Genomic DNA, 72,089 nt, shown 5'->3' with positions numbered 1-72,089 from the left:
GGAATGTTGAATTTACTCTTTAATATCGTCGGATACTTACCTTATGCACCCTCCAACTGAGATATAATTTGATCCATTTTTGTGAAACATTATCATTAACACCAATTTAAAATTTTTCGTTTTCGTAATTTTCGGCATGAAGTATAAAAGAGACCACTGAAATTGAGATTATGTATATTCTGTAATTCTTTTATTTTAAAATACATGCGTTTGAAATGAACCCAGGTTTTTAAAGTAAAGGGATATTATGCTCTTTACCGCATCACACACGTTGAAAAAAACACAGGAAAATATTCTGCTTATTGGGAAAAATTGAAAAAAAGCTTTGTCGAGGAATTTTTTCCATTGATTTTGTATCTGAATTGCATATCCGATACAGAATATTTTCCTCGGGTTTTTCTGTGTGCCGGATATTAACATATTTCACTGACTACACCAGAATATCATTCGAAGTCCTTCCTAAAATATTTGCAACCTCATTAAAGAGTAGGTTATTGACAGAACATGGCGGATAGCGAATGGAGAATCGGAATGGCTATGACGCTGATAGGGGAATAAGGCAGCGATATCTATTAATGCCCACTCTTTTTCAATATAAAGGATGCGGCAACATAACTTCCTTTTTTCACTTCAATTTGCCTTTAAAAAGGGAAGTAATGGGGAGCGGAGCAAATGGGAGCGGAGGACATGGTAAAATAGACATTGGAAGGGTTGGGAAGCGGAGCAAATGTATATTGGGAACACTTAAAATCAGATTTTTGGATGACTAAGCATTAGTTCTCACCTCTCAGCCAAAGCATCACAATATTTATTTAGTGAATTGCACAAACAGTGCGATATGATTTGGGTGATAATAAATCTAGATTAAATAAGATAGCCATGAAAAATGAAGGCTGAGCTAAGTTAGGAGCATAACCTAGAACAGGTAAAAAAGTAATAGCGGTGATTTCAGGAACAAAGGGCATAGAAGTAGGGGCATTAAAATAAAAAACTGCGTTAGGTATAGAAACGTATATAATGCGGTGAGAAATGATAACAGGAATCTTAAGTAAAGATGCTGAGAAAAAACTAGTGAAAAGTTTAATATGATCTGCAAATAGCATGGTTTGGAAATTTGGTTTTTGACCCAATAGGATAAGCACATATTGGGGATTTCCAACATGCGGTTTCGGAGAAAAATGAAAAAAAACAAATAGAAAGAAAAGAAGCGATTACTCTCTAGGCATGGTTTTGGAAAAGAGAATTTTGGAGAAATTTGAGGAAGGCAAGATAAGTAAATTCAGGAGATACTGAGAGTAAAAGGGATGGTGAAAGTGGTAGTACAGGGGATGAGGTTGAGAAAACGAGGTAGACGATGGAAGGAAGAAGTATACAGAGCAAAGGAATACGTTATTTCGGAAGGAGTTGAAGTATGGGTTAGTTTGGGCTTACGAGTAAAATAGTGTGTGGTGCCTGGGTACATGAAAAATTTCCCGTAAGCCGGTAAGCTATCGCAGTCTTTTGCTGTTGTCGCTATGACCTAGGCATTGAATTAATGCATTTTATTATTCTTTCATATACTTTTTCTGAGGTACACGAAATGATTAATGCATGATTTGTTTTATCTGTTTAAATGGCTGGTTAATTCACCCACTGTGTTGTCTTTAATGACAAACACCGAATGAAAAGAACAAATATTCACTGAATATCCTTTGTGGGTGCTTCTATTAACGTCGATGGGAGGATGGAGCCAACTGGAATTTTTACGTTCATCAGGTGAGAGTGGAGTTTTACTCGCGCGAGAGATTCGTGCTTTGGACGAGGAAATATTAGCTGGGTGATGCGGGGGTTCCAGAGTTGACCCCCGGTCGGATGATGCCGTTTTTACGAAGTGGGGGACTAGTTTACAGGTCACTGTAACCGGACGTTAGATCCAGTCACTACTTCGTCTCCTAATTAGTAATTTTCTTCTGGGGTAAAAGTTGAATTTTTTAAATGCAGAACGCTCTAAGTTGTTCTTTTAATAAAATAAAAAAAACACAATTCTTTATACTATGTTTTAAACATCCACTATGCACGTATTGAATCACATAATATATCTATAGAGGAAACAGACTGAGGGGTGAGTGAATAGGATTGATATCACCTTAGAAATGAGAACATGGCGCTGAGGTTGTTGAAGAAGTCAGGATTGAAAAGCAGGAATACAATTCGTTAATTCTGGTTTCTTTATATTACCTAAGGATCGACATACTCTCGTACGTAGGTAGCTAATAAAATATTGAGGAGAAATGGAAAAGCAAAGCTCTTGATGAATTTACATGGGTGGAGAATGATAGCATCCTGTCTAGTAATTAGCTTAAGTTTGAAATATACGTAATAATATTTCACCTTTACTTGGAGAAACACCGAAGACGTAGTTGTGATGGCATAAAATATAAAACAAAAGGGCTACTGGTACCCTTTATTCCGCAGCAAGAATCGTACCCACATACCTATAACCATTATTTCGGTTAACTTTTTCATAACATTAAATGAAAATTTTGAGCAAATAAAGCAAGGATAGAATGAAGCCAATATTAGCGACAATATTTTTGTGTGAAATAGTATGAACTATTGAATAATTTATAATATAATATCAGTTAATTTTTTCTTAAAAACAATTGGAGAAAACTATATAAAACACATTGAAAAATATAGCGGAAGATATATTCAAGAAATTTTAAAAATATCATGTTGCAAAAATTAAATATTATTTCTTTTCACGTTTGTCAACGTTTGGACGTAACCCCCCCGGTGGCGGGGGGGTTACGTCCTCGCCTACCAACCTAGAGGTCGCGGGTTCGAATCCCGCCTAGGTGTATTTTCCTCCATCTAGGGCTTGTTTGTAAGTGATTGTCATCAATGTGTAATGTCTGCCAGTTAAGGGTTAGGTGGAAGAAGGGACTATAGGTCTCAACTTCGCCCAATTAAGTCGATAAATAAAGAAATATGCACGATTTTAGTTTAGAAAATCAAATAACTGGCAAAAATTATGAAACGAAATAAAAACTAAACTTCATTAAAATTATTGAACCAAGAAAATTTGCATTCGTGTTAAGATACTATGATTGCATATTTAAAAAAATAATGAAAACTTCTTTGAGATCACAAGTATATATGATGTTTTCTGGAATTAAACGTTTACCGTTTTTATTTCCACTAAGAGTGTCGAGCATGTCCTATTTTGCATATCCGATGCGATCTCCTCCAGTTTCCCCTCCCATCTTCCCTCCCGCTTGTTTTATTGTTAGTGATTTACTAACGTACGTTCTTTCATTGTCCTTTAACATTCTCTTATGCAGATCAAGGTATAAAGGAAACGTTTTTTCTTCCAAATAGCTCTATAAATCTCTCGCAAATTGTCTCATACGTAAAATAGCTTCTCACAATTGTAATACCTTGTTTGCGGAATAAAGGCAGCCTTCATTTTCAACCTTATTTACTTCGGGTACAAGGGTCATAAAATTTATTAATTTGAAGCAATATTTAACAACAAAATATTTGATATTGTAACAAACAAAACTGTCCTTTTAACTTTCCAAAATAAGATAATTTTATCGCATATCTTCATAACAATACTAACTGTTAAATTTTAAACATAAATCCATTAAGAATATAATTCCCCGATTAATATCTTTATTCCGTCTGAAGATAAATGCTTCAGCATTACTCCAGGTCATTTAGCCAGCAGGAAACGATTCGAATGACTTCGCAAAAATTAAATAATACCGACAGCAGAGAATACAACTCTTCGTGGCGTGACGTCATAAATAAAATAAAGAATTCATGGATTTAAACTTCAATGACTTTGCGAACATTTATCACGCCACCAGCTTATATGATTACAGCCGTGAATATTTCAGTAATCGCTCGGTGGTCATTATTAAGCCGAGAAAGATGTTCGTCCGTAAAAGATACTCCATAATCACGACTAAATTAAAGAAGCCACTGAAATACTAAATAATGATGCATTAGAAAATGCTGATGGATGCCCAAACACTTACTTTTCCACTAATTTGTGGAAAATGTGAAAAGATGTGGAAATGCCAATACCTTAGGCAAAGTTTTGCCTCAATATTAAGCCATTACAATAATATTTATTTTCTATTGGTTGTTATGGTTAGAGTTAAGGTAGTACTCCTTTTCAAAATTAAAAGCACATGTTCAAAAGAGTTGGTATTTATAACTGAATCTGTGTATTGGCCATTGTCTTTACTATCGATATTTGTATTGTGCTATAAGAATCCGATCACAAACACTATTTTCGACCATTGAAATCCATCTGAATCGTTTTTCCAGTGTGGCTGAAGTTCATCTCGTGCTAAGTCCTATTTATATTGAGAACCACATATTAAATAGAGGAGAGAGATTAGTCAAATGTATATCATCTGCGTCAGTAAATAGCTGTACATCCCATCAACAAGACCAATAAGTCATCATAATTCATAAGAAATTTAAATACATGAAATTTTTACGAATAATTAACGACGATTCCGGTAAAAAACTGTTCTCGAACCAAACTGAAAACTGTTTTCAACAGTGCCATAAGGGTTAAGTGGGCAATCTCAATTTACAGTCACTGAAACACGTCACGAATCCAAGAAAGTTTCTTAATGAGGTTTTTTTCAGGGAGAAACCAATTTAAACCTCGATAGGATGGTTAAACATAGAAATCCAGGAGCCTTTAAAATATCGAGAGAAATCCGAAATTGGTCTACACAGTCTACTCTCGGAGGACTGAGGGTAAATAACATTCCACAGTAGAAGCGCTTTGAACAATGCTTTCCACTGTCAATGTTTTCTTCTGGAGTTGTCAGAATTATCTACACCCATAAAAGTCAATGATACACATTCCTAGAATGGCAACTTGTTAAGACTGATACAGTGAAGTTAAATCATTTTCTCGTGGACGAATATAAAATCTTGAACGAAAAACAATCGGATACTTGTTACTATGCTATTATTATTAATTATTTGCCACTGTCTTAATTGAAATTTCTGATAAATTTTTAAATTATTTTATTATTAATTAAATTCCACACAGGTACCTGTAGAAACAACGTTTGACATAAAAATTAAACTGAAAAGACCTAGATATTACTGATTAAATTATAAAGGACGTAAGACCTGAGTTTCTCATACAATTCTCATTCGCAATAATGAGCTATATGGAAATATCATGAGAAATATCTGTAAAGAGATAATTATAGGCAAGTTAAAGAGTCAACTTTGCTCCTTACAGCTCATATTAATGAAGGCATTACAAAGCGTAATTTTTCGTGCTGGAGGAACGAATTATTTTATACGACGGAATTAATTAATGTTTACTTTGAGGATACCAACTAAAACTACGCCCATAATCACGGATAGGAGGAACAATTTTATTTTTATCATCCCCCCAAAAAGATCCAAATTCAACAATAAAAAGTAATCAGGTGGAGCGAACATTTTGTCTTAATTTATAAGGAGGTCCTCATCAAAGAGAGTGGCCCGGTGGCGATAGGGGAGAAAGGGTGGGCGAGAGAAGAGAGGGGCTAGAGCGGAAAGAAGAGCGGGGACGAGGGAGCAGAAACTGGAGGAAATAAGAAAGCTCGCGGGGGGGAGGCGGGAGGGGTAGGGTGCGGAGGGTGGGAGCAAGGCAGGAGAAAAGAGCTCTTTTGCAATTTCATCGCCAGTGGAAAAGAAATGTTTGCTGTTCCACCACAGCGATTTTCCCTTTAATTACTTCTCTGGCCGCCATTTCGCTTAATTCGGCTCGATTCCTTCCTCTTTATGGGAAACAACCTGTGCCTCCCCCGTCACTCCTTACCCCCTCGAGCCGACCAACCCAAAACACCATCCCACCCCTACGCGAAATAATTTCAAGCGAAATCCCATCCACCAAACTCCACCTTCCCCCTCCCACGCCCACCCACCCTGCACCAATGCACACGCACTGTCCACCACAGAAGCACCAAGTAAAGCGGGGGTAAATGGGAAAGAGAAAAAAAAGAGGGGTGATAGGAGGGGGAAAGAAAACGCACGGGCGGTCAACACCGTCGCCCGACCAATACCCACTCGCAAGGGACAACATTCCCATCAGCACCTCCCTCTCTCCTCGTCTTACTGCCATCCCCGCTTCAATCTCCCGCTCCCCTCATCAACCCACTCCCTTCATCCCGCAAAACATCCTTTTTCCCACCCGTGCAGCGAGAAAAATAAAGAAAGCATATAAAACTTCGAAAGATACAAGAGGAGCTCGTGCCTCCTCGATATTGGTCGTCGTAAATTGGGTGAGGGAGATAAAGAGCAGGAAGAAAAAGGAGATACCTGGGCCACCGGCCCTCGGTTTCACCGCCGCCGGGAGCGGGCGGGAGAGTTGTGGGAAGGGGGGCAGGGAGTGGGGATTGTGACGGAGATGAGGAAGGGATGGCCGGCGGGGGGGGGGGACCGTGGGAGGAGTGAGGCGGAAGGAAAGCAGGGTAGGGGCTCGAAGGTTGCCTCCTGAGGAGGGATGGAAGTGATGACTGTAGGAGGGAGGGAGAGGGTAATGGGCATCCCGAATCGGGGGTTTTGTGGGAGGAGGTAACAGGACCGGGGGGGGGGAGCAGGGAAGCCGAATTTCCGAGCGAATTTCGAAATAACTCCTTCGCCCTCTCCCAAATGAACCAACTTCTTCTTCACCCTGCTCCTCCTCCCCCTTCCCTCCCCCTCCCTGCCCTCTCTTTCCTGCGGAGGTGAATTTACGAGACCCTGAGAATGGAGAGAAAGAAAAAAAAAAGGGAGGGAAGGAATGCTTCCATCCCTCCTCATCGACTCGCTCATTCTCGGACTCGATCCCGGTGGATTGGATAAATAGGCGGGGGTGTACGGGGAAGAGGTTTCACGGGTCCGAAAATTATTTCTCGCCGCCCGCAGGGTAGAGCGTTGGAGGTAATACTCCCGCGCGTCTGAATAAAAAAGATAAAACCTCTCCCGAATCATTTAAACCAAGTGCAGGTTGAACCCTCACACGGTTATATTAAAAAGAGAGCACGTGGCCTCGCGATCGCGATGTGGAAGCGAGTAAATGGGGAGCGGGAGGTGGGGGAACGATGTTAAGGGATGAATTATGTTACGGTTGGTGCACTGCTTTCCGAGCCACGGGTCGGAGTTAATTCCCAGGGGATAGATTTTCCCAGCCGGGACCGACCCTAACAACCCCTATTCCCCACCTTCATATGGCGAGGTCACCGCGACAATCTTTGACCGCCATCCATCAAAATATAAATTTTGAACAGTGCGACACTGTGGCGCCCTTTTGTTTTTAATCTATCCATCGGAAAGCAGGGCTCAAACATTGCCTCTCAAAATTGAAAACGATAAAATCCACACCCAGCTATCCACACTCGGCCGGGAAGCCATAAAACTACATCACTATTTTTCTCGACTGGTATCTCGGAGTGAGTTAAAGCGCTGGGTCCTTGTTCACTGCCACTGGAGTTCCACCTCTAAGCACCCTTTCTCATGACATGACACTCCTGCAGTAATAATGCAGCAAGATTCTTATTCTGACACATTCGTTTGGTCATTTCCGAAAATTTAAAGGATTTTTATCTTTCGATTCATAAGTGAAATTTAAGAGACTTTCACTCTATCGAATTCTAAAGATGTTATTTATGCGTCGGAAAGAATAGTTTTTGTGAAGTGTGACTAGGGATGATACGCATTTTGGGGTCGGGGAAAAATAATAAAACATGACATAGGACATTATTTCGGACTGTCTCTTGGCTAAATCTAAAAGCAAGAGAGCAAGACAACCTTATGACAGATGTTACAATTTGAACCGAAGGACTCCCGTGACCAGTTTCTTCCCTGATAATCGATACATTCATTAATAAAATCCATCAACAGTAACTAACTCGATGATAGGTTTTATAGTTGATGGTAGAGCTTACCCAGTACTAAGCCTAAAAGCGTGTAAAATTCTCGTATGAGGATTATCAAGAGGGTAGTTCATTTCCCTATGTCGCTTATGGCTTTCCAGGAAAATCTAGTACCCGAAATAATCACATATTTTGCGTTAAGGGGATGTTTAAGGGTACCCTCAGGCATCACTGTGAATCAAACCCGGCCCCTCCAGTCAATAGTTCTACGCTCTATCCACTGGAATACCACTTGGATGAATTTTAAATGACCATAAAGGGTAACATAGGGTAGGGGTAACATACCCTATTTAATCTAATTTCTATTTGCTAATAAACCTAGAAACATTTCAAATATTTTCTACTGCCTATGGATTTTAATTGAGAGCGCAAAATAATTTACCCTAATCATAAGATATTGTAAATAATGTCATAAAAATTTCCGTTTGTTTGGCATTTATACACTTCAGGATACAAATATTTAAAAAATTGAAAATCATTCGGTGAAGAAATGATCTTAAAATTTGATGATGTCAAATATTATACTATGATTATGCTTATGGAATAATTATTCAAGTGTTTAGACCAATTCAACTAACCACAGTCAGCTCGGGGTAAGACCAAAGGCAGCAAATTATTTCAACAATGCTGGTAGGTGTAATTTTTTCCTAGGGTTTCTTAGCCAGGGCTTGGGAACGAAGTATCATATCAAAGTCGAGAAGTCTTTTGCAAGCATGCTTCGATGAGCATTTGATAATGAAAATTTTTCATGCACAAAGATTCTCGAACAGCAACAGGCCTTCAAACAAGAACGATTCGACGGAATTATCCACAGAAGTGAAATCCTCCGGCACAGATGAAGCAATAGAGAACGGTTAAACGATTCCTAACGTAGACAGAATATGTGACAAGACGCTATCGCTGGAAGACGGCTGAATGGTTGACATTCTGGAAATCTATCAATGCCCTGTCCATGCTTTCAGATTAAAAAAATACTTCTACATTTTTGTTAAAATTTGGGTTTGCTCTCCAAAACTCATAGTTTCCCAGTTTCATTTTTTTTCCTAAGAGTGGAGTCCTTTGTTTTCCTCGACTGAAAAAAAGTAAATCGTGTGACGGGCTAGTACATCGTCCAGGGATAAACAGATAGGACCCATGGTGCGCTAAACTAACTGGACGTCGGATAGAATCGGAGGAGGTCCAGATGCGCTCCCACGATAAGCAGATGCTTACCGACCTCCCCCCCCTTATTATGGGACGGCACGGCTGCACAGAGTTGCAAATATATTACCTCTCCGCCTCGGATCGCGAAATCGATCTAGTTTTTTCATCGTCCCGAGTGGATTTGCAGCTCCCACCTTCCGCACTGAGGGTTCGCGCAAAGCAATTTTATGGAATAAAAAAAATTGGCTGAAATAAAACTTCAACCACCCCTCACCGAACCTCAGTGGAGCCACTTTCTGCGTGCGCTCACCCCCTCCTACCCTTGTCTCTATAGTTCTTTCCTCTTCGCGCTCATTTTTTTAGTCTCCTCTTTTTAAGCGCGGCGGGAGTTGAGCACTACGGTACTCGCTCGAGATGGGAATCCCGGCTGCGAGAAGGGAGACGGGAGCGATGAAGGGGTGGGGAGAAGGAGGAAAGGCGTCCCTCCTCCTGAGAGCCCGATTTTTTAAGAGTTTCCGCAACGGAACCGGCGAGGAATTTATTATCCTGGGACTAGGAGGAAATTATTGACTCTTTTGCGTCATCGGCGAGCCTTCGCCAATTCGCCGGAATCCGCCGTCCAAAGCGATTAACGAAGCATTGATAAACCTATCTCCGCTAAAGCTTATCGCATTACCTCGCGGCGAAATCGCTCCGGGAATTTTATCCCTAGGGAAACAGAGAGATCGACATACACAAAAAAATAAAAGTTTCCCCTGCCTACTTTCAGTGCTTGGAAGTTTTGCTCCCCCCTCCCCCAGCCGCTCCTCCTTCGTTCCCCTACCCCATCCAGTCTCATTCTGACTACAGCCTCCTTTTTCCTCTCTCCCTCTTCCCCAAAAACCTTCCTCAGTACTCTGGAAATACCTTACCTCTCTGAGGTGGTAGGTGCTAAGTTTTGGCGCAGTTCCAAGGATTTTTTTTTTCATTTTCCGTCCTTCTAAGTTACGGACTAACTCAAAAGGGGGACGAGGGGAGGGGGAAGGATTGATGGAATGAGAGTTTTCGCAGGATTGATTTCTATACTGTCACGAAAATGATGTGATTCAATCAAAAATGAATAATTTTATCTTCTTTATCTTCTCCTTCATCCATTGAATGTGACTCGAACGACGCATTGAAGTTCACAAAATTTACTTTTCCTGCCCTTGAGTTTACCGTTACATTTACCATATTCTATCACAAGAAAACATTGAGTAAATTTCTATTCCTTTATATGAATAAATCACATAATGTACGGAATGACGGTTTTAATGGCCAGCTTTGCCGCGTATGCTGGCGTACAACGGAAATAATAATTAAAAAATCCTCATTATCCGATCACCATTCATTTGGTGGTAGAGCACATGTTTATATATTATACTTATAACCACAATTGAACAATATTTTATTATAACCCCTGAAGTAATGAAGCAGAAGGGTAGCGACTCATATTTGAGACACCAGAATATTTATCACCCACGGTGTTCATATCAAATTTCTCAGAATGCTAGCCCTGTTCGTAAACAGTCTATCCATCGCACACATCAAGTTGGAGAACAAAAATTACTGAATGCGTATGACAGCATCACAAAAGCTGAATCTGCACAAAACGTACCTAGAAACAACTGCTGCCGATGCGACGACGCCGTGACTTATGATCTATTCATGGGAAACCGAGAAAATATGTATCTCGCTAGGCCTAGAGGTTTAAAGCAATGGGGAATGGCTGTTACACATCGGCTTATAAAAAAACTACTGGGCCAGGATTTGAGCTACGCGAGATACAATATTTATCCATACGACATTCCTGAAAGTGGCAGGCTGAAAAATATACCAATTCTACCGCTGTGGCAACGGAAATACAAGACGAAATATCATATCAAGACTCAGGATCCACTGTCACGAATCTCACTCCGTGAAAATGATAAATATTTCCTTTTAGTATGATTAGGTACCAAATTGAAATCAGCAAAACGCAGGCAAATTCCGAAAAATATTTTCAATTAAATAATTCGCATGGTAATACAGAATTACGTGTTGATGACACCTAAGTAAAAAGTATACATGTGACAATGAGATAACTGTACTTTTGAGACATCTATTTAAAAAAAATCACAAGGAGCAATATATGATTTATCCTAAATACTAACGTATCAAAGTACTGAGTATCTGTATTTGAAAAGACAAGAACTTTCAGTAATTAAAATAATGCAAATGAAATTCAAGTACGTATATAATTTGCATACATTGCAAAATGGCCCTCCATATTTTTACGAACTTTTTTCATGATTGTTTTTATCTAAAATACCCAAAGATTTAAATACTTATATATTAGCATCCTTACGTGAAGAAATAATTATTTCCAACGAACACGCTTTTAGAAAAAAATATCACTTAACATTTGATCAATGATCAGGAACTTCAATTTTTAGTGCTGTCATGCGCCAAGAATCCAACGCAGAGCATTTTAAAAGTACGAAAACATTTAACACCCAACGGTAAACTTATAAAAATAATTTATATACTGAAACAGCATCGCCGTCACCACCCCAGTTATATACCATTACACAACGTGAGAACTGATACCATTTCTCTGAGCTGCAGATAAATGTATGCACTTTCGTTTAAGTATCAAGAGAAGCCTGGCGCAATGGCCACACTCCCCTTATCCGTAAAAGTGTAGTAGGATTGGGAGAAAGGAATTGAATCTCACCGACTCGACGGCACAATTTCTACCACAGAGCGACGGGATAACAGCGGGCGCGGGGCGGCGCGGGCCAAATGCCAGCGTGGCGAAAAATTACGTGCAGAGCCCCCATCTGCGAAGTTCCTACGCCTCTCCGATAAGCGTTTTATCTTTGAATCCCACAGCCCCGATACGAAATTCCGTTTATCTTACGCATCTAGAATTTCGCCCGGATATCGGGAATGACCTATCTCTTTCGCGATCCATGCTCCTCTCCCCCATTCATCTATATTCGTGACTCCCATCCCATTTCCGCACACCCGCCTTCGATATTTCTAGCGGAGAAATGGTAAACACGTCGGCGCGCCAGGAACTTGCCGATGGAGTCTTGGGGGGATGGGGGAATATTGGAGGGGTGGGATCGGGTGGATATGGGTGGTGAAAGGGCGGAGCTCATGTGCGCTTCTGCGCCATCTTTCGTTTAATCGTTTGAGTTAGTGCACGGCGTCACTCGGGTGAAGTGGAGGGGAGGTTTTTGATGCTCGGATAAGGGGATCAGATTATGGAAAGAGGGGAGGCAGGGTAAACAATGTCATCATTGTTGCGGAACCGAGGGAAGGGGGGGGCGGCGGCCGTGGATCTCGAAATTGTAAATGAGAGAGAGAGAAACAGAGATCAGGAAGAGAGAGGAGGAACGCAAAGGGAAGAGTCGAAACCTTCTTGGGTTCTGAGTACGACTAGAAGAAGGGATAAACGGCGTCCTTGAGTACGCTGAAGGGTCGGGTGTGGAGAAGAAGGGGTAGAAGGTGGTGATCTTTTGTCTTGGATGAAGGAGTAAGGGTAGAAGGAAAGGGGATGGGCGTACCCTTCAAACCCACCCCGGTTCCTGGTCTAGAGTTAATGTGTTATTTCACTGAAAAGAGTAGGGTGTAGGAAGAGAGTGGGTGATGTTGGGGGTGGGGAGGAGGATCTTTGACTAATCAGCCGCGTTATATCTTCTCCGTTGAAATTCGTGTCAGGGATATTGAAACAACAGCGCCGCGCCGTGGCGTCGAATATTTGAGAACGGGATTTAGGGAGCGAGGCTTTTCCCGCGCCCTTTCGCTCCGTTTTACGCACGTTTTTTTTCAACCATCCCCCGTTCTCCCACGGGGAGCAAGATGACTTGGGAGGAGGGAAAGGAATTGTAAAGAGAACATGCCGCCATTAGCAGACTTGGTTACATCGCCATGTTTTTAGTTTGATAAAAATAGGTAGATTGAGTGTTATAATTTTGACAAATTTAGCATAGATACGCAGTAGAAACTTGTGATTTATCGAAAAGGGTTTTGATTCAGGAATAAGATAACACTCAAAAGGAATTTCCATAGTGAGAAATTGGTAAAAGACCTGGTGTTAACTGCCACGAAGCTATCCGAAGGAATAAAACGGAGTACAACAGGTCATTAAGACTCAGGAGTACACTTCAATTCTCAAAAATACTCTTCTTTTACTCGGAAACTACAACATTTATTACATTGCTCTAATACTAAATGAACTGTATGACATAACCGAACAATCACTTTACTGAGAATCATGAATAAATAATCATAGAACTACAATATTTTATATTAAATTAGTTGGATTCCATCAGAGGAGCTATGGTTTACCATATTCGAATTAGGTATGGTAGTATATTTAAGAAAATGCCAGGATATGAAAATAATGGGCAAAAAGTTTATGAAGCAAGCTAGATTTGAAGTCATTCCAGAGTTCACATACAGGATGTAGATAATCAGGAGCATGAGTTTCAGACAAATAGTGGACAGAAAACTCTTGTTCTGGGACCGATAGAACTACAGGTGTATTTCCAAACTCCAAAATATGAGGACAAATGAACCACATGAATGAGGAAACCAGGAATCTGAAATAATAAGTATGATGCATAGTTCAAATATACAGTATCAAAATAGGAGAAGACGTTAAAGTAAGAGTTATGTAATGAAATACGACGCTTCAAAGGCGATTTAAGATATAAGAATTGAGGATTAAAGTATGAACCAAACTCCTAAAAATAGATGAGCAGTCGTTAAAATAGATAGAAGAAAGCAGATCCTTGGAAACTGTGTACGCATTTAATTTTCATTTGAATAAAATCCCTACTCATGCATTCCTAAATCTATAAAATTAAATACAAGTACTCTAATTTAATTGCACCCGGCTCAGCTTTGTGGAAATTCATGTTTATTAAATGAAGAATACAATATATCTTTCCACTGTCTTTTATTCACGTACAAAAAGTTTCAACGCTCAAGCGTCATCATCAGGTACCTGATGATGACGCTTGAGCGTTGAAACTTGTTGTACGTGAATAAAAGACAGTGGAAAGATATATTGTATTCTTCATTTAATAAACAAGTACTCTTCACTGGAAGCCAAGAAACTCTGGCATGCCTCTTTGGGGATCTTCGCCGAGGTTATCAGGGATACATAAAGAGGGTAAGAGGTGGATATTTTGGCTTAATTCACCATTGCCCGTCGATTTCCCGTGCTCTTACGTCAAATAAACACGCACGACGAGGTACGCTTCCCCCGCGTTTTAATACGGACTAACCATGCAATTTGGAGATCGACTAAAAAATCATTCGATCAGCGTTTGTAAAAATCCTGGGTGAGTTTTTTTTGGCCTTCGGGAAAAGAGGGAGAGATAGAAAGGGGGGCGATTTCCAAGAGAGAGAGAGCGGGAGGAGTTTCAAGACGAATTCATGAAGCGAAGGACAAGGTGGAAACTCGGCGCTTAATATGAATATATCCGAGTTTGTTTCCACGGCTTAGTGCTGGAAATTATGGCTAAATCAAATGTTTGCGCCACGTACGGTGCCGAGGAAGGAGTTAATAACCAACAATACGCCAAATTGCGTATTCGATATTGATTTTTTCTGTAGATTTTTTACGAAGCTTGTCAGCTTTTGAAAAAGCTCATCAGTCGGAATGATACGCGATAAAAGAAAATATTTCCCCAAAAGCTTTTCCTTAATCACCAATTGAAGTTATTTTCCTTCACTTAAATAAATCAAATATTCAAATACCACTTATCTGGAAATAGATGCCGTCAACATATTCATTCTTTTAAATAACCTCCAACCGGATAATACTCCATGGCGTGTGAAATCTTCCATCTCAAAATAAGGCTTACCTGAAAAGAAATAAAAATCCGCGTTAAAATTTGTGAGCTTCAAGATTTTGAATGTAAATAATCTTAAATAAAAATATGAGTTAACGACCATTTGAACACCTTATTTTGTAAAATCATGCAACGGTACGTATTAAAACTGAAAAATGGCTTCCAAGAGATTAATTTATTGAAATAAGACACCAAAGCTATTAAAAAAATCTTTTAATCCCTTTACCATGAAATAAAATATACAATATAACCCCTCTATGCCCACAAATCATGGGTTACAACGCCAGATGGAGAAAGCATACATCTTTCCGAAAATGATTCGTAGTAGGAACAAGAACATGTACCGTTTTCTTTCGCCTAACATTAATGTAACACAGGGCGTATTTTTTCAGCCCGCAACTGGGCTTTTCGAATATGTAATAAGTTAATGTTCATCCAAACAAATAAATTTTCAAAAATGAACACTATAATTATATGAAAATAGATCAGACCACATTATCAATGCAAGATAGATACAGAGTTTCGAACCAACTGTACCCTAAGATAGGACACTGCGAAAATATCTAGACAATTTGAAAAAGGGAGAAATGTATTGACCTTAAGAACACAGTTGTTAGTTTCATTCCCATGCCAAAAGAATCAATTTGGGTATTTAAAATACTCCATGACCTATTATACAGTTTCTTTAGTTTATGGTGTATCAATTGTAATATAAGAACAGCAACAAATTTTCATGGATGGGCTCATTTGAAGTTTGCTGGAAAAGATGATTTCCTAAATGCGACTAAGACACAATTAGAGTTACCAATGAAACCATCAGCTCAATAACTTCTAAGGACAATTCAAGACGGGCACCGTTTTCCCTAAAACTTAAACTTAGAGGAAAAGAGGAGTTGGCGTGACAACCGTAAGGGGAATTCTCTGTTGAGAAACGAAATGGCATGCGAGATTTCAACCCCGTCAAAAGCTTTGACTGCCAATTACTTGTCCAAATATCACGCCAACCCAAAAGTAATGCACGCACCTCTTTTTCATAATCGTTTTCAAGGGAAATTTATATATATATATATATATATATATATATATATATATTTTTTTTGGTAAAAACCGTTGACCAAAGATAATAAACTCACTTCATCGGGCTGTACACGTGCAATGACGAAACAGATCCCGTAACAAATTTAGACGTATTGCCACTCGTCCATTGTCAGCAGAGACATTGGACATTATTGAGTGTTTGGGATGAACATGAGGAGATATCTTCAAAAAGCGTGGTCCAATTAGGATATTTTGACTTAGGTGCTCCACTTACAATATTCTTTTGTTCTCGGTTCCCAGTTTCGGACCATAGAACACTTATCGTCACAATGAATCAATTCTGTTGATATTTGATGCACGCAATCTTTCTCTACACTAATGCAGAAAAATGACTTCGTTTCAAGGGAGAAAAACGATTACGCTCTCTGGTGATATCAATTTATAAGAATAGTCTTATTGTTCTGGCAAGAGGAAGCAAGTTGAGAAGACGAACGTACGATAGTTTCATAACGCCGAGGAGGGTATATGATGATAAAATAACAACTCCACTAATATAAAAATAGGGGAGCAATGTATCTAAATAAGTTGGAAAGTAGCGACACATAACATCGAGTGAGTTTAATTATTATGGGAAAGAAACTAAAAAAAGTGCATTTTGCATTTTTCAGTTTAACAGAGAAATGGGACGCATAATTGGATTCATAAGTAAATATCTACTAAAGTTACAGTATTAAAATCGTAGTAACTAAGCATATACAGGTTTTGTTTTGGTCCCGGGCCTATTCCTTACAATTTTATCCTTCAAAACACAGACTAGACGGCATGGATTTTTAGTCTTTCTATCTCATCATTCTTGTGTTCATAAAAGTAACAGCATTCCAACTTCTGAATTATAGTTGGATTTAAGTGTGTGTGTGTATGTGTAATTTTCTTTTAGCAGGCTAGTTAAAATGTTTTTAAGAAGCATTTTAACAAAAATCTTAAAAGATTAATTCCTTAAAACTATTATCGTTTACATGCCATACACATTAGAACTATATATTCTTTTAACCAGTCTTAACTATGTTCAAGGTGTAAATTGGTGGCACTAAATAAAATATACACAACCCAAAGTAAAGTATAATTGTTACATGATGAAACATTTCAAAACAGGTATTTTAAGCAATTTTTACGTAAAATCTGCGTAAAATTGGTTTTTGATACCCTACAATTTCAGTTTAGTAAACTGAATAGCAAAGCCATCATATGACAGAGCGAAGGAAAGTTAACGAACTACAGCGTTATAATTTTAGTTATTTATCTTTTGTTTTTAATAAAAAATGCCCTTCAATAAAAAAAAATTTGTCCTGAGTTGATTGTATGTTTACCGGGTGGTACATAGGCCCTCAACAAATTGAAATGCTCAGCAAATACTCCTCTCATGAATAGATTGTTTAAGGTAACAACTCACTATTGACACGAACAAGTCCATAGTTAACCTATGCTTTGTAATCCATCGTCATTACATCGTCCCTAGAAGTTAACTTAAACGTCAGCTCAAGAATTGAAATGATTTATCCAGATCCAGATCCAGATCCCCTAATGACTGGGCATTTGCCCTCAGTTTAAGCGCTGCTTCGGTGTGACAACGTCCACCCCTTCAGCGGTAGTGTTTGTGCAGTTTGCACAGGGAAATAAATGGCGATCGAATGTGTAAATGACGAACGTGTACCTTTCCAGTGTTAGTGAAGGAGAAATTGAAAGAAAGACCTCTAGTGGGTTGGCAATTGGCCTTATCTTAAATGAAGGACTAAAATTAGCTTAATTCTAAGGGCCGAGACATTTTGCCCAAAAACACGTCAACAGGACGGAAAAACATTTATCAATCTAAAAACTAAAATTAACATTAGATTCTGGTCTAATTATTGTCTATATAAGATATTTATTTTATTTTTTTTTTCTCTTTTGTTCTGTTTTTTTTTTTTAAATATATATATATATTTTTTTTTTCATTGGATATATATATAATTTTCTTTTTGTCTTTTTTTTTTTTTTAATATAATTTTTTTTTATAAATTTCTTAACTTTTCTTTTCAAAGTCCTTTTTTTTACATACAATGAAAACAAATTGGCAGTTACACAATGCCTTGAACATAAAACCTTAACTCTAGCTGAAATACATTTATAATTTTTGACACATCTATAGAAAAAGAAAGTCATAGAAAAGAATTCGGTAATGTTACCGAAATAGAATTTCTTTTGGCAGTCTGTAGCTCGGATGGCGTTTTCTATGAAGGGAGTAATCCCATATGTTCTTTGTAAGCGTGTTTTGTGGAAGGGACCTCTCGAGTCGTTCAGCTTGCGCTCGAATGAAGTCGTGTATTTTAGGTATTTTGTGTGCGTTTCTGATCTCATGTATTGGGACGAGTTTACTCTGGTTTGTGAGGTAGCGAAGTATTCTATTCTGGAGTGTTTCTAAGCGTATTCTGTCTGTTTTTGTCGCGTTCCCGAAAATTTCGCAGCCGTACAGCATCCTGGGACGGATATATGAAAGGTACAGTCTTATTTTGGTTTGGTGCGTGAGGCGCGATTTGGAGCACAAGAGTGGAGACAGAAGTGCTCTTGTGCCCTGAGCGATATGTAAGGCATGCTGTACGTGCGTGGCCCATGTCAGTCTGTAGTCGAAGTGTATCCCTAAGAATTTGTGTGAAGATTTCGTCGGAATACGCACGGATTGAAAGGTTAGAGGTTTTTTTGGGAAATAGCTTCGTCTCCTACGAAAGTCGACAACAACACTTTTCTCAGCGTTAATTGTTACTTTCGAGTCGACGGTCCACTTTTCAAGTAAAGAGAGGTGGTTTTGTATCTTTCGGAAGGCACATGTGCCGCTCCAAGATCTTGCCGCGATAGCAGTATCGTCGGCGAACATGAAAGTTTGAGTTTGTGGAGAAGAAGGAAGATCGTTGACATAGCAGTTGAAGAGAGTAGGAGATAATATGGCGCCCTGCGGGACGCCACAATTTATCTGTTTCCCGGTTGATAGAGCTCCGTTTTCGGCGACATGTATAGCTCGTGAAGCGAGAAAACTATGGAACATCTTGATGAGATGTAATGGAACCCCGATTTTAAATAATTTAAGTATCAATCCATCATGCCAGACTTGGTCGAATGCCTTGGCCACATCCAAGAACAACACTGCAGTGTGTTGGTTGTTCTGCATGCCGTGGCTGATATACTCTGCTAGTCTGAGTATCTGCAGGGAGGTGGAATGTCCTTCCCGGAATCCCATTTGTTCCGGTCGTATTACGTCATTGGTCCGTAGGAAGAGGTCTAGACGGGCTTTTAAAATTGATTCAAACAGCTTAGAGATAGATGAAAGTAAGGAAATAGGTCTACGGTTTAAAGGAATTGTCGGGTCTTTGCCTGGCTTGGGAAGCAGGCACACTTTTGCTATTTTCCAGGAATCTGGAAAGTAGCAAGAGGAAAGACAGTTATTAAATAAGCCCAGTAGGTGACGAACGGCCGGCAGTGGCGCGTTCTTCAAATGCCTGTTTGAGATGTCATCAATACCCGGGGCTTTTTTCGGGTTTAAGTACTTTATTGTCATTCTAAGCTCCGTCTCAGTGACCGGCTGGAATGGAGGAGTCGGAAGGAGACCTAAGCTACTTACAGCAGCCTCGGCTTCTTCGTCCTCCCGCGTCCTTGGCCAGTCGGTTTTAAGAGTCATGGTTTCCTGGAACGCGTTGGCTAGGATTTCTGCCTTGTCATTGGCGTCGAAGTACAGGTTGTCGTTATGCCTGATGGGCTGGTCTGGACGGCCTTTTTTGGTCAGTTGCTTAGCAACCTTCCAAAGGGATCCGTCGTCGAAGGAAAGGTTGTCGAGTTTGTCTCTCCATTGGTCATTAAACCGATTTCTGATCTCGCGTTTGACGCAGGACGCGAAAAAGTTATAACGCCGTTTATAGGCGCCATCCCTGGTTCGCGCCCATTGTCTGCGGGCCTTGTTGCGCTGTTTTATGAGTAGCAGGATGTCGTCGGGTAGGGCGTTTGAAGGAGGAGGGGGATGAGGGTACGGGAGCGATGCCAGTGCATGCGCGTCACGCATTGCCTCGGTTATGGCCAAGACATGAGCGTCAATGTCCTGCCGGGCTGAGGAGTGTGGGATTGTGATTGAGGAAAAGGCGTCTTCTGATTAGCCCATGTCGCATTTATAGCCGTACACAGAGGCGATTATATTTGCGTCGGCGATTTTCTGAGATTCGACGAGATCTAGGCTGATTGAAGCGGGGTACTGGTGAATAATTTTCCTGAACGCAATAGCAGACAGTGAAGTGACATCATTCTTTTGGATGAAGGATGAAAGAAGGCATCACACTGCGTGGCCTAGACTAATAACAGTGAATTGAGAAAGGTATTAATACCAGTGAGGCGACGAGCCCAACAGAACGGAAAACACTAACGAGAGAGCTCGGAGGGTTTGAGATTTTATATGACGTCCACGAGGTGAGCGCCAAATATATAACCGTGGGAGAAGTCTAGACTGATTAGGCCGGTTGGCTCGAATAGATAGTGGAGCCGACTTTGCGGACCTAATCGCAACGGAACCGCCCGCTGCGGCATGGTATATCAATCGCAATGTACAGGAAAACCACGGTCAGCTCCGGCGCCGACATTGATGTGCGCCAAAGACGTTGATTGTACATAATAATGCATCAACATTCTTTGTCACTGTAGGATATCATTTTTGCTAGTTATACACGTACGCAGACGATTGAATATCTGTCATTACAAATGTGAGGGAAAAAAAACTAAATTTAGCTACAGCTCCCTGCAATTATGATGATACCTTTCCTTCCATTTTGTATCGTAAAATAAGCACATCAAAGGGCTTCTACTTCCGCAAGCGTAATTTCTTCGTAAAACTAATTATATCGGATCTCTTAAATTCGGTAGCGTTGACGAATTTTCATATCCCCCCCCTCTTTTCACTTGAATGAGAATGACAAGATAAATGAAAAATACGGACCTCCTTGATTTTAATTTAATTTTCAATCTACATAGGATATTATTTCTTTCGCCTGGAACGGGGCAAAAACCAATGGTAGTTTATAATAAAAACTAACGAAAATGCCAGATAATTACAAGTTTCAGGATTAACAGGGTGGCAATCCTTCATGATGAAAGTAGACGCTTTGCTTTTCCAAGTAATTTTTTTATTAGACCCTGGTTTCTTTAAATCGTAATATCTTCGCCTGGAGATATTACGCTGCATAGAAACCTAGGTCGTAATAAAGACAATTCTATGTGAAAAAGCAGTGTCTTCTATTTTCACAATGCATATGTCGCAAGAAAAGTAAGATATCTTAAACTTAAGAAAATCTTTAATGTTTCTATCCAATTACGCATATGCATGTACATACCTCCATAGAGATACAAACAACCACGCGTGTTAAATGCCAGGAGAACCATTAGGGAGGGTGAAATGAAATAAAAATGAAAGGAGAAATTAGGTATCATATCACCACTGCCACTTGTCGTCCAGACATTGTATGTACAGAAAAAGTAACACGCAATGAAAGTATTCTACTTAATGAGAATATAAATATCCCTACGATTATTCCTAAAAATTCAGTCTTTCTGCATGGAAAAGTAGTACACTATATCTTTTTAACCACTCTTTACCTCTAATATTAAAGAACAACTTCATTCCTACATGAAGGAAACGGATGTAATTGTGAGGTAATTACAAGCGTAATTGCGCTACACAAAACTAAAATTTCGCGAATGCGGAAATGGACATGAACCCTACAGGCGCTAATTTGGGGTTCGACGAACTCAAACATTTGATGGGATGAGATCGAGACTCATTTTTCAGGATTAAAGCAATATTTAGTTCGTTTGGCCCGTTGAATAATGCATACTGTTTTCGTAAGACAGGATCAGAGCATGAGAGGAGAATTTCATGAAAGGTCGGCCTCGACAGAGGGTTCATCTTTCGAATGAATGGCTTAGTGAGCGAAAAAGGATTTCTGAACGAAAGTGGCATCGGTATCATAAGTCTTGTGGAGCTATCACGTTCTTCATCCACACAATTGCATCAGTTCCTAGCGGGGCATCACAAATAAAACAAGACGGAAGAAGTAGATTCAATACGTGAAGCGGACAGAAGTCATTTATATCCATCCTCTAATGTAGCCATCTTGAATTCCACAAGCTCGGATATTGGAAAGAGATCCTTACTGATCACATCAGCAACTATGTTACGGACTGGCAGCACATAATCATGTTTTTTTATTAGCAGGAATTAACTTTCCGTTTGGCTTCGGCACTTGGCAAATCGAGTTTATTTACTTGCCTAACGGTATGACCAAGTTTTGTGGCTTATAATCTGTAACATCCGGCTCGCTTGTCAAATATAAGTACTTTTAAATGAAGTGTTCTAAATTAAAACTTGCAATTCAATGCGATGTAAATGAAACTATATGGAACTGCAAGACGTTTTCTAATGCACAATCTCTACCGTTAAGTACTGAATGAAGTAATTGATATTTCGAGAGTTTAACTACATCTTATATTGTTGATGCTGCCGACAAAAAAATCTCCCCTAATTCTCACAGCGATCTTCCGCCTTCCGCATTTAAAACTTGCGACTCGCTAGGCTTTCCTAAGCCTTTTGCGCGACCGCCGTAAAGGACTCGAGACTGAAAATCCCGCTCCCGCGACATCACAGCGATAATTTTAAGCCCATGCGACATGGGGCTGCTCTTTTAGGGGTGGGAAACAGATGTGGAAGGGATTTCCGCATGTTTTTTTTTCTTCCCTCTCCTCTATCCTTTTGCCCTACGCAATGCACGAGAGCGCCTAAAACCCTAATTATGCGCCTCGTGAAAGTACTGCTGCGTCCGGGAGAGAATGCGACGCGTGCGACGAGGAGCCTGCAGCGCAGGAAAAGGACGTCGAGGCAAATAGCAGGCGGGAGAGGGGGCTCGATGGGGTTTTGGCGGGATGATGGCGAGAGGGGAGGCGATGTGAAGGAAAGCCAGGGGTAGGGGTGGTTCCAATGGCATGGTTGGGTTGAGCACGCTCCCCTCCAGTCCCCCGCCAACCGCCTACTATTCTTTAGAGCGGAATCGGGTTACGGGGGACTACTGCGGCGGAGTGCGGCAGCATGGGAGCGGAGAATTGCCAGATTATGTAGCCCGGCTGAAATCTGAAGAGTTCCCAAGTTCGCGCACATAAGTTACGCAAAAGTAAATTAACAAACAGCCGAGATACGAAGCAAGTTGGTGCGGCTCTTGTTGCAGGATGGTCTTGCTGCAAGAGCAGAGGCGGTGGCAGCGTGCGTTTCATTGTTCCCCTCTCGGTAGAGGGAAGAAATAATGTGGCGGTCCATAGAGGCAAAAATAGAAGTTCTAATCATGAGTAAGAAAGTTTCCCTTCTTCCTTGCCTCGATGTTAATACGAGTCCTAAGTTATTTTCTCACGTTCGGCTCCATATTAAACATTTTTCCTGAGGATCATGCATTCGGCTCTCATTTACTCTGCACGCTGAGTGGTAAACGAGCATGTCTCCGTCTTCTACGCGTTGTTACTCCAGTTGATCCACCACATAAGCCTCAATTATGAGTTTTATTTGCCGAATCTATGTTGGTGAAAAATAGGGCCTAGTGGAATTCCTGCTTTCATGAGCATAAAGACTAACTAATCTATACCTTGCTTCCCATCTTGGGTCGAAACCTTCCTACATATGTATATACATATATATATATATATATATATATATATATATATATATATATATATATAATTCCCAGTGATCGCCCCCGATTCGGATCGCTAAAATTACATTATTTTTGAATCTTGGGGTCTACTATCGTGATTTTTTTAACGTAAAATTAACTTTAAAGTGATAGCCATATACGATACATTTTAGGAATAAGAAATTGTGGTTGCATTCGCGCAATCTTAACAATATAAATATCAATTTTTTAACTGTAAAACCAAAATTAGGGAGGTCTCTTCTGCTGCATTTTGTGGGTACAATTCTTCCACGCACCAATAAAGTACACTCATGGACCACCCAATTGGCGACCGCTGGTCTGAGCGAATCGAAATACTCGAAGCGAATGATCGAAAGTAGACATAATTTTTTGCGATCACAGATTCTACTCTTAGGCATTTGACTTCTAAAACGTCCCTCATCTTCCAACACATGCTCCGCCCTCACTGCGTGCCACGTCCTCTCCCCGTATTCGTAACCAACCAACCTACTCCTCCCCCCTCAACCACGGAGAAGAGCACTCCCTTCAACTCTCGTCTCTATAGTCTGTTCTTCCATCCAACGATGGGAGAGGGAGAGAAAGTTCACTCGCCCGTCAAATTCCTGCTCCCTTCGGATTTCTTCCCCTTCATTTGTTTTACCCCCTCCTTTCCGTTCGTTCCGCCCCCTCCCGCTCCGATCCCTCATCCTTCCTATCGCGAAGTAGTGCCTACCCACAACCCCTTCACCCCCGTTTCGATCGCGGAATCCCAACACACGAGCAACGTCACCCATTACACCGAGCAACCGTCCAGTCCCTTCCCCAAAAACCCTCCACCCCACACAACCCGCCTCTCTCACGCAGTGACTCCCACACCAACTCGTCTGACTCCATCCAGCGCTACGAGTAATACGGCATTCAACGGGCAAAAACGTCCCACAACGCTTCGCCTCCTTCCCATCTCCCACTCCCTTCACCGCTCTTCACTAATCGGGCATTTGCCTCCCTTCTCTCGCCTTCCTTCTACCCCTTTCCCTCCCGCTCCATACAACGGGGGGTGGGGGAGGAGGAGGGGTGGCGCCCTCACCACACTCATGAGGCTGCCGAGGACTCGAGCGGAATCGTCACGTGCAAAGATTTTTCTGTGAATGGAGCAGCTGCAGTCGACTTCATTAGTATGTTTGCTTATCTACGCACGAGGACGAAAATTTGTCTATTTAGACACCGAGACTACTTTAGATGGTGTCATTTAAAAACGGGGGAGTTCCAGTGCTGCTGTGATGGAGTTACTGCCTTTACGAGAGTATTTTGTGGTGCTTGCTTCTATCGGAGAGAGAAGGTCGAAACGTTATTTAATGGAACGCATTTTGGACTGTGCAAGGCACCTAAAAGGCCCGTGGATTTGCAACGCAAGCACTAATTTTCACTGGCACAATTTGGCCAGGACAAGTCTTCATTTGATCTGAATAACGCAAGAGAAGATGATCGCTTACTTATTCAGACCATGAGTTTGCCACAGTAATGCTATTTAGTTTATTTAAATACGATAAATAAGTTTTTCAAAAATAACAAAAAAAGCGTTCTTTGACTATCAATCGTTTGTAAATTTTGCTGATCGGTAGTTGACATGACAAATTCAGAGTTCTTACTTTTCTTTTGTGAAATGAAAAATAAACCAATAAAAGCCAATTTGAAAATTTTTAAGAATCATCATCTGGTAACTAATAGAGTGAGTAAGTAATTTACTCGATTATTTAATATTTTGGTGTTCCGAATTCTACCTTTTGTTAACGTTCACCGTTGTTAAAAAATTATTAAAATAGTTATTTATAAATTAAAAGGTAATTCGTTCACCAAATTCCGGGAGAATTCTAACAAGTTTTATCAATGTATCCTATTATCAACTGCACTAGCTATTAACAAATCTTATTTAATAATTAAGCCAGCTGATACCCGAGGTTTGACTTCAAACTGCAAACTGCCAACCATGAACTTTCTGTTAACCATATTAAAGGCAGTAAAAGACGGAGTACCACGTTATTAAGGCGCATATTTATTATTATCTATTATCATATATATCAAGTTTTATCATGCTGAAGAAATATTTGTGGTGGGCGCTGATTGAGATTTCCAATCTATTCCCATATATACTGCCAATTACATACACGATAATAATAGATATAAAACGGGTTTATAGACATGTAAGAATATAAACTCGACCAAGGTAGCAATTATAGATTGATACTTTAGATAATACGTGGACATGAATTGTTTACCCCTTGTCATAAAAGGTCTGTCCCAAAAGTAGTATTACGTATTTTTTCCCGGATAGACGGGCGGTGTTTTCTCTAGTTGGGTTGGAAGGGAGTGGAGGCTCAGGAAAGGCTTAAGGCCGCTAGGAGTTAGATCCAGCATTTTCGGAGATCGGATTGTTCGTGTGCGAAACCTCTAGAACGTTAATCCGTTACGCTCTGTCATAAACCGGTTTTTGGTTACTGTGATAGACAGGGAAAAAGACTCATAGCATTTTCAAGGATGCTTGCGGTGATAGCGGCATGGGTAGATTGGGTGGTTTTGAGCGACAAAAGTTGTTTCGGGAGTGTAGAGAAGACGTTGAAGACTCCGAACATTTAGGTCGCCGTTCTTCCTCAATAAATGACATCTTGTAAGAGTGAAGGATCTGTTGGACAAGGATCGCAGAGTAAGTGTTTGCATCATTTCTGATGAATTTGGCATCCCTAAAACTGATGGGCATTGAATTGTGACCGATAGCGTGAGCACGAGAAAGGTGCTTGGGAAGTTCGAGCCGCGAGTGCTATCGGACGATCAAAAGGAAACTCGAACGCAGATCTGCCAAGAATTTCTCGTCCATCCGAGGGAGAATCCGAATTTATTTGGCAATGCCACACCAGACTTCCTTCTTTTATTCTGTCTCATATTCGAAGTGAAAGGACGTCATCACGGGTCGGTTGAAGCGTTTCAACAGACCGTGACGAGAGAGCTTAGCAGCATTCCGGGCGCCGACTTCCAGAAGGCGTGCGGGGAGTGAAAAACCCTTGGTATCGGTGTGTGGACGCACAAGGATACTATGTCGACGTAATTTGAGAGAATGTATTAGTTCTGGCAATAAATTTTTTTAATCGACTCAGTCCTATTACTTTTGGGAGATACTTTGTATATTAACTGAGGTATCAGAAATGGTGGCATTGTTGTAGCTTGGCTTGTGATGGAGCTCATTTTAGTTTCCGAATTCATATCATCCTGCTGAACACTTTTTACTCTTCCAATTCTTTCCACCGACGCGAATCCAACACGCATATCTCTCTCTTGCAATAGAAATGCGAACCCCAACGTTCCTTTAACATTTTGCTCTTCTTATGTCTCTAGACTACTCTCACAAGGACAATTCCCTCGGCGTCGGGTGCCACTATATTTTCGCATCAATGATTATTATTACTATTATTATCCTTCGTCTTGGAGAACATCTCAGCACCATTTCCTCTTCCTCAACCCCTCCCCCCACATATAAACCTCCTGCCGCCAAATATGTTCCCAACCTCCACCCTACCACGTCCCAACCAGCCAGGCACTCAATTCAGCTCCTATTTTGCCTCACCACCTCCCCTCCTTTACCCTCTGTGCACTCAATGGTAGATTCGTGAGCACCCTCGAACTTATTCCGTTCTTCCCCCCCCCATTACACTCCTTCCACGACATTGTCCCTCCCTCTCCAGACTCCCGCCAGAAGCACCCTTCTCCCCCTGTCCATTTCACGCCCGCCCCCGCTCCAGTCTGCTGCCCCCCTTTGGTCGCCCTTCCCTCTCCTTTCGCGCCGACGCCGCGTGTCTCCGAGCACCTTCGCGTGCGTGAGAACGATAGTTTGGGAGGGGCGACTGATTGAGGAGGAGGAGGACGATGAGGGGATTGCGGGGATGGATAGATGGAGAAGGGACAGGGTTAAAAGAAGAGGAAGGTCAGGAGAGGGACGGGAGCGGAGGAAAGACACTTCCTATCCGATGGCTCAGGCTTCCGGGGGAGAAATCCGAGAGGGATCGAAGTGGCGTCAGAACGGCGTGGGTGGGTGGGGTAGGGTATGAGAGGAGCTGTAAAACAGTATACGCGAGGTGGAAGTAGGTGGCCGTCGGAGGAGGAAATTTCTCGCGGCCTGGGTGGAGGGAGGCAGAATGGGAGGGCGAAGAGAGGAAGCGTGGAAAGGAATCGAGAGTAACATGTGGCGGGCGGTTGGCTCTAACGGAGACAACACACTTTAAGCGAGGGAAACAATTCTTACGCTCGGCTCTTCGGGATGGATATTTTGGAAAAGTTTTAATTTCGCATCGCCGATCGGCACCCGTCGTTTTGGAGGGAACGGTGGTGGCTTGCGAGTGACTTTTCATCGAGTTAACAAGTGCAAAAATACTGCAGCCTCGGGATTAACTCGACGCACTATTCTTGGAGTTGAGAAAGTGAAAATTCGCACCCTCCCTCCGTGTTAGCCAAGAAAAAAATACAAGATGAAGAGGCGCAACTTATCATCAGCGAACGCATAATTAATTTCGCGCGGATTCCGCGGAGGGAGCATTCTGAAGGCAAAAAAAGTAATAACCGAAAGTTGTCACCTTTTTTGCACCGCGAAAATAATTTTTTTCCTCCCAAAATACTTGAATATGATTGATGTGCGAGGAATTGCGGCATCCATGATAACACTTTGGTGCGAATACTGCCCCATTAACCTCGGAAAATTAAAATTTCAATTTAAATCGTCTTTCAGAATAAGAATAAAATGTTAGGTAACGATTTTTTAAGCATTTAAAAACGTAACTAATTGCAAATATTAAATGCATAATACTGAGGTCTAAAGTTTAAATTTTCATGTTTTTATTAACTTTTACTTAAAAATGCCGGAATGCTTAAGTGGTGTATGAATTTTCTTAAGCCATCCTTAAAAACATCAAAATTAACTTTTACCTTTCAAGCTATTCGCGAAATCAAGAAATTCGCCCCAGCTGATATGAAAATTCACTTTCTGCTATTTTCATTTGACATTTTACCGTAGAAAATATTACTTGGAAAAAAATATGGGACCACGGAAATTCGCCTAAAAATATTTATATAGCGAGTGTAACGGCAAATTTCGACGGATCCTATCTTGAAACGCGAGGATGGAGGCTTCGAGATATCTCGAATGTGGGGAGGTGAATTTAATAATACTGTTTAATGCTTGGAATTATTGAACGCACTTTTCATAACTTGCCTGCACATTGGGGGTGACCAAATAAATCTTCAACTTAAGTTTTAGATAAAAGTTTGAAACTATGAATATTCTGGGAAACATGAGCTAGTGCGTCAACAAATTTTAAATTACGATAAAGCTCTCTTTTCATGGATTCAAAGTTTTGCTGTAGTATCTTACTGACATTTTACTCTTCCAGTTGTAAATAAGAAGTTGGAATTGTGACGAAATCTGAAGCTTGCATCCCTATATTTATTTCTAGTTAATGACTGTATGTACATTTACGTTAAACCCTGTGAGTCGGCAGTAAAAAGCTCGTCAGAGAGTTTTAGTATGCAAGACGTTCTATGTTACGTAGCTACTAGTTAATGTGATGTTTTCATAACAGCAATATCAAGCTACAGTTACGTTTTTCGATCATAGCTATTTGCGTGGTACTACATACAATTTACTTTACTTGAAAAGATCTATATTTTTACGAAGCTAATCAGGATTCAATTTATATGGATCGATGGAAAGAACCGGTGCGCGTAATTACTGATCATATTAAATGTTAAGATTTTCTCAGTGCGAATAAAAACATTTTGGAAATATGAATCATACCGCAATTTGGTAGGCACCATAAAGGAAGGAGTGAATGCATTGAGCTATGGCTACCGGAACAATACGTTAAAACACAATTGAAATTTAATTAAAGCATACTGAAGTCTACAAAATGCAGTCTGTGATGAAATATTAAATGCAAAATTTGGAGACACATACAGCCCCATAAATACTTACGTATTGCATTACATACACTCTAGGCACATCACACACCATAAGGACTAAGAACATAACGCAACGAAAACATACATTAAATACAGAATGTTGTATCTGACTAAATAGAAATATTTTTCCTTAAAGATCCACATTTTAGGATTATGCGTTGCGCTTTCTTAATTGACTTCTAAGAAAACATGTTTGAAGTAGTAATATTTATTCCCAGACGGATTTTTATCGGGAAGGCAATAAAAGTTAATAATTTCACCGTATATAACGTTGGAAGAAACCGAAATCAAATGACATAGGTTTTGTTCAGGGAGACTTTAATTCATTCTTCATAACGAAAACGAAGAAAAAAATTCCTGGTGAAACTATAATAGGATCACCATTGTTCGACTTTCATTTCGATGCAATTTCCACTAGCCGAATGCGTGCTATCGCGTGCCCTCAGAAGTTTTACTTTAAAAAAAAAACAAAATTTACAACGGCAAAGTCGTAAGGTAAATCACCGGAATGGAATGAATTGGGAAAAGACTTTCGAGTATAGGGAAAACATTTTTTCCGAGTCAGTACACACCCGATTCTTTTAGGTGAACCAGTGATGGAGTTGGCACATACTACTACAATAGGGGCAGTGATAGAAGCGGGTGGATATGAGAGAGGGGTTGGAATGAAAAGTGCGATCAATGACCCTGGGGAAGGAAGCGTGCCTCGACGAGAAGGCTTTAAGAGGCAGGTGAAGAGGGGGGAAGACGGGAGAGTGATCCGGGGTGGTGGGGGAGCCCGAGGAGAGGAGGGGTGGAGTTCGGAGGGAGAACCAAGGGCGGATTCCATTCCACTCGCCCTCACCGTTGTAGTAGTGGTAGTAGACGGGCGACTGCGGAACGCAGAGAAGCTTTGTCAAACGAAGGGCAGGGTGGGTAAGAGAGGGAGGGAAGGAAGTGTTGGATATCGTTCAGTATTAGCGCGTTCAGGGGGGCAGGGTTGGAGGGGGAGGGGCTAGAGGCAAAGAATGGAGGGAATTGCCTCCTACACTCTCCCCCCATTGGAAAGGATGATGAGAAGAAGGGCTCAGGAGGAGGTGGAGGGGGGAGGGAAGGGGGTTGGATCATCTCGGAAGAGTCTTGAGGCATGGTTTAGAGGGATTATCTTCGAGTGGTGTCTCGTGCCGAGATTCAGATTCGCTAAATATGGAAGGAATGGCAAGGCAATAATACTACCCTGGCTCGGAAGCACGGGAAATGAAAAGGTGAGGGGGTGTTCATTCCCTCCGCTCTCCCCCAGCGCCAGGGCGGATCATTCTCCGGTCCTTGCTGGGGAGAGGGGCCGGAATCCCCAAGTCGTCCACGAGTTAACAAGTCTGATTCCGTGGCGGGATTCTCCTATTATTATAATCAAGTGAGATGGCTCAGTGTGCTTGTATTTCCGCATTAAACATTGATATTCCCAAGTCACTTTGATGCTACATGGGTGCCTTTTCACGAGAGACGTGTAGATCTATTACATCTAACTAATACACATACACAGGGTCATTCTATTACATACAATCCTAGCATTTAAAGGAAACTATTGTACCTTTCAAAACGTTTACAGAACTGGTTGGTGCCGGGTATTCTGCACGATACCGAAAGATTTGAGGCGTATATTCTGGGGGCAATTATTTTAATGTGAGCACTCGGAGAAAGCAAGATGCATTGGTCTATTGATATCGCAAAACTAATTTTATAGTAAATCCTAAAGTTTTGTTTGAAAATATGACTCTAGTGAGAGGAAAATATGATCCGATTTAAATGGGCATAATGATTACTCTTGTTATTAAAGGTAAATTCACTCTTTTGGAGTAAAAACTAATTCCATAATATTAAGTCTGCCTAAAATCATATCAATATCGGATGGTGGTTTCATAAAATATTAAATATAGCCACCATGACAATGGAATAATTGATTGGCAGAAATTACACACGAATCAAAAACTGACTTATTTTAGGAATTTTGAGGTACACATATTTCATCATTTGAGGAATTCATTGTTGGCAACCTATCATATAATGCTTTAGAGTCATAAAAATTGCAAACCTTAATTCCTTTTTATCTAGAGATTTTCACATTGGATAAGTATTTATTCAAACGTTTTTACCACGAATACGATGAAATTTTAATTTTATTTATCATTAAGACCGTTTATAAACACTGCGATAAACAAAGATAAAACGAAAAAATTCTTTCAGAAATACATATACCTAACCACTTAAAAATTTTTTAGCTTTGTTAAAAGAGTTTATATGCAACGGAGTCCTTTATTCTTTATAGTGATTTATGGTTTTCATGTATAAAAGAGGAGGTAGTTACAGAGGTGTTCCCAGTGAGAAATGCTCAGAAGAAAGGGTGAGACTATCAAACCCGTGGGACACACAATTTCCTTGGCGCTGAAAAGAATAAGGTTTAAAAAAAAACGCATTGCGTGATCACTCAAATATTAGCATGAACAGTTTCCAGTCTCAAACACGAACCCACGCACTAATTACAAATAGGGGAGGATAAACCAGCTGGAAATTTTACAGAATAAATGTGCTCCTTCGCAAAGAAACGAAAATTTCGCGATAGTTGTTACGAATTCTGGACATAGACAAGTAAATAAATACTCATTCTTTGAATAAGACGTTCAGATTGATAAATCAAAATTTTTGAGATAACATCCTGCGTAAAATAAGGCAAAGGTTAGCTGCAAAGAAAAAGGAATGTGAAATAAAAAACATTAAACTTCTGCTTGGATAGCACTCTGAAATGGAGACAGTTTCTCTTATTATCAAGACATAAACGCTGAAAAAGTCTCTGTGGATGAAAATATGGATAATAATGACTACCCCGACGAGACAAATGGCAAGCAAAGATTGAAGATGGGATTCTACAGTGTTAGTACAATTGTCATTGCAATAAAATGGAAAACTAATTATCTTTTCGAAACGACTTATGCAAGATGCTCTGGAAATATGTAAAAAAAATGAACGGGAATGAAGTCAAATATCGTTGAAACGCATTGCCTTTAACATTACTTTTTTCCTATACACATTATTCTACACTGTTTGGAAATAAAAACTTAGATAGTTGTCACCTTTCCAAACTGGTTATGTACTGAAATACCTTGAATCATATCAATATTATGAAAATATCTATCAAACATGTACATTAATACTAGCTTTTCCAAAAAATATTTATAAGGGCAACGAATTTTCGTAGACTTAAATATAAAGCTTTTATAGATATAAGGCTTTTTTACCCGAAAGCCTTTTATTTTGGTTCACTATGGAAGTTAGAGTCATTTAATCGGAAATAAGCCTTAAACGTAACCATCCCCATTGATTTTGTGCTTTTAAATATCAAAATGAGGAGAAGAAAATCTTCGTAAACCTTACATACTGAATTGGAATGAAGACATGTGAAGACATTACAGGCTAATTAATATCCTTTCGGACGCAAGGCAAATTTCAGCAATTTATCACGCGCGAAATATACTGACAGCTCTGTTTAAAGTATTCAAATTTCTTTACTCACACGAATAATTTGAAAAATTTACCGAGTATCAAATGCCTCAGTCGACTTTAAATTGGAATCAATTTTGAAATAATCCCATTGTCCGTGATTAATCCCGAAATTTGCATTGACGGTTTTAGTTTTCATCATGCACTCTTTGAGCATATAAGCTTTCAGACAAAAGTTTCTTCTGACTTGGAACTCAAAGATAACCACATAATTAATAAAAAATGTTGAACACATTAAATACTTCCATTATTTTTATATATCAACCGCGATCAAACCCAATAAATGCATAACGAATTAAAATTATATAATGCCCCTTTGAGCGTATAGAAAAAAAATATTATATACTTCAAATATTGACACAGTTGAAACAAGTATCCGTCTAATTAAATACGCTAATATCCACGAATTAATTTTTTATTTTAAACATTTCAAACTAGCAGTGTAACTTGGATTAAATTTCACTTCTTAGGATTCCAATTCAGATTCAAAAAATTATTGCAGAAAAAATAAATTTTTTTACGGCCAGCTATCTGTCAACAGCTACTCGATATTTTCATAGCAAAACAATGTTTCCATTTAAAGTGATTCGATGGCTGGGAGAATGTGAGAAATACGCTCGGGGGATAAAAACATATGAAAATAAGTGATAGAGGCGAGTAGGAAACAAGGAGTTACGGTTTGGGATGTGAGGATGGGGAATATAACAAGGATCACGAGAGAGAGAGAGAGAGAGAGAGAGAGAGAGAGAAAGAAAGAAAGGTTGGAGTGCTCTTCTGAGTGACACCGAGTAAGCGGGGATATTCGTTTGAATTTTTCCGAAATCCCTGAGGTGGCACGTGCGAACGTGGATTGATAACAAGCGAGAGTCGCGTATTTATTCATTTTTTCTTTTTTCCAGCTCTCTCACACTCTCTCTTTATTCCGGCGAATAAAATTTCTGCGGCAAAACAAAAGAACGCGGTGGAGGTGAAGGAGGCGCTGCTGCGTGAGACAAAGAAACCGTCTGAAGAGTTCTTTTCGACAACGAAACTCTTCGTCCATTTTTTTAGACATTACCCTTTTCCCGTAACTAACATTGATCTGAATATTATAACTCAATATCGAATTAATGTCCATCTTTTTCTCTATTAATGCTCTCAACTTTAAAGATATATCTCGGTCATTTTCTTGGACGTCGAGGATATCGTAGTGAATCTAAGTAATATTTAATAATAGTAAAGTTATTCCCTGTGGTAAAATAATTACGATTGCCTTAACATTTTAGAATTAGAATTCCAAACAACAAAAGAAATAACAAGTGCGTGACGATAAATGTATCGATAAGAAATATTAAATCACCTTAAATCACTAGTGTTACTCTGATACACACATTTATTCGCGTATTTTAGTAAGAAACGGAAAAATTTGAATTGAAAAGTAATATAGGACTAAATTTTATTGATAGTTTATTAACCAATAGTTAGGCATGTTTATTATTGGTGAATAATATCATTGACTAAAATTTGATATAGATAGCAGAGCGACCGTGGCCATCAATTATTCGTATCAAAAACAATTTATACACAAACTAGATCATTTTTATCAATAGGAATTCTGCAGATGGATATCATTACTGAATTCAGAATCTTTTTATTTTCAACGATTATTTGTAAAAATGAAACAATATATTTCAAATACTTTGCTGGAATTCAGTTCAAAAATGCCAACCAAGGAACTCGGAAACATTTAAGGAAAATTAACATCAAATTGCAATGAAATACAAAATTTTTTATTGAAAATAATAGGAATATAAAAAAATCTTCTGAAGAATTCCATGGTACATCTACATCTTCATAATACCCCGAAAGCCACCGCAAGGGCGTATGGGGGGGGGGGAATTTGTATTTATGTCTATACTTCATTAATTATTCTTGTCAATGCAAAGATGTGGATAGGCCACGAGTTAGACACTAAAAAACCTCAAAAGAATAAGTCGATTTTATTAATTATAACTACTAATTATACTGCTGTTCTCCAATTAATTGAAACTAATAATATTTTATTGTCCATAACATACGACGTCCTCTTGAATTGTACAATACCATATTGTTTTAGAACCTTAAAACGTATATTTCAACTTACAAGGCTGGAATTAACCTGGCCGAGATTTGTTGACTAATATGCTTATAGAGTTTAATCACGATAGTGAGAGTAACTAAATAAAATAACCCATTCAAGTTCTATTATTATTATTAATAGGATAAATATTGGTGCACTTCATAACTTCTTCAAAAATTTGAGAAAAATTATCCATTCGATACGCGAGGAATTTCGATTACAAGGCCTACGAAGGAAGCTTCGTGGAACCTATCCGCAAGTAATGCAGTCCCTATTAAACGGTCGTATCAATTAATGAAATTTACCACCTATTTTGTAAAATTCTCAAGTTATTGTGTAATTACTTAGTGAATACCTGCGTCTGGTACTAGGAAGAAAAAAAATATATTCAAAGATATATATTCATAAGGCGTCAATCTTGAAAAAGGTTGTTATTCGAGCGTTAAACCGAAAAACGTCGGAAGCGCTTGGGATATCCATAATATTTTTAAAGGGGAGAGCCATAAAGCCTTCCATTAGCCGTCACGAAAGTGTAATATGCGTCCTTTTCCCGCCCACGAGCAGAGGATGGGGGGCTCGCGCACGAGCGAAGGAGGAATGGATATAAAAAAATTAAAAAAAAACAAGGGGGATAATTCATAAAGGGGCGTACTTTTTGGACACCCAATCGGGTATGGGGCAGATTGGGTCAGGGAGAAGGGAACGCCGGGTTCGGAGGGTTTGAGGGCTGGAAGGGAAGGCCGAAGGTTTGGAAAACCGCAAATTGCCACCACGGTCCTTTCTCGCATTCCTTTCCCAGGGAGGAGCGACCCCCCCCCCTTCCCCATCAAAACTCTGCACCCCAAGGTCGGGGACCGCACCTCTTTCACCTTCGGTCGCCCTCCCCAACCTTCTGATTTCCCCCTCCTACCCTATTCCATTCCTCTCATCCTTTCCTCCGTATTCCTCTTTTTCTCTTCCCCAAAACCCTCTCTTTGCTCCCATCTCTCTCTCTCTCTCTCACTCCCGGGAGATACGGGAGGAAAGAGAATGTGTATGAGAGTTTCAAATCTGCAGACCCTCTTGTCCACACACGTATCCCAGGGGGATTACGAATTTGCCGGTTCCGCCCCGCAGGGGGGGACGGATACCCTCCCGGATATAAAATTCTACTCGGGATTTCAAGGTTTACCGAAACAGACGCCCCAATTTTTTCGGACTCATTGGGGAAAACTCGTCTGCGTAGTAATTTGACAGTCCCAATTCTTTGCTTCCCCGAGTGTAATATGTAAGCGGTGCGACACTAAGCAGGACACGGACGATAATTTATAATTTACTGTCATTTATCCATTGAAATATGGATTTACAAAAATATTATACTCATAAAACTAAGCTAATGCCTAGAGATAAAAGAGTTATATCTGATCATTTTCCGCAAACCGTTGATAACAGCAGTACGCCTGTCTAAACGACTGCTTGTTCTTTTAACATATGGATCCGCGAGCCAAAACATATCATCAGCTGGTTCTTGCTAATACTTTACTCTAGCATAAACATTAAAGTATTCACATTACCTGGTTTAAATCAACGTCTCAAATATGAACAGAGTTTATTCTTTGCATATGAAGATTGCCCAAAATTTACCAGCATTTGGAAATCATAAATTAGTTTCATATACTACTATAGCAATTCCCAATGTGCATTTTGCATTCATAAAATAAAAACATTCTATCATATTGATGGTTATATACAAAAATATCTAGATGCTGAAAAATGGTGCCTGCATTTGAAAAGCATTAGCACTTCATGATTGTTATCAAATAAATGAAAATTTGATAGACGGATAAAGTAAATACAGGGAAAACTAGAATTTAAAGCTTTTATCCATTATTAATAATGATGATCTTATTTCTGAATCCATTCCGACATTCCGCTTGATCTTTAAATGCAGAACACAATATATTTTTCCATTATTCTTTATTTTGGTACTACTTGTTTCAAAGCTCAGGCGTCTTTATCAGGTACAAATTAGTTAAGCTGCGATCCATTTATATACCATTTTGCCGGGAAAGGGGCGGCTGAGAGAGGAAAGAAGGGGAGGAAGGAGAGGGGTGTTAAGCATCAGGAAAGGCGATTAGTGGGGTTCACAGGAGGGGGGGGGGTAGTTAGGTTTTCCCGTGAAGGAAAGGGATGCTTACAGGAATGGGGAGAGGAGCTCAAACAATAATTCGTTGACCAAATTACCTTCTTTCAAATTCTTTCTGATTTGCTTCTCTTCCCACTTGTCCATCCTCTTTCGGTTGTCCATTTGGTGAATCAGTTCCAGGTTGAAATCGCTCCCATGATTTTCTTCCCACATATGATTGGCGAAGTGAGATTGCGCGAGATCACATTTCCTAAAACAGCGTTCACGTTCCTCTGTTCGTGTTTTTAATGATCTCCCCGTTTGGTCTATATAGATTCACTTTGTTAAAAGCTATTTGAAATTTTTCCCCAGGCAAGAGGTTGGCTAACTTTTGTGAAATCAATCCATATTAAGTCTACACTATTTTACATCTTTTAAATTCATATTAACTGGTTTCAACAAAATATTGTTTGTTCTAAGGGAACGTTTTCTGTGTATTATTTTTTCCATTAAATCTTCTTTATACCCATTTCACAGCAATATCTTTTAACATCTGTAGTTCTTGAACAACATTGGTTTTAGAGAGAGGTATGTCTAGTGGTCTATTTAGCAGGAAATGAAAAGTGGATAACTTTTGAGAAATACGAAGGCGGGAGTTGAAGGGGATGATTTGGTCTTAGGTGATATTTTTACGCAAAATTGCCAATTCAAACTTCGTCCCTTTTTCTGCTTAATACTAATTTCATTTCAATAACGGCATTCGTCAAAGGAACTTTAATATAACAGCTTGAAAATAATGATGACTACGCCGCTAAAATCAAATTACGGCAATTGTGTCTGCATTATGCAATTGCATGTACGCGAACCCATATCCAACTCTAATTACAGTGTTTAAATAATGATAGTAAAAGGACAATCGCTTAAAGCAAAAAGGTCAAATGAGGTGGGAAGAAAATTTAATGTCACTCGGAGTTGAAAATAATAGCATTTCAAATAATTGCGTTTAAAGGATGATCTCCATTTAAATGGAGATATGGTAAATGAAAGTATTAATTAAAATGATGTTTCGGTGAATATTTCCTCATGTATGACATCTCTGATTCAATTTGATTCGGACTTAATGAACGACATATTGTGAGGCAAGGTGATGCTGAAAACTGGGATAAAGGTAAGAAAGTTCCGGCTAGGCCAAAGAAAGAGGAAAAGAAGTGGCGTTTTGGAAGGAAGTATGGATGAGGTAGAAAGTCGTAGTAGTCGAAAAATGAGTTATCGTATTGTGTAATTTTATAGTATTTAGTGTCATATAATGAGTGCAAGAGTGCATCGATACTTCAGCTCTGGTTCCGTCGAAAACTTGCGTTCGCCGGTGGTTCAATACCGATAAAAATACGGCAAAGCACGTCCCTTACAAATGTTGAATTCGTCTGTTACGTGAAAGGGCTCAAAATATTTAAATTATATTACGAGTGAGTACTACGCCACGTGTAGCTTTATTCATATTAAAATACTGCCCGAGCGTCTCTTCCAAATTTCGGATTTATCATAAAATGAGATGAACTAATTTTAAGGCTTCCATTTAAAACTCACGGTATCTCGGACAATTTCAATAGATTTCACTGAATTCTGACTTCCTTAAGTTTTTTTTCACGCTTTCCAAACTTGTGGAAACTTTGGAACCTCTTCTTTTCTGTTGTAAGTTTCCATCAAAGAATGACTCCAAAATGCAAAATAACTCCTTTCTCGTATGCCATCCCTCACTCTTCTTCACGAAATCCTTCTTCCCCCTTTTACATCTGCCAGTTATCGCATTCACCGAGACGATAGTGGGAGACGAAGAGTGAGCGTTGTGAAAGAGTTGAGGGAAAAACGTTGCTGGACGAGTGAAGCAAGTACCCCCTCACTCCCGCTCGCCCTAAAAACCCCGCCCCTACCCACCCACCGAGCGGGGTATAAGGAGAGGGGAATAGGCGCTGCGAAGGAGGCAGATAAGGGGGATGGATTCGAGAGGAGGGCGTCGGAGGTTGAAACGCTCTTCCTTTCCCGGGTGAAACCGAGATTTTTAACGTCCGCCTTCACATTTAAACCTTGACATACACGAAGCTCCTCTTATTTCTTCCCTAACTTTCGTCGGCTTCTTTCAAACTTATGAAATCCATTAGGTCTTATTGGAGGTAAAAAATAATAAAAATATTATTCAAACCTAAAAAAAAATTTTGAAACTACGGAAATGAATCAGCCCCTGCCCCAAGCAATAAAAAGGTTGTGATACGTATTTATTTATCGGAAACTTCAATGTACTGTCAGCAACTTGGAGTCGCAACCCATGACTCCAAAATTTCATTTTTGATGGTGCCATAAAAACAGCAGCTACATGTCGTTAAATTTAAGTTTGTTAAAATTATAAATTAAGTGCTCACTAAAGTGACAAATGAGTAATTACCAACAGTCAACACCATTTTCATAAAGAATCAAAAATGAAATTTACTCATTGATTAATTTAGATATTCCTGGTAATACTCAGCAGTACTTTGCTTCATTCTGTTTTTTGCTACCTACTAATCTTCAACTGTACATCCCCATGCCATTACAATTTTCACAGTCATTGTTGATGGATCAAGGCTGCTTTACACATAAAATTTAAGTGTACTTGGATTTTTGATCCGTTGTTTCCCCATGCGTTTTGTCTTTAATTTTGATTAGTGGCATTAAGTGCAAATTTTAGCAATCTAAAATTTTATACTTAAATGAATATTTCTCTGTACTTTATGAACTAATTAACCATAAAATACCATAATATTGTCTCCATAACAGCCGAGAAATAAATTCAATCCAAGAATTATTAAAATACCCGGTTTCCTACAATTATAAACATAAAACAACGTTAAAAAATAGTTTTCGAATTATTATGCAAAGATTGTCCACTGAGTAACTTAAGTTTGCGTGTGGCGAGCCAAGTAGTGGGGGAGTGAATGTTTGCTCTACTGACACAAATACTAAGGCAGTGTGCCTCGAGCTGCAGTTTTTGGAAGGCCGCTCCACTTGTGGTTGGTTTAAAGTAGGGAGTAAAAATGAACAAAATAATTGGAAATCCCGCTAAATGTAAAATCCGTTTAGTAATAAGTTTTTTGATGGCAATAGGCTTAAAAACTGCAAACATTCATCTGGATATTAGGGCTCTGAAACGACTAATTGTTTAGTGACAGTGTTGTTGGTTTAAGAAGTCAACTACTACGGTCCTCATCGAGAACATTGATGCGGCCATTTTTAAACTGAATGCATCAATGCCTCAATCTGCCTTCATTCATTATATCGTTTCCTTACACTTCACAAAATGCCTATAAAATTCAATTGTCTTGTGGTTTTTTGTCAGCAAAAAAACCTAATCACAGATAGCCCTTCACAACTCGCGGGTTTTTCTATTACAGGCGCACATTTTAATAGTTCTCAGTCATCAAAGTAGAAGTACCACAGTCTGCACAATATCCCTGGAAGATGCGTGCGTATGAGTGTAGGGACGTTTAAACATCAAGATGGTAGCTCTTGCCCAAACCACAGCCATGTTAGGTCGAAATATAAATTACACTCTTGACAGCCCTCGTATGATTCACTATATCCATTAATTACTACTAATATCAGCTCATTAATATCGCCATATTAGTATGATTAATCTGATTCACGTATGGTAATTTTCCCACTGCAAACAGAGGTTTTTCTCAAGAGCACTACAATATATGCCTTAAACCACCGTAAATATTTCGTACCTATGGTAGAGGTGACTGTGGAGGTATGAATTTTCACAGGGCTCATTAGTGCAATAGGAAAAAATGGATGCGGGGTGATGTTGAATGAAATTATGAGGAACAATATCGTGTGCATTATATATATTGGAGGGCTGGAGAGAAAACAAATTTATCTTGAAAATCGCGGAGCATTCTTTAAATTACATATTCCCTAAATAAACAGTTTTTCAATTGTATCACAGCAACTATCCTGTTAACTACTCTGTGGCCAGCTTACCCGCTATCAATATCTAAAAATGAGCTATTTTTTATTTATATTCTCTATTTTTGTATAAAAACAAACATTTATTATCCCTCGTAAACGAAAGGAGTTTAAACTGTGTTTAAGGTTATTTTAAAAATGTTTATACTTTAGTTTTTCTAATACCTCTTTGACTCATATTTTTCTGGCTTAAGCTGCCAGATACTGACTAAATTTTACATTATTCTATCTGTTCACCTTTCTGTAGGATGCAAAATATATAAGTATAAACAAAAACACTATTCATCCTGATTGGAATGAGAGGTTGACGAACTAGAAAGCATATACAGAGTCAATATCAAAAAAAAATTTTCATACAACAAATTTATTAAAAATTAAATGTTCATGTCTGTAACAATAACCTATCTTCTGTGGCTCCGACATAGAAATTCAAAATGGATGATCATGAAAGGAATGCGAAAATAATTGATTTCGAAAAAAAATCACTGGAAAAGATACTCGTACTTTACGAGATATTATTAAGGGACTACAGTATGTAATATAAATCCCGCTCGTATCTTTTCAATAAGTTAAATTATATCAATTTGTAGTTGGAACCTTTTTGCTAAAATTAACTGATGGTTCCATCAGGTTTCAGGAAAAATACTCCAAAATATCTGCAAGACATCAAAACAGTACTTCAGTTGTTCTCAAATTCATAAAATTTTATTATTTGATGTATACGTAAGTATTGGCTACACCTAGATTAGACCACAAACTCATGCTGGAGTTTAAATAGCGAGAGATTAATTCCGGTGGTGCCAGAGAATTATCGGTAAGCAGAAGATCAGAAGTGCATAGGCAACGAACAAAGGAACGAAAGAATAATGCTCGCTTCCCTCAGGTTACTTCTTTTATCACCCACAATGCAGGGATAAGGCTTTATATTTATAGTGCAGATAGGTCGGAAAATTCCCAGCCCGGACGACGGTGGCGCTGGTTCGTTACATAAGTCTTTCGAGTTGCATAACCTTTGAACCGCATTCCTCACCCCGAGTATTCAGCATAAGGCACGGGCACTAGGGAACGTTGGATGGGTGGGGGAAGGGGAGTACTGGTATTGCGAGATGAGAGAGGGGACGTTGGGAGGAGTGTGAGTAAGGCTGGAGAGAAGAGGATACTGGTGAGACCGGAGAAGAAGTGTTTTTCGGAGAATGGGGTCGAATGAGAGAAGTTTTTTTTTCAAGGCGAAGGTTGATGTGGGGAGGGTATGGGTGGGGTTATGCAAGAGGTGTGGCGGAAGGAAGTTGGGGGAGGGAGAGGATGGGATAGATAGTGGGCGGGGAATGAAAGTCGGTTGGTTAGCGCGAGTGGCGTCTCATAGGACGGGTGGGGGAGAGTTCGGCGGCGGGGTGGTAGGGGCACCACCTTCGGCGAGGAGGAGAGAGGATGACGGGAGGGAACGCTGCCTCTTCCGCGGGGACGAGGAGGGATCGGGAGGGCCACAGGGGGATGAACTAGCCCTCCCCTCTCACGAGGAATAAATCGTTCTGCTTTCTTGGCGCATCTGCTCCAGCCCGCACCGCCCTGTCTGTCGCCCTCGCGTCAGGCGCACTCACCCCCTTTCCCGTGAAGATCTTTCCTCCTTTGCAAAAACATGAACCCTAACCGAAATAATCTGGGGGACTCCCTCACCATCTCGTGCCTCTCTTTCTCTCTCTATCCACGTCCTCACCCCCCGCAATCCCCTCCTCCCTGTTCCGTCACCCTCAATCTCCCGCCCTCTCCGATGCTCCTTCCCCCTCTCAACGACCGCGCGCAAAATTCAGCTTTTGTTTTAGTGATTTCATCTCATAAAACAAGTACACGGGTTATACTGCTACTTCGGAAACCTTCCCGAATTCTACCCCTCCCCTTTCCACACCTTCCCTCCCGGTCGACGGCACTCCCTAAGCATTGAAATTGTGGGCCAGAGTCATCCGATGGGGAACGGGTGGTGCCCCCCCCCAGTATTCTCCCCCTTATCCCCCTCCCATCTCTCGCACACAAATACACACACAGACTTTCATGCGAATTTGTGCGGCGGAGCAAACGCGTCCCACGGGGAGCGGCGTTGTTATGACGTACGCTCCTGATCCTCCGCCCATTCGCCCTTCTCTACGACCACTGCTCTGCTTCCCTCATAAGAAACGCATCACGCGGTGTAAGAATTACGGCCGCGCCCGCAAGTAAGCTAACGTCCGAAGGAGGAGATGGAGGAAAGAGGAAGAGAGCAGGTGAGTCAACCGAGGCACCGGTGGCTTCCATCATTCGATTGGAACGAGAGCTTCAAATTACCCACTCCGTCATGCGGGCGGAGAAGAAAACAAATAGGATTCCGAAGCGGGAGAGGAGAAATTCGCAGGGCAACGTTTGGAAAAAATATACCGCGAGATGTCCCAAATGACCTAAATATTTAACTGGCAGCGATTCCCACGCTATATGTTGCTGTCATCGCCATTGCGACTACGGAAGAACTAAATGCAAATGTGCACGATTTTATAACATCCAGAAATGTCAAATCAAATTTCATTATTGCAAAATTCAAAATCGTATAGGAAAAATAAAAATAGGAAAAGTAATTCAGAGGGAGGAAAATATGATGGACGTGATGCTTTCATTAGTACAATATGAACTTTCATTGGTAGTCACGGAAATAGTGAGCGTTAAAAAAGAAAGATTGTACGAAAAGTGAAGAGTCAGGCGTGATGTTGTGGAATCGAGACATAATGAAAACTTCGTTGCAATTTTCCACAGTTAAAACTTTATTGCCTTAGGCAATAAAGTTTTAACTGTGGAAAATTGCAACGAAGTTTTAATTAAGAAAGATTGTATCCCGATACGTTGCGAGTGCTACGTTGGATGAAAGTTACGACTAGTTAGGACTGACTCAACAATTTATCCTTTTTTTATATTAAAAAAGGATTCAGGAGGGAACTCTGACCGCCATTTAGTGAAAAGTGATGTGCTATAGATTATGAAAAATCTGCTAAATTGTATTTTGATTTTCAATTGTTCTTCGACGTCAATAATATAATGGATGTGACAGATTTAAATCGATATAAATTTATACCATTTTAATGTACCTTTATAGAGACATCTTCGTATGTAGGGAAGGGTGATAATCTGAACTATAGATAATGTAATGAATGGAGAAGGAAAGGTTAAGAAACCCTATTATAATGGAATGAAATAGTATTTAATGTAATCAGTCTATATCAGGAATCATACATGCTTGCCATTAAATACAGAGCAGATAATAGATATAATAAATCGTTCATTTATTTTTTTAAATTTATTCACGAATTTATGAGTTAAATATTCTTATAAAATAACAACCGAGATGTGTACTGGTAGAATTGAAAGTAACATGTCTTTTAAATATAGTTCTAGTACGTGATTTCTCATAAAGGCTATTTAGTAGTATCAGGACTGCCGTCGATGGGGTGGATTTAACGATAACAGCTGTGCTTGGGAGTTTTCCAGCATTCATAGGAGCATTTGATCATCACAAATAATTAACATTTTAATAATCAACCTTAATCGTTACTGTGGGGATTCCTACGTTTACTGGAACATCAGAACACACCTATATCCATAGAAACATAATCGATTTGAACCTCACTTCTCATTAGACTTCCACCGAAATACTGAGTCACGGTTTTTTTCATATCATTCCATATCTTTGCAGTTTAGCGCTCGGTGAAAGGGTAATGTGCCGAGATAGAAGGCCCCGTCAAAGAGATCACAGACTTGCCCATCTTTTTGAGACCATACTTACTTACTGTGCCCCATTGAAGTCCCTCCATGCTCACTCGAAATTCTTGAACTCTCGCGACGCCTGGCACTCACAACAATTACGACTTATCGCCCCGGCTCCCTCACACAATGCACCCGATCCCTCTGCTCCCTTCGCCAGGATTTTCCGCGAGAGAGCGAGCCTTTGTGCTCAACCCATCCCCCCCTCCCGAGAGAAGTCACCATACGAACGCATTTTTCTCTCGTGATTTTTCAAAAGTTCTTATTAGGATATACAAGGGGGAATGGGGTTTCTCTTTTATTCTAGTGCCACTGTTCGGAAATGACGTGGATATTCGTGCTACGCCGCACATGAAAAATGCGCGCACTTTGTTGCTTTTGTAACCTTCTTCTGCTCCAGCAACTCCCGACAATACAACACCACCACCCCCCCCTTCTCTCCTCTCCCCTCCCATTTCACCCCTTCCTTTTTCCCTAAAACCCTCTCCCTCTCCTCCCCCCACTGAACCAAACCCTCCTCCGCGGCGTTTTCCCTCGCGCTTCTTTTTTTTCCCCCGATCCTTTTCTTTTCCCTCTCACGCGCCCTTTCTCCCTATTCAAACACTCTTTTCTTCTCCTCACTTCCCCCTTTGTGCAATCTTTTACCCCTTCCCTTCAACTTCCCCCGCCCCAGCCCCACCAATCTCCTCCCATTCCCTTCTCCACCGTCACTGAGAAATATTCAATCCATTCCTTCGGTTCCTCTCCGGAGAGTTTCCCCTCCGAAAAAAATTTCTGCAAACCAACCTCCCGCACGCACGCACACACACATACTCTCCACTTCCGACCCCTTTCTCTCTTCCTCCCTTCATCTTACTTTCATTCATTTTTTTTAGCACATTTCAATAAAGCTCCCCCTGATCATGAGTCTGGTCCCTTCTGGCCCGGGAGCGCGCAGGGCTTCGTAAATGCGAAAGGAAGTGTGAGTTTGATTCCTCAGATGGGAGGAGGAGTGTCGGGAGGACTGAGAGAGGGAGGAAAGTTTATGACGTAATGGTCTCGGTATGCATTCGTCCCATGAAAAGCGCGATGCATTCAACGTCGACCGATACTTACAGATGTCCTTCACTGGTTCAAAAATTATCAGAGAAACAAATTTTCACGCGAGGATCTATATGTATTCCGATAAAACACTCCTCCCATCTATCGCTTTCTAGGATACCGTCACGATTATTTTCAGCCTCTATTCCTTGGTGGAGTCGTCTAACCTGAGGGTAAGACCATACGCTACTGACTGAAGGATCCAGTGTTCAAATCTGTACCACGCCTCCTGTACACAAGGAGCTCAACCCGAGCAGGGAAATTTTACTGGGATCATGCACTCCCAAGGAATTCTCAGACAGCATGGGAAAACATGAATCCTGTTAAATGAATTTTAAATATCGCATGATTTATCGCCAAAATATTAGTACTATCAAACCAACGATTCGGATAAAGGTTGTGGTAGGCAGTATGTAACCTACAGGTATATGTGCGCATAGCCTTCTTCAAAGTTGAGGTTGCATCTACTCATAAGAAAATTGTAACGAATAACTAGAGTAATTTATTTTTGGTGGAGATTACAATAACTTAAAGTCAGTTTATAACAGGTATAATGTATATTTTTTTCTATAAAGGGCAACGCATTCATTGAAACGCCCTCCTCCTTAACTTAATGAGGTAGAAATTTTCATTATTTTTCGGAAAGTCATGAATGGAATTCCCATTAACCATCTCATGTCGTATTTTAATCCGTTTAACCTTATTAAATAAGACCTCCTTACATTTTATCATGCGTTTATTTCTATCCTTGCGGAACCTTTTTCTAACGCATTTATTATCCGAAAGTTGTTCTTTGTAAATGAGTTTTTTTATGTTTACTTGCTGCTCTTCCACGACTTCCTTCCGCCCTTTGCGACTCCCCCACAAATCCTCCCCGCAAAACCCACCTTTCGCTCCCACAACCTCACCCCCTCCTCACGCATCCTTTCACCCTTATCCCTTCTTTCCTCCCCAATTCGCCGCATCTCATCCATACCCATTTCCTCGACCCCTTAACCCCTGGGAAGCCCATACCGCCCACCCATGCTCTTCCACCTTCCCATCCTCTCCCCCGGCTTATCTCTCCCTTCGGCCCCCTGGGCGAGCTGCGACCCCTCTTCTCGCACCCGCTCACCCTCTCGTCTTCCCTTGGCATCTCTTTTTGTTCCCCGACTGCATCACCACATCGCCTCCGAGCCCCACAGCCCGCCGCACCTCTCCTTCCGCTCGCCCCCGTCCCGCAGCCATCGCCGCCCGCCCTTACATCGCCCCATCCACCCTCCTTTCCCTTTCCCATACATTCCCTTCCGCCCTTTCCTCCATATATACCAGTGCACAACCTCCGAGCCTTCTTCCTTTCAGGCCCCTTAGCGTCTTCCGCCGCTTTCGTCGTCGTCCGTACACATCACAACCCCTTTCCACCCATCATCCCCCTCATGGTATATAGTATATTCCACCACCTGCGCACTCCATGTGTGTTGCGTGCGTGGCAATACTTAATCTGCGAATACACCTCCGTTGTTGAGTTCCGCGAGCACCCTTTCACATGTGGTTTTTATTTTTTCTGAGATGAAGTTTTTCGCGAGGGTGATCCCACACATCCTCCGGGAGGAGTGAAAGCTTAGTAGTTGAAAATGTTTTAGCACGTTATGAATAGGGTCAAGTGATTTCTTTCGCACGAGACGGATTGATTCTGCCGAGTGAATTGAAGCACAGAATCTTTAAACCTTTTGCACATCTGTCTACCTATAATATTTCGGTCTGAACTTTTTACCTTGAACCTCTTAAGAGCCAAGCGCGTGAGAAATGGTAGAAATGTTTAACTCTGGATGGAGACTATGTAGCGAAGTCATAAGAATACATTGATTTTATTTCAGTTATTTTTTAATAAAAATTTAAAGTGTTCGATACCACCCGTCAATAACGCCCCACGCCTTAGCTAAGGGCACACGTATGAGCATTTTTAAACACATATTTTTTAATATTTCGTGCAGCAGGTGAAATCCTCTTCCAGTGGAGATAAAATATTTTAAATATAATTATTCAATGAAAGTAGAGAAAAATATTTAGAGTTGTTCCAACTGCAGAGTACATTTACATAATCCGTTGCAGAATTTCACAAGGGAGCAGAACTTTTGAGAAAAAGTATCAGCATGGAAACATTCAGTTCAATAACATTTAATGTGGTGAAAAAATGTTTTGTACTCGTACATAAAAATACTGACAATGAAAAAAGTCAAATGGAGCAATTTAGCGTGCAATAATTAACATTTGGGTTTTATGATAACTTCTATTGCTTTATTTTATGTTATCAAACGTTATTATTAACTCAAGAAATGTCACAATTTACCCTAGTCCGCATGGCGGAGTGGAATTTGCGAGTTAGGGTTCGTTATTTTCCATTCGTTGACTTCATTTGCTGTAGTAATTCAAACTTCATTTCGTGTATTAGTCATTTGATCTCAAAATTGGCAGTCTGCAGTCATCCATTCATCCCATTCTGGAGATAATTCTATCAAGGCCTCAACGGTCAATTTCTCTTACCCTCTTAATTTGATCTACCAAGTTATTTATTATTTTCTTTTAAGAGTTTTCAATAGCCATAGTTTTCAAATATTCATTCACATGCCATTTGAAGTTTTTTCTCAATTCGGTATAACGTACCTCTGCTCTTTCAATTTTTCAATTTTAAATTTTCTCTTTGGAAAATCATTAGTGTTATAATAATATACCTGCTATCTTCATAAAATTCAACTATAGACGAGATAATCTCTTTTTTTCCTAATGGTATGATAAAGTTTCTATTCCTACAAAGTTTAACTTTCTAAAATTGATTTTTAACACGCGTGTACCGGGAAGCCGGTGTTACCATGATAACCGCTCCCACCCATTTGCCAATTAATGAATTCCGATTTGATTACCATTAAACCCAGCACGCTCATGTGGTATAATCAAAATTTTAAACACTAACCCATATAAGTAAATTTTATTCATAATAAGTTTTAAATCATATCATCGAAGACAGTGGCATATATATCCGTCATCTTTAAAGTAGAGAACTTGCGACCAGCAGATAATACGAATAAAGTCAAATGTGTAATTTAACTTATGAATTTGAACAACCGGTATTGAATAAGGGGAAAAGACAGCATGATGAAAAAAACCACAAATCCTCAAAACATCCTCAAGGACAAAAAATAATGAAAAATTATATTAAGAGTATTCGATATTATCTCACTGTTCAAAACTCTAAGGAATGAACAAATGTACACCGGATATCTCCGTATTAGTGTTAATAGCATGAAGTATGAATAACCTTCCTCCCGTTCGCCATTTGCCTTCGCAAACCTTCTCATCGAAGCTTTCTATGCAAGGAAAACATCCAGGAAATGTACGGAATATTCGTTTTCATCGCACAAATCAAGTGTATATGATTAATTTTAACCACAGATAAAATTTCGAGTGTGCAATCTTCATTTTATTATTTTCGTTTGTTATAATTGCACTATCAAATGTCAGGTGAAAATAGCCTACCTTCTTAGATTAAAGTTTTCATTTATTTTTGTAAAGTGGGCTTTTTATTGGATGGAACATTTTTCTAAATGGCTATGGGAGATTGAAATCTCTTGGATTAATATACAACAGAAAATAAAATTGAATTTCAAACACTTAGTAGCACATTTTCATGAATAAAATCAAAATTAAAGCTAAGTAAGCTATTTTATGCAAAAAAATATGTAAAATAAACAAAAAAGGAAACAAGTATGATATATCTAACGATAAATTGAAAATATCCTACAGCAATATGTCACTGGAAGTGGAAGTTGATGAAGTTTTGCCAATAGCCAATCATTCACTCTTCTGCCTTTTTAAGCATCGTGTTTCTCAGCTTAAAAATATAAAAATCAATCCAAAAAAAGTTAAAATTCATAAATTCTCGTGCATGTATACATTTACATGTTCAGAGACTGATACGGACGCACTTATCACTCGGAAAATGGCCAAAATGTGTTCGTGAGACTATTAATTGTGCATTTCCATTTAAACCCCGAAGTGATTTTCCATGCATACAAATATTTTTTATGTTACACTGCGTTTGGAGAAAGTAAAAATAAAATTATTAAATCACAAGCATGAACTAAACCTTAATCAAAGGAGCAAAACTAATTCCAACAGTATAAAATTAGCAGATGTATCGAACAACGTTGGAATTCAATCCAGATTTGAATGACCAAAAAAACATAATTGACTACATGTAAAATTATTAATTCCATGGACGTTAACTTTTTACCGTAATATTAATTAAATGATCTTGTAGTGCCAAAAACAGGATCAATATATCGGTTCCCAGCCAATCAGAAATAATAATATAGCTTTTATCGTCCATTTAGTTGCGCTGTAATCCACTTATCTAGGGAAGAAATTCACATTAAAATATCATTTTCATAAGTCAGATGCATTCGCAAACACAAATTCAGTGTAAGAATGAACAAGTAATATGTTTCTACTTCTCTCTATTTCCTTCGTCCAACTATTTGGCTTGGTCCACCTTCATATGTACGTTTTTCTAATTTTTCATATGTACGTTTTTCTAATAAACGCGAACATAATAATTATTATTATTAGGTAATTTACCGGTTAAGTTAGGTTTTTGGATGGACATAATTACTAATTAAATAATTTGTGACCCCTAGCAAAACACAACATCCTACTCTACATCAGGTCCCTCTTCAGCTCTGAGTACTTTCTTCCTCCCTTCATCCCGTACAACATCCCTATCCTGTTCCTTCCCTTTCCTCGTTTGCCCAACATTCTCCCCTCAATTACAGTCTTCAACATCCCGCTGCTGGTCAATACCCCCTTCATACACTTTTCCTGCCTCCATAGGATTGCTCCTAGCAAACCCCTCTCTTCGCCCACCATTCCGAGGACTTCCTCGTTTGTTTTCTTCTCTGTCCATTTTACCTTCTCCATTCTACTCCACACCCACATTTCAAAATAAGGAATATAATAAGGAATAAGACGAATATAATAAGGAATATTTTTATTTTTACTTGCTGTATAGTCACCGCGCGTTGGAACTCACTCCGAATAACGAAGGGCCAAACTTTCGATCAATTCTATGCATAATCAAAGTGGTTCGTAATTATCTCAATTACTCAATACAAGAGCCATTTCTGTGAATAAATTTCACATGCACATTTATTTGATCGAGATAGTAGGGTTGATTACTGTGGTGTTTTTATGATATATATATATATATATATATATATATATATATATATATATATAACACTTTTTGAAAGACTCACGGACGTGAATAATAATGTATAACACTTAGCACTAGTGGACACAGACAAAAACACAGAAACACACAAAAAAAGATACTCACTATTTTTCGAATTTTCGGTGGTCGTTGCCACCTTTATCAAGGAGGAGAGGGACAGAACTGAAGGGAAAACAGTTCCCTTCAGTTCTGTCCCTCTCCTCCTTGATAAAGGTGGCAACGACCACCGAAAATTCGAAAAATAGTGAGTCTCTTTTTTTGTGTGTTTCTGTGTTTTTGTCTGTGTCCACTGGTGCTAAGTGTTATACATTATATATATATATATATATATATATATATATATATATATATCATAAAAACATATATATTGCTACTGTCAGTTCACCAATCAGTTTTTAATTATTTTTAGTACTATTTTTCGTATTACAAGTAATACTTTATTATGAAAAAGTTTAATGGATTACACAGAAAAAATATTGCATGCGACAATGTAATCGGTAAGTCTTAAAAATGGAATTTAAACATAGCTTTCATTATTATAAAAAAATATAAAATGCGACTACGAGGCATCGCATGCACACGGTATTTCAGCCACCTGGTCGTAAAGAATGCCCTATCGTGTACGTAATATAATTCTATTTTCCCAGTTTGCAATTACGCAGCATTAAGTTATCGAAAGGGTATCCAATTTGAATGCTTACAATCCATTAAAATTATTCGGTATCATCAAAAAAGTTCAGTGAACACGATAAGTAGCTCGTAACTAAGGTTTTTCGGCCACTGCTTACAAAAGTATTTATTAATTCGTCGAAATTTCCTGAAAGGTAATTGATTCAAACAATATATAGAAGAGGAAAGGATCGAAACTGAGCCACTCGATTGGCTAGAAAATACTTTTCGATGCAGGTCATGTTCTCTCTTATGTTCACACACACGGTAGGCGTGACGTAGAACTGAATCCTTTAGCAACAACTTAAATAACCATGGCCAGGATATACTCTACGACTCCATTTAATGGTTGAATCATCAGACTAAGTCCCTTATTACGGGGAGCATTTTTTTATAGATGATGTCATTATTAGATTAATATTTTCAGAGCGTTCTATGCTCTTTTGTGCACCTTATTACTTTTCCCGCGCATAAAATTAACGTATAAAACAAACGCTCGCACCCAATAATAATATTAAGCTAAGCGAAAATTTCCTTTCCTTAAACTCAACGCCTCCATCGGTTGGAGATTAAAATGCAAATGAAGAGGTTTTTCGAAAATGTTTTTAAGCCCGAGGAAGACAGGGCGAATAACATTTTCAATGCCAAAAAATTTATGTTATCCAGAAGAACAAATGAAAATAATCCATTGCTGTTGCATGAAAAAGTGTCTCCATATTTTACGCCCGACACCGCGAAGCGAACCACCCTTCCTTTATTTTTCTGCATACCATCCCACTCGCTATCCCATTCCCTCATCTCCATCCAACCGCCTTCCTTGGCTCCCCCTTCCACTAAAACCCCAAACCAAACTTCCGGCTGCCTTTAAACACCCTCCTCCCCACTCGACCCCTTCGACCCTCGCCCCTGACGCTCACCATTCCTCCACCAATCCCACCCTCTTATGCACACATTTCCACCCTGGGACATTCCCTATCCCCAAAAATCCCTCGCATTCTCCCAACCCTTGCTATTTCTACAAATTCGCTCCTTTCTTTTTTATCCGAGGGCTCCTGTTTTTTGCGCAACCTCCACTCATAATACAATTAACTCGTTTTTCAAGTCTGGAATTAGTAAAACTTAGTCACTTTAACTGATTTATTGAAATTCCTAATTCACGGCTCCAAAAAATGTGTTAATGTTTTCCTCCCTGTCTGAAGCCATTTATGACTTATCTATTCGACGACGGCCATGCATTCATGACATTTTTACACAAAAAGCTGAAGCACTACGCAAAATTTATTATGAGCTCAAAAGCAGGATATTATTTTAAAAGTTCCCTTTCGAGAAATTATTTCATAATCTAATGGAAATTTGTAATAGTTATTATTTCCGAGAGTTTCGTAATATTTGCAAAAATATTGGCATTAAGTATTTTGTTTAAAACAAAATATGAGCAGTAAAATAGTAGAGACAATTTTTTCGGTTTAGGATGCCTTCAATTAATTAAAGTAGCCTGCCTAATACGAGTAAAGTTAGGTTTTGAATGGTCCCAAAAACTATTTACCCTTACGTACTATCAAAACTTCCACTTGCATGACCTTTATTACTTAATTCATTTCTTTGTAACACTTACCTGCTTTAACGCTGCCTAAAAAGCCTAAACAATTCGTCCTTCTGCCCCGCTTACCCAACATTGAGAAAGAATGTTGGTTGAAATATTAAAAGAACGCTCAATAATGTACTGATTAATTACAGAGCAAATGAAAATCTCCCAAACAACTAAATATAATAGGAGCTCATTTTGTCAGTAAAAATTTTATTCATCGAATGAAAAGGATTTGAACACCAACATCCCTGAATGGAGGAGTAATGGATGACAAATGTTAAGAAAACATTTCCGGTTGTCACGAATTGAAACGTATTACTATGAGTATGTTATTATTACTATTATAAGGTAATCTACCGGTTAAGGTAGGTTTTTGGATGGACACAACAATCAAATTAATATTTTGTGAACCCTAAAAAAACAAAAGCCAGCAACCTACTTCCTGTTCCTGCCCTTTCCTCACTTGCCTAACATGCTCACCTCTCTAAGAGTTTTCGGCCTCCCACTGCCGATCAATACGCCCTTCACCCATTTGTCCTACCTCCTTAAGATTTCTCCCAACAAACCCTTCTCCTTGCCCACCTGGCCTAATACTTCCTCATTTGTTTTCTTTTCGGTCCATTTCTCCTTCCTTCTTCTCCACATCCACATTTCAAAAGCCTCAAATCTACGTCTATCCTCCTACTTCATTGACCACGTTTCCGCGCCGTGCATAACTACGCTCCGAATCAAAGTTTTTACCGGTCTTTTCTTAACATCTTTATTCAACGTCCCTGTCATCAACTCCCTCCTCCACGTGAAAGCCTCTTTCCCAAGTTCAATTCTTGTACTTACGTCCCCGCTACTTAGACCGTGCTGTTCCAAAACACCCCAAGATACGTAAGCTGTTCTACCTGCTCTACTTTTTGCCCTCCTATTTTAATGTCTAATTTCTAATGTTTAATTTTCCTCCTGTTTAGCTTAGCCTTTTTGTTTCTGTAAAATCAAGTTACCTTTGTTTTATTAATATTGATTCTCATCCCTTTTCTATCGCACTGAATCTATTCCTATTATGTGCAATAAGAATGGAAGTGTAAATAAGTAAAAATAACATGATGATAATGAAATTACTTGATGTACTGTGATGTGCAAAGAGTAAGACTTAAAGATTTTAGCTACAGGGAAGATAAGGGTTTAGGATTAATCATACTGTGACATATTTGCTCTTATAACATGGAGTTTAAAACGTACCGTAGGGCTGGAAATATTTTGGAAATTGTAAAAACGGATCGTTTAATTGTGGAAAGACTCATAGAAATATAAAATGGAAAGGAAAACGCTAAGTACGGAAAATGAGAGAGGTAATTCAACCCCTTCCCATAAAATAAGAAGGGAATCAACTATCAGATATAAGAATTTCACTTGGCTTTCACCACATGTATTACTATTAATATGAAACAATAGGGGAAAGTTAAATCAATTTTATGTACCATTTGTAGTAAAAATATATGTTGCTTTTTAGGAGGCATTAAAATTTTTATGAGTTGAAGTTTTTTTTGGATGCAATGGATACTTTAATAAGATACGTAGCTTTCATCAGGGAACATTTCTGGAGGGTAGAAGTTTTGAGCGGGCAAAACTAGTTTCGTTACATTATTTTATGTCACATTCTTCCCTGGAGAATAAATTTAACGTCACAGTATATAATTTCCATTTAGTATGCATCGCATTCTATTTCAATTGAAATTTTGAGATTAATTTGCATAGTTTAGTTGAATCATAATATATATTTAAATGAGTTATTTTGAAAAATACGTTATTAAACGCAGTAGCAATAACTGTAATAATCCGGTATTATGATTAAAGTTCCGATGAATAATAAAATGGGATTCATTTCGTTCACCTTCACCCTTTCATCATTAAGTATAGAATCGTATTAGTCGTTCCAACGCAATATTTCCTAAGGAAAGCTAGTAAGAGAAAATATTGATCTAGGTAATAACTACTTGCGCTGCACATGGATTATTCAGTAAAATTATGACTAAATATAAACCTGAGATTTTTTGCAGTAGTGTAGTTGTAACTTATGCTTTTAAGTGCCTTAATGAAACTGTCCTTTTATAACCTTAGTGACCTAATCCTTCCAATCAATACCACCAAATTATGGATTGAGGACATCTAGCGATGACATGGCGTAATGTGATCCTTGTGTATACATCTGGGATAAAGCCTGTTGAATGTGTCTGTCAGGTACAATTCTTTATTTATTTAACTTACCTTGGTAGCGTAAGAATCTTCACAAGGTGAAATATAAAATTTGCCACTCTTAAAACTTAAAGAAGAGTCTAGAATTAAGACATATCCATGCATAAATAGTAACATTTTGATTAGCTACAAGTAATAGCTATAGCTACACTGAAAAAGATACGTTTTTTTAAATGTGGGCTTGTATCGTAAATACTATTAATCAGAGGGGGTGGGATCAGGAGGCAACGTCATCTGCAGGTAATCTTCTTGTGGTCTCTAATGTTATGGGTCATAAGAAGGCAACGGGCCAAAGCACGGTGCCTCTACCGGGATCACGTGCAAATTTAAATTGGAACTACTTCAAATGAAGCAAGGTTATCCCCTTGACTAGATTTTAAAGCCTCGGAGAATAGGGGAGATGGGTCCGCAAGGGGTTGGTTCACTAACACCCCACTGAAGACATCAGACTGTCAGTTGGAAAGTCTTATCGCAACCCCTCCCTCTGCCGCCTCATGCCTTCACAGCGCCCTCGAGCCCCCGTCCACGCGTATTATACTCCCTTCCTCCCCCCTCCTCTGCCTCTCTATCCTCCTGGCCGCCCTGCCGTGCGATTCTATATTTACCCATCTCCTCCAGTGCAGCATTCTTTTCCGCAACCATCCATTCAACCATATGCGCCTCCCCGCCCACCAAACCCGCCCCTCACATTCCACCCCCGGCTGTTCGAGCCCAAACTACCCCAACACCATCACTCCCCCCACGCCATCATCCCATGAAAATCCTCGCAGGCCCCGACCAAAAACCTTCTTATCCACGCAATATCTCCGAATTTGCAAATGCTACCCCCCCTTTTTTCTCCAACCACCCTTCCCTTCTCACTTACTCGATTCGTTGAAGGAAGGAAGAAAGGCTAGGAGAAGGGAAAGAGAGAAAAAAATACCTCCTCCTTTTCTGTAATGCTGCCTTCTCCCTTCCCCATTTTCTTCGCCAGCTCTTACTCTTTTCTACCTCCCCCACGCCTTTCCACCCCGCACCAAGCCCCTTTAGATGGTGCCAGGGGAGGGGTGAGGTGATGGGAGGTTACGGGGGGACGGGCGAAATATACCCCCTGTGCGACCCAACTCGATAGCGTGAAAGCCCACCTCCACGCTTTTCTCCCACGTACGCACTCTCCCACCCTCCCTCCACCAGCACCTCCTACGCCCCCGCCGTCCAGGCCTCTCCGCCGACAGCACGCCTTCGCGCAAAAAAATGCGAGCGAATCTGTAGAGTCCCCACCCTCACTCTTCTCTTCCCCTTATTTATTCATTCTCCCCCCATCAACCGCCCACGTTCCTCCCAACGACCCCGCCCACCTTTTCCCTTTCCCTCTTCGATGGATGGGTCTCGGACGTTCGGGGTGTTTGCGGAGATATCTTAGCTTGTTTATCCGTGGGGCAAACTTATTCTATAATGCTCAGAGTGACAGGAGGGAAAATAGAGCGTGGAAATGTGGAAAAGGGTGTGAGGCGTGCGATGGGGAGGGGAGCGGAATGGGATGGGGGGACCTTCCTTTCGACGGACTCGCCCCCTCGCCCCTCTCAAGAGGAGGCGAAGAAGGCGGAGAGGGACGGTGTGGGCAGGGTGGTTGAGGGGAAAGGCGGGGACGCGGACGGCTAGTGGGATGGAGCGAAAGAGGAGGAAGTGATGGAGCAAGGTAGGAAAATTTGCGAAGTTTGAGAGAGAGAGAGATGCCGAGGAAGGATAAAACGAGGGCTGGAGGTGGGAAAATTGAAATATAAGATAGCCCAGGGGATGGCTGAGAATTCTTGGATGGAGTGGCAGACGGTTTTTTTTTCTATTGACCTCGGTACTCCAGGACAATTTTTCCTGACCCCATTTACCCCATCCCACACGCAAACATGGAAGCGACTACTTATTTCTTAAATGCGCTTTCCGAAAAACCTTCCAACTATGTAATTTTAATACGCGATGAAGATGATTAAGACCTCGATCCTGATGTGGCAATACTAGTTCATTATCGAAGGATCTGCGGGTGTAATGATTGATGCCTCTTAGATTCCACCAAAGCAATGGTCTGTGCAGGGGAGGCGATATTGAAGTTAAGTCTCTAATGTTTCGCTTCCTCCCGGAATGAGAGAATTTATTATCTCTGTTTCAGCGAATAGTTTTCGCCTTGCAAAAAAAAACTCGAAGGTATTAAATGGAAGAGATTAACGAAAATGATGTTGGATATAAATAATAAAGATATTAATGCAGCTAATATTCCTTTTGGACATTCACTTAGAATTTAAAAAAATTTCACCTTAAAATTACAACGTGGCTTTACTTTAGTTTCGAAATTGGCATCATATTCCCTTCTTTCCCTTCGAAAGCGGTAAGACTCTTCATTCCTTTTCTCTTTTTTCTATCCTCCTCATTTTTCTCCCTGTATATTATTTGCAGAGGGAGTGCCATGCTTAATCGTTGAGAATTTCCAAAGTTTGCCAATTAAAGTATCAGAGTTAGAGCAGAAACAAAAACAACGTCGAGAACGAGAAAGCGTATTACCCCTTAATCCCTTTGGTTGGAGAAACTTTGCGTAATTGAATATCCCATAGTTCTCTAAGCAGAATTTGATAAATGTCATACAGGGTAAATATTGACATATTTTGGTACATTATTGACGTAATAAAAACATTCTTTGACCTTTACATGCGGCGGCTTAGACCACACTTGTAAAAACCGGGGCAGAAAACAACCGCGGCGTGAGTGAACAAAAAAATAAAGGGAATATATTGGACGAAAACCGTTGATGGCGTAATTAAAAACAAATTCAAAGGGACACAAATACAAACAGTGACGTGATTTAAATAATGAGGGGTAAATTATTGCGTGATGAATTACTCGAGGGAGATAAAAGTCCAAAATATTATTTAGCAGTGAAAAAAAATACTTAAAAATATCATAATTTTCACTTTTTTTAATCACAATTATGATGAAGTAAGAACTGTATAATAATAATATAAGAGAAAAAGTCAACTGGAGTTAATGACCACGATAAAAATTAATGTAAGCTTTCTACATTAGAGCATCGCCAAACTTTAATTTTTTTAATTTTACCACGTTTGCATTCTTCTTTGGCGTTTGAAATCACTAAGACCTGAAGATGCACCCAAATCTATTAAAGAACAAATATTATAGAAAAAAATGTTTTCATAATTTTATGAAAAGCTACTCTCCTAACATGCTGCAAAGGTAGAAAAAATCAATCAGTTCCTAACTAAGAAGAAGGAATTTATTCCGTGAAGAAAAATTTCAATCGCCATAGAATTAGACACTGGATAATTAAGTAGTGAGGTCTTGGGATTAGGTAGTCAAGGGAGAGTAACTTGGAAAATGTGGGAAAACATATTCCGAAATCAGGAAGATGTTAGTAATAAGATGCAGAAAAGAAGGAGGAAATATTTGCCATGAGAGGAAGGCAAGAAAAGTAAGTGTGTTAATATCTTAAGGGAAGGGAACGGAGGGGAGGGAACTAAAGGGAAGGGAAACCAAGCAACGAATAATCATGAACTCAGTCCAGATAGCACCGAAATGGAATTATGAATGAAAGTTATTAGGAAGCAAAAATAGAAAAGGCAAATTAGGAGGGGTGATATGGAGAAAGAAGGGGCAAGAGCGAGGTGAAAGAGGGACGAAGAGGGCGCCAGGGGGGAGAAAACGAGGGGGCGAGTGGGGACGGGCTGCGTGCGGTGGCTGGTTATAAATCCCTTCGACCACCTTGGACGTGATTTATAGCGCTCATTCGCTGATGGCGGGAGATGGAGTGTCGCTGGCAGGTGAGGAGGAGGCGTGCGGGATGGGGGCGGAGAGCGAGAAGAGTAGACGGGGGGCCGGGGACCCTTGGGTACGGGTGAGAGGAGGACGTGGAGGGGGGAATTCTGGGGGCAAAGATGGGATGGGTGCATGGAAAAGGAGGTCGTCGAGTCATTTCGAGGGAGGCGGGATTGGAATGGGGTGCGGAAAAAGAGAAGAGGGGATGGATTTAGGGAGATACGGGCGGGTTCGGAGAGGAAGAAATGGCTGTCCGTGGATCCGCTTTTGTAAAATGCCGGAATGATGATCGGTCGCCTCATGGACGGCGGACGAAAATATAATGCGCGACCATTTGCGCGAGAGAAAAGACTCCTTCACATAGGGCGGCATGAGTGGTGTCAAGCGGAAAGCTCACGGGAGAGGGGGAGGCTTCCTTCAAATGCAATTCCTGGATAGATGGGCTGCGAAAGACACCGTGAGCCCCTAACAACTTCAAGGCGCTTGCTCACTTTTCCCAAAAAAAATAAACCCTCACCACTGCTTGTCTGGATGAAATTCCATTTTTAAAACGATGAAAACTGCACGTGTTTCATTTCAGATGCATAAACACACAGCTGTGCAATCCATTCATTCCCTGATCGGCTACGGTATTCCTTGAAATTCTCCCTTTTATCATTTGAAGACATTTCGCGCACCGATCCCATCTTATGAGGTAGGGGATATTCAACGAGGCATCCTTCAGTGTCCCTTTGAATTATACCATCTGATTTGGATCGTGTTCACCTTAGGTTCCAAGATCTCCTTTTGAAATCGTATCCATACCGATAATTTTTCCATGAATTTTATTAAATGACCTCTATTTCCCCTTTCGCGACGCCATTCAATTTATTGCCTCATTCTTTGTCTTTTCAAAGACTGCCGATATGCACGTTTATACCTTTGGGTGATTCATGTGATCTTTGGCGTACACCACATTTCCAATAGATTCACGCTCCATTTTCTGTCTCCATTCACCAATTCTTTCCACCGAGTCGGCTTTAATACGTATTCATTACCTTGTCTAAATCCGAAGGAATAAAAAACTCAATCCTTTTTCCGATTTAGTTGGAAGTAAAAGGTAATTTTTAATTCCTTGGATTAAAATGGAAATAATGAGAGGAACAGAAGAGGAATGTTGGAAGGAATCAAGGGAGATAGAATGTATTCAAAATTGAAGAGGAGGTAATTTTGGTGATGAGAATCATGCAGAGTGAGACTTGGAAACGTAGAGATGTTCAGTCTATTTCCATCTTTGCTAATCTATCCGTCTAGTTTTGGATCGGTCCATTATTGACGCAGACCCAAAATATGGGCACCGTTTTTCCAAAACTTGTATCGGAGCTACAGACCAAGCAAAATTCAGTGAAAAAATGTTTGAATAATTTAAAAATAATTTAGTTGTATTTTCTGTTTGTGTTAAATTCGTCACTTCATACCAGTTCCTCGATTATTATTATTTACTGTAGCCCTAACCTATCATGTCAAATCTACAAAAAAACTAATTTAAGTGATAAATTTTTCCATATGAATCTAAATTTTGTTATGAATATGAACTTTGATAAAAAATGTACATGCATAATATATTTTTGATGTTCTTATTTTTAGTACATAGAGAAAAAGAAATTCGTGTTCAAGAATATTTTTTAAGGCTTACTTTATTTTTCAAATAGAATTAATATTCTACAACACATTCTTACAGCATTTTTGAGAAAACACATTTCCATGTTTCGGTCCCAACCTTGGAAAATAAAAGCTGTAGCTCCATCTTTCTCACTAACATTCTTCCGTCATTCCTAGCCCACATATTTTGAAGATGGTAGTGATTGAGGTTCAAGCACAGCACCTGCTCACGAGAATTCAAGCTACGCGTCGCACCATAGAAAGGGCTCACGCGATACGTTTAGGATTCGGTCTTCGGACAGGCTACGCATGCACAAGCCACTACGGCGTTAAATAGCATTGGAATTGTATTTTGAGTGGAGAGGAATGCATTGCAGGGTCGTCCACGGGTTTTTGGTGGGTGGGGAGCCTGGCAGGCGGTAGTCGGGCGGGTGCCGGGGGCATCCGGGGGAACACCCACCCGATTCCCATCCGGAGCGCGAAGAGTCGCTAAGTGGCCGCAGAGCGGTCGTCGGTGGTTCAAACGCCGGAGATTCACGCAGAAATGGCTCTGCATGACGAAATGAGCGGACACGCATGACAATCACCTCCCCCGGGGTATCCTAGCCGAGGGAATCCGTCCTCACGGACCCACTTCATACCCCTCCAACCTCGGCCATTCATGTTACCCATGTCCGTCCACATTTGGGACGTTATACGTGGCGCCTTCCACAGAATTGAACGTGAATGCTTATGCCATTGCGAAGTGAGACGGCCACGCGGCTCGCCAGATTATCCCCCAGGGTTGGTCTTCTGACGCATTGTTTACCAGCGGAATGGAGCCAGGTTCTTGGTCGCCAGAGGAGATTTTTTACAGAGTAATGAATGGACTATGCTCCGAAGCGTTACGAATAACATGCTCAATTATAAAGTCGTTTGCAAACCTCGAAATTCAATGTGGTCGAATCGATGCTTTTCAATTCAAGGAGACTATATTTCTAATAAATTACCTCTTGAAAATAAATGGTTTCATAAGGAAAATATATTTTAAAAAATGTAATGAAAGAGCAACTTAGAAAATATAGCGGAATCAATGAACAAAGACAAAAGATACGCCGTGGATTATGACTAAGTTATTGTTTAAAATTAAGATTAATGAGGCTACTCAAAAATATCGAAGGAAAAAGAAACAGTGTATAAAGGAAAATAACTTAGATTTGGAAATAGCATAGGAACCAGAGTGACTTTTTTATATCCAAGTTATCCTAGAGACCAGAAGGCAAAAAGACTTGATTACTTTCGAATATGAGTAGAAAACCGATGGAAATAAGATGCAGTACAATTCAAAGAGCCAAAATGATACTGAAATGGGCTACAAAAAGGGAACAGATTATCAAAGTATGGTAATGATGAAAATAAAGCTCATCATTTCCTTAGTATTTAATTAATTCGTCTAGGAAGCAGTATAAGCTATAAAGGAAAATGTCGAGAGCACTGTATTGCAGTGAGAGAATAAGGCCTGTGCCCTTTCATATAGGATAACGTTGAACTAATGAAGAAGAGTAAAAAAAAATAAAAGAGCCCATAAAAATCAAAATCAGCATTTAATAAATGCGATAGTATATTAGCAGCAACCGATAGCTAAAGTGAGTCCATATTAATTTGAAAAAATGTCAAAGGAAAATAATCTGAAAAAAAACAGGAGAGCATTTGGTAAATGGATCACTAGCGATAGAAGGAAGTAGGTAGAGACGGTAATCAAATCGAACGAAGTGAAAACATGGCCCAGAGAAAAGCTTGGAGCATGAGCCAGGACTTAGGTAAAAGAAACTAACCTAAATTTGGAGTTTAATATCCAACGACCAGGAAACGGACATCAGCGGAGAAAAGAGGATTAGACGATGTTGAAATTCGTTGCTGCATAGGAATAATGAAACAGATAGTCAAGGTAAAATAGATTGGTTGAAGAGCAAAATAGCGAGAGAGTAGAAAGAAAATGAAGACACAGGAAAGAGGAGGGAAATTCATTATCATCAGCATAACGCACTATAATCTACTGCAGGCCCTAATGAAAAGAACTACTAGAGAGACAAGAATAGAATTAAAAATTGCATAAAATAAATCAGATGAAGAACTAGGATGAATTACTTGTGGTAGACGATGGAAAATGCCAGGGAATTCCGAGAAGGAAAGAAGTAAATGTGAATGTAAGGGTTAGCATTAGCAAAAAACACGCATTAAGCAGTTATCGTCAGTTTTATAACCGTGTGCGTTTATGCGCGCGCTTTTGGTGTGTCTTCTGCAGCCCTTATTCAACTAAAGTACGAGTAATATTAAGATGAAGGTGTTTTATTACCATCCTATGCCAAAACCTATTATTATGAAGTGTTGACTTGAGCTGCTCGAGGCTAAACACCTAGAAACGAGTCGGACTAATCAGTCATGGGCACCTCTCTTGGAACAACACCTCCAACTGGCAAGGAGAGCAATAGAATGTGAGATATAAACCGTGGGAAATAATCCAAACCACGTCCAGGATGAGTGATTCCGAGGCAAGAAACTCCGTCGAGTTCTCCGATTCGGAGCTCGAAACTGAGTATTATGGCCTTAAGAACTCCTTTGAAAATGGCCAAACATCGATTCATAAAATAGTCACGAGTGAGAAACTTTCAATTAACAAGAAAAGAGAAATAATTGAACAACTTGGCAAAGTGCGAAATGCTTTTGACGATCTCCTGAAGGAGCACGTTAATTCAGCCTTGAACGTAACAAAGGAGAAGGAAATCTAGCCTTGAGGACCCTAAATTCAAACACTAGAATTATAAGCAAATTTTAATTATCAAATACGAGTAGTAACAGTGGCCTTACATAAACGTTATGGTTTTTAAAAAATAAAACATAGCCGTAGAGAGAGGATGCATGAAAATGAACTGATATTAAAAGCCCTGACGCATTTGTAACATTTAGCGTTTTCATTACGGATTATTACTAAGGATCAATAGGTGTTTTCAGTCAATAGGGGTTTTTATTTTCCATTAAGTTTGTTCAGTGTGTTGTATTTAATTTATAAACTTCAAAGACAGCATGATTGTGCATATAAATTTTTGGGCACTGTTTATTAACAAAAATGGTCCATGATGAATAAGAATTGAACACAATAATCATCTGTACGGATACCGGAGGTCACGGCTGTTTCAAAAATAGTCCATACAGCTAAGAAGAAACCCGATTGTAAATTTTAAGATATTCACAAAACTCGAGTGCGTCATCGGCTTAACCCCACTCTCAAAAGAGAAAGCATTTAGCACTTAACCGCCCGTAATGACAGCAAATTGGCCGTTCTCCTTCTGTTCGCGGCGATACATAGCGTGACGGACTCGATTTCACTTTCACCCTCAAAACTTGGAATCGATCTTCCGATGAATCGTAATTTTAGGAGCAAAACACTTTGGGTTCAATTTCCACGCCTTTCCTCCTTCTACTCATTTAGTTTTTTTTATTTATTCTCCCCTCGACGTCGCTTCACCCTGCCGACCATTAAAGCACATTTTTCTCATTTCAATCCTAGAAGGAAGGAAGAGACTCCTCAAAAGCGGGACGGAATTCAAGGGAAAGGGTGCGACCGAGATGATTTCCGGCGTGGAACGCCTGAAAATTAATGAATAAGCGCCTTTCAAAAAATAATAAAACCTCGTGGCCGGGGACCCAGCGATCTTAGCGCTAATATGATCACGTGAGTATCGAATGCGGGATCCCGTGGGACGACGAACGAGAGAAAATCGATCGATCGAAAGTGAGGGGAAAAGAGGGAGAGTAGCTAAAGATGTTCATCTAATTTTTGCTCCCCCGCTTCCCTGCCCACACTCTCCCGCAAAGGAGCAGCAGGAGCAGATTCATGAGAGCGACATTTTGAGAAAATTAATTAAAATGCGCCTGATCCCAGCACGCAGCCTTTAGTACACAAATGACAAGAATATCCTTAAGTCGGAAGAGCGAGCAACTGCATAGAGTTTTATGAATCATCTCCCAACCGCGGGAGCAACCAATCTTACAGCTTCTATAAACATGTCTCTTAAAACTATTTATTATTTAGGTTGGAATGCTCGCAACAAAACAGGCAAGGATGATGCATGATAGCCAAGTAAATAATTCATTCTACCAAATCCAATTATATAGCCATATGCCCAAATCATAGAGCCATACCCTTCAATCTCTCCCCGTCCCCTTTCGTGGTACTCATAGTAAAAAAATATCTTCCTCTTTAAAATATCTCATTCTCGCGTGTAATCCTTTTGGTAGGTAATTTATTTTGTACTACCCTATCCTTTAATATTTAAAACGCTAACGTAACATACAAAATATCCACATCGTTTAATAAACATTCAATTTTTATCGAAAACACTCAAGTACCCCAAAAAATCCATAAACCTACGAAAAAGAACGAAATCGTTACATAATTATCGCGGATGCTTCAGTATTCATGCAGAAAGGAAGAATGTTTCACGCAAAGTGGAATTTTGTAAGACTGATATAGACCAGACAGAGACATAGAGAGGCTAATGGAAAACTGGCACAAAATTGAGCTAAGAGAAACCCAAGGGGAACGGTGGAAAAGTGAAGAGATAAAATTGTAGGGGTGTTTTTAATACAATTGATAGTGTGTAAAGAAAGTCATACCGGAGAATTTTTGCGAAAAAATCGTATGGAATACATGAAACAGGGTAGTTAGGTTGAAATGGAAGGCACAAAAGTGAATAAATATCAGCGTGTGAGTTATTTCAGCTGATGGAAGAGCCGAGGTTTTTCGAAGGGGTCCTATAAGACTACAGATGACGATGGTGATGAATACGTGCTATCAATTACAAAGCTTGATCAGTGAACTGATTTGCGTAATTATATCAGCATTGAGACTTCTAGCACTTTCCTATCGGCATGGGTCATTAATCAATCTATACTCCTCGACGAAATCGCAGCGTAAGATAAATCTAGGAACGTATGTTTCCCTTCAACAGAAATCCATTACCTTATTTGATTTGAACCGAAAATTTCCACGACTACCCTTCTATGCCATCAGCATGGACTAATGTGCCAACATGAAATTTTTTCACGGCCATAAATCCAAAAACGGATGAGAGGGTAAAAAATCGATCAGCAAGAGTTCGCCACGAGCTTTTAAATACAGTTATTTTTCTTTTTAGGCTTCAAGCCATCCTAATTACAAGTCAAGGATTCCAATTCAGTTATCAAATACATTTGGACAAAAGAGATTTGTGCGGAAAACAAAGTTAACGAGATGAAATTATGACATATTGCTTTCACGGAAGTGCTTCAGATTAATAGACGAATCCTTGGCAGAGACGGCTCTTCCTCTCTTAGAGATTCAAACGCCTAGTGAACGCATATCCACGGGGAGACATCAGCGGTGATCTATCCTTTTTATATTTCCATACTTCATCTCATCTACATCGATACGGAGTTTGATGAGAAATCAGTTATTCATTTCGTCTGAGTATATTTTGTAACTACTAAAAAAATATAACTATTTTCATATGAACTTGATTTTTACAAACTTACTAAAGTTACTTAGCTATCATTGTCAGTTTGTTCTCGCTTATAGAGTAAGTATTTGCAGTATTTAAGTGACATGAATTTATTTTATTCATTTATTTTGCATTAGTCCGAAAACAGCACTTCAACTTTTACATCGGAAATTGAACACTGATGTGACGATTTGACAATTACGAGTACTCGTACATACACTCATGCCCTAGGTGGAGGAAAAACCACCTTGGTGGGAATTGAAAATATATTGAAATGAATAATTTTATTTCAGCTTTAAGTGAATGTACATAAATAAACTAAAAAAACTTGTAAATAAAGATTAAGACGCATAATTTTTGTAAAATGCGTATTTTCAATTGGAAAAGAGATAAAATGACTAGTTTAGGTACCAAATTAGTCATTGGCTTTTGTAGTGACTAGTAAATTCGAATATCTGGCCGTAATCATGAGGGGCCATAATATAGAGTATGGGGTTGGAGTAATGCAGAAATTAGACAAATTCAAATGAAGTATGAAGCATTCAATTAAATATAATTCCAAATTCTATTGGATTTTGAGGTATTTATTTTGCACCACACCAGCATTAAGTATCTATTGATCTTGAAAGCACAAAGCGAAACCTTGATTTCGCGTTGATATTATATCGTTGCTTTCCTGATTCGCAACCATATAATTTCTCACGCTACAAATGTTTGAGACAACAAATGATAATCAATGGGGAGTTTAAATTCTAAAACTTCAATGAGTTAGATCTCACCGATAGGAAACGCACAGTGTGCAGCGTGATTACCAATTGGTAATATGCTAGGAACTTATGGCTGCCATATTTTCAATACTTAATTTACTGATCGACTTTAGGAATGCGCAAAATCGTTTTGTTTTAATTATCAGTCATTAGAATTCCATTAAAAGAATGAATGTCACGAGCTTGCTTAATTTATTTCAGCAGTTAACCCTCTATTGACATCCACCACATTAAACCCATATTAAATATTTCCCATCATACAATTAATTAAAAGAGAATATATCCTTAAATGTTGCCAATAAACTGCTCAATCAACACGACAACAACTTAAAATCATTTTCACGGTAATTCAACGATTACTCCCGCAATTATTTTTAAAGGTGAGCGATGCCATTCTTGGCAATTTTATAGATGCACTGGAGAGGAGTCAATACGTCAGAGAGATTTATGATAAACATTCTTTTGTCTGCATCCTAAACATGTAAAGATTTTGCATATATAAAATTTGCCAATAGGCCGCCTGCAAGGATATTTTTTTTATTAGAACGTATTACTCATTATTCAATAGCTCTATTATTTAATAGGATTAGACCTGAAAATAGCCCACATCATAAATTAGCATAAATATTTTAACAAAAACGCGCTGAGCTCCGTATTAAAAAAATACTACAACCGTTATCTTTGAATGTAGGATTTTATTTTCATCGAATTGATTTCTTCATGTAACTTTTTTACAGCATCAGATCTCACTACACTATATATTATTATGTAATTATAATAATTCAAAGTTGAATTAAATATTTGAAATAAATCTAAAGTTTCTGACGGGCATAGTAATTTAATTACGCAAAAAAGTATAAAACATAAACTCCATGCCAAAAAAAAATAATTTCCATCGAGCCTGAACCTTAGCAGATCACAAATTTGTGGTGCACATTATGGTACTTTCCCACGATTAACGAGCAAAATATATGAATTAATCGTTTCAATTTTACCTAAATTTCTTGTAAAGTACTAGATAATAATAATATTTCTGTATTGACTAAAGCCAATAATACATTAAAAAGAAATATCCCAGGATTTGTAAATACGGAAAATTTGCTGAATTGACGCCCTTCACAAAGGCAAATATTTCAATCCTATTCATATAAGCATTTAAATGCCTATCACGATTATACTTTCTTTAATTAAATAATTTATCTGAAAAATCATCAAGTAAATACAAACTGGTTGATATCTCGGGTTTACTACTAATTACTTCATATTATAACCACCCACACACACACCATACCACTTCAAAAAAGCTATGAAGAATAGCATTAATAAAATATAAAGGAACACATTGTTGTTTATAGTTATCTACTGTCTTATATGGTGCTACAAACAATAATACATTTATTAAAAATTTAATTATATTAATATCTATGGTCGCGGTGGTACGTTGGACTGCTAACTGGAGGGTTCCAGGTTCGATTCCCAGGCAACAAGTCTTTGGGCACCTGCAGCCCCAACCAAACTATGTGATTTTTTGGGTACCAGATCATCCTGGGAAACCACAACCGGCACAGGGAAAGGAACTGGCCCCCCTACCCTGATGTGTGAATTCCACACGCCGTCACGCTTAGTACTGGGTGAACTCTACCATCACCTTCCAAACCGACGTTCGGATACATATATATACCTATATATATATATATACTTCTTATGTTTACTTCTATATCTTCAGATGAAGACGGAGTGTTTCCGTCGAAATATCAAGAAATAACGTGTGAGTGTTCTTTTTATTGTGTTTCTATATTGTGTATTACTATATATATTATATATATATATATATATATATATATATATATATATATATATTTATACCATTTGGTTTATGGTTTGCCAATATCTAGCTGCAAAGGCAACGACATTTCACAGAGGCTTGAGGCGATACTTATGTGAAGCGTAGTTTATCTTGGAAAATTAGCTAGGAAATTAAAATTTAAAAATGCAGTCCCCAATAAAGATCTGTGATGACAATGCTAATTATTCATCATCAATCTATAAGGTAAATCACGAAAAGTCATATTTACTTTAAATATTTCCCCCTCATTACGTTAACAAAAATACATTAATGCCATGTTGAAAAGTAAACAACTTTCTACATTCATCTTAATAATTAAATTCTGTATTTTCTGTAAAATTTTTAGTAAAACTATCAAGCAGTAAAAAAATGTTCACTTCATAACGTACTGGTATAATAAGTTCAGCTGTCAGCGTACAAGAACCATGAATTGGGTAAAAGTCATCAATCACCATTTCAGTAATTTTGAGGTTTTTTTCTTATCATGGATAATATCAATGTAGAGAAATAATTTAATGTTAATAAAGCATCAGTCAAGGTATCCACATGATTGCCAGGGATGGTGAACGTTTTGGGTATTTTGCAAAAACGGCAATCATCGAGTGACGCTGGGCTCGAAGTTCTGAAAATATACATGCTGAGACTCGATATGTTTTCGTCCAATCGCAGTTCACTTTAGTAAATTTATACGGCATAATCTAAATAAATAAATGAAATCAATTATATAGTCTTAAATTCCCACGCCGAACGGGGTCACACAACAAGGATTCATAACGCACGCTGGAAACAGTTTTAAATATTGATGCCCGCACGGAGTGTGCACGTTTTTCGATTAAATTTAAATTAAAATGTCTGATTTGAACTCGCTTCAGTTGTCATTATTGTTTCCAACATTAATTAGTATGACGTTTCCGATTCGTTGGGGGGGGGGGGGAGCGGATTTAGTTTAGTAATGAGTTTCTGATTTCGTTGAATTCCGGTGTCACGGAAAATAGGAATTGATCGAAATAAACGACGAGACTGACATGAAAGCGTACGAAACCCTCGGTTTGATGACGTGGAAGGAAAGTTATTTTATTTTAGCAACCAGAAAAGACCGCATTGGAGACTCGTCCAGAGATAGAAAGCGACATTAAAACAATCCACACGACCCGCTACGCCCTACCCCACGGAAACCGTCTGACGACAGCGATACATACATAATCAAATGCATGAGATGGACATCAAGCGCACAAAATGGTGAGCTGGATGGGCCCACTGTCGCACTAAAACTGCAGTCACTGCAAATGCGCAAAGCTAATACATATCATTTCGCCAACAGCAGACACAAAAGCTCAAGACGAAGTCATAGAAAAGGTATTAAAACGGCATATGTGAGGATAGTTGAGGCGTCGCTTGGAGAGGTATTGTCGCGATGCTCTAATGCCCGGTCGTAGAAAAGTGTAATAATAAGACAATGCAAAAGTAAAGGTGGAATATACTGCACCGTGAAAGGAGGACAATGGGACAATAAATGGGAGACTGGGGAGGGGGTGGAGGGGAGGGGTGGTTTTCAGCCGGAGGACGGGGTGAGAAGAGCAGCGGACGGGGGGAATGAGTGGGGGAGACGAAATGAGGCAAAAAGGAATAGGCAAAATAGAATAGGAGAGGAACTGCGGGAAGATCCGTACCGACAAAAGTAAAAACCAAAGAGCAAAAGCGAAATATGTACTGATAAGAGACGATGCTCCGCACGTGAAGAGACAAAAAAGAAGTTAAGAATGTTCACAAAATATTATTATAGCCGAGATAATCCAGATGTAGGGACACAATCTCCTGGGTCTGATTCTAATAAAACCAGAACCCTTATGACTTCTTCAACATTAGTAGGAATAGCTGTAAGTTGGAATGATGAACAAATAAACAAATTGGAGCTAACAGTAAAAATTCTATTCGTGGTATACCATAATTAAATTCAGCACATTAAGTTGTGAAAATTCAGAACCTTCAAATAACTGACCACTTCTGTAGCAGGTGATGGTGGAGCAAAAGTTTGTATTTCAAGTTTTGTGGACACTTTTCTACTATCTTTGACCACCCGGAACAGATGTCATACCGGGAACATAAATTGCAAAAGCGCATTTCAACACTTTATCCACTACGCCTCGGCGATAATTCCCGGCAATTTAATAAAAGTCATTACTAAAGAAAACCACAGGGGAGAGAAGAATTACCGATGAAGGATAAGGATGGACTGCGGAGATAAATTGATGCAAGATTCCACTCTTAGGACCCATGACAGAATATGAAGATTGAGTGGAAAGAGGATAGCTTGGATAGCTGCAAAAGAAAATACTCGAAATGAATACTTGCAGTGATGATCCTGCTACCATCAACTCATATTGTCTGAGCATATCCAGAAAAATCAGTGAATCACAGCACAGCAGCTATGCCCGCGATTG

The sequence above is a fragment of the Hetaerina americana genome, unplaced genomic scaffold (assembly GCF_022747635.1).
Source record: "Hetaerina americana unplaced genomic scaffold, ioHetAmer1.1.p SCAF_10, whole genome shotgun sequence".
In the NCBI taxonomy this organism is placed as follows: Eukaryota; Metazoa; Arthropoda; class Insecta; order Odonata; family Calopterygidae; genus Hetaerina; species Hetaerina americana.
Note: the sequence above shows the minus strand (reverse complement) of the source record.